Consider the following 72,089-nt stretch of genomic DNA (forward strand, 5'->3'; position numbering starts at 1 on the left):
AGTCATTGTGGATGGTGGGAAACATGCAATGGTGTTTCAAATGGAGGGAGGTGTTCACAACAGGAGACTCGGGAGCGTATCAATTGTTAAGACATTCTTGCGGGATCCACTGCTATCAGGAGCTTTGCAAAAGGGAAATTGTATTTTGTCATAAGTTTAAGAATGGACAATTGTTCAGCAGTCAGCTATATCAACAAACTGGACAGGACAGAATCCAAATGTTGGTAGATCCTGCAAGGGCCTTCTTCGACCTTTGTCTACCCCCGAAACTGAAAGTTCAGGCATTGCTTCTAGCAGTTGAAGACAATCAACGGGCAGACTGGTTTTCCCGGTTTTGAAAAGATCCAGCAACTTCGTGTCCTATTAGGGCGTTTCTTTTCACGGGATACAAGAAATGTGAGTCCTTTCCAGATACATACATTCACCTTCAGGCTAAATGCCTAGATTAACTGTTCTTTCAGCTGGAGACCAGACCCAGACACATTAGCAATAGGTGCTTTCTTTCAGAACTAGTGCACAGGAGTACATTATGAGTTTCCTCCATTTGCCATGGCCCTGTGTTTGCTGCTATATGTCCAGTGACAGAACGCTCAGGTAGTACTGGTCCACGCAGGCTTGGCTCCCTCTGGTTTTGGAAATGATGATTCAGTTTCACCGGGTATTGCCCAGATGGTGGATTTATTGCGTACCAACAAGGCGATTTTCATTCAACAATTCAGGACTACTCGCGGTTAATGGCTCAGTGAAAATTGTGGATAGAGAGAAACCAAGATGCATTTCATGCAGGGCTGCAGAATGGTGGTTAGATTATGGAATCCCAGCACTATGTGTTCTTGTCGATCAGAATGGAATAATTGGGTTGGTTGGTGTAACTGATGGGGTTGCAATCCCGTTTCGGCAGGAGTAGTATTAGTGTTTTTTTTGGGTGGATTGGGCTCATTCATTTACTTACCGTTCAGCAAATATTTGTAGAGTGGCTATCTTTTTCAGATTTTGTTATTACTGTGAATTGGTTATAAACATAACCTTTCACAAATCATAACAAACCAAAACACAGTCATACCCTTTAAAATTCCATCTTAATTGCAATCAAAAAGTATATTTAAATACAGAGTAATAAAGACATGATACTAATAATGATAAATTGCAAGATTAAAAAATAAACTTAGGACCATAGTTAATCATCAGGTCTCAATCACAGATTTAAAAAGACCAAATTATTGGTAGCTGAAAATTGTACAACTGCTATCATTAAAATGTTTTCGTTTTCACTTGACATTCTAAGTACATTTTTATCAAAGGAAAATCTACTATAAATCTGCACTCTTAGATCATGTATCTCAACATTTGTATTTGATTAATGTTGTACAGCATACACAATTCAGGAAGAGATTTGGTCTTTCATTAATTAATTGAACACCACATTTGTATTGACCTCTGATTTAAATTCTCACATGAATATCATATTCGTGTGCTTACCCTGATTATTTGCAGTGTGTGTTTAGCAGCGAAAATGACCACCACTGCAAACACCACTGACAATAATCAGAGTAAGCATACACATATGATATTCATGGGAAAATATCAATTGGAGATAAATGAAAAATTGATGTTCAATTAATTAGTGAAATTAACAAATTATCGTGGTTTTCCTTTGTGGCAAACAGCAATATTTGTTCATCTTTTTCAGTGGAATATGAAAAAGATATGAGAAGGGACATCCCAGGCAAAGCCAAGTACTTAAGTTAGGATGTTTGATATAGGCATTTGATAGTAGATTTAGCCTGAATTAAAGGAACTGATTTCTATAATAGGCATTAGAAACCTTATCAGGTAACGTGGATGGTTATTCAAAGGTTATTCTACTATTGACATGCTGGTATGTATTTTTAAATTTCATATTTGAGAGATTGTCTCCAACCAATCTTTTCAAGAAGAGTTTGTTTTACCTTTGTGGGATTCCAACACAGACCATCTTTAGTTTGCTCTATCTTGTCTAGAATTTCTTCTTCACGCATTTGAAACAATACAATATGACCATTCTTATTGTGTTGCAATGCATCTTTTAAATCTACATACAAATTATTGCTTATAGGAGTCATAATATTTGTGTAAAAGGCTAATATTTTCCATTCAAGCCACCCCTTCATTCATGTCAGCCCTAGTTCAAATCTCAGCACACTCATGGGAAGAGAATTACGGAGATGCATTGCTTTTTTCCAAATCAATGACTCAATGACAGTCCAGTCAACTGTTTCTGAGGTATTAAAATCTCCTGCCCATAAAGTAGTGAGGGAATTGCTTATAGAATTCAATTAGTGGAGCAATTGAGTATTAGCAATATCTTGTCTTAACTCTTTTCAGTTGGGCCTAGAAATGAGAAGCTTTCTCTTTGAATCTTACAACCCAAGATGTATTGGACCTAGTAGGGTCTATGAGCCTTGCCTTCAGGGAGCTGTAGAAGCGCAGCCTGCATTCTGCAAGCCAGGTCCAGGAAAGTGCTTGTTCCCTTGGAGCCAGTGCCAACCCCAAGGGTGCCTGAGGGGCAGGTGGTGAAACCCTGACCTCAACCTTGCATTGCCTGGAGGAACCGCTTCTCAACGCGATGCTGTTCAGTGAGTTTCATAGAAAATGTGAGAGAAACTCGGGAGTGAGCAGCAGAAAGGCATGGACAGGAAAAGCAGCATGGATTTGTAAAGAAAGTTAAGTGTAAAAGTTCAAAGTATGAGCAAAACAGAAAGGCTGTAAGAGCTATGAAGAGACAGAGCAAAGCAGAGCGCAGAAAATGCTAAGAGCATTGCTGAAAGGAAAAGAAAAACAGATTGGAGCGAAAGATGAGTGAAAGACAGATTGGAGGGGAAAGTGAAAGAATGTAGAAAGAAGCTGCAAGTGGCCCTTAACAAGAGAGGGGCTCAAGAAAAGGCAAAGAAAGGTGCCATCGGCATGCTAAATAGAGTGCAAGTGTGCAAGGAAAGGAAAACAGATGGAATGGCAAAGAAACGTGCCTGGGGCACGCTAAAGAGAGTACAAGTGTGCACGGAAAGGAAAGCAGATATGAGAGGGGCAAAAGGTTCAGAGTGGTCGCGCCTAGAGAAAGCAAAGAGTCTGGTGTTTTCTAAATCCTCTGATTCTACCACCATGAAAGGGTGGTATGTGAGAAAAATGTGTTAATCAGAAAAGTGACATACTAAGCAAATGGAACTTGTGTTGTGAATTGAAGGGGGCTAAACCTGGGGAAGGGCACCCTGTGAACTCATGAAAGAACTGTGCTAAATTCTGTGTTGTGTTTGGAAGCTGGAACAGGCCTAAAGCTTGGGGGAAAGAAACCCTGAAAGGCCTATCAAAGAAAGCCTCCCGATAACAGTGACTTTGTGTTTAAAGGCTGAAGGGGCCAAAGCTTGTAGAAGGGAACCCAAGGAGGCCTAGCCTATTTAAAGACTCTTTTGTTCTGTTTTACTGTTGAATGGATGGAAAGCGTGGGGAAGGGAACCCAGAGAAGCTTACAAAAGGAACTGTGTCACAATTTTCCATGGTGTTTTGAAACTTGATTAAGCTGAAGCTTGGGGAAGGGAACCTAAAGGAACTCCTAGACACTGAAGGTAATTAGAATAGCTATCACAGACCTGTGGAGAAGGTTCTATGATTGAACTCATTTTGTGTGACATTAACCAAGCAGCACCTGGTAAGAAAACCATCTGAAACCAACCCTGGTTTCCATTTTTGTTGAACCACAATTTTTCTTATTTTGAAAAGACTTCCTATCACATTTTATAGGGTTAGGCTCAGCCAGACATTTATTTTGGACTCTTAGACAATGATGGCCATTAGAAACATCAGTTAAGGGAGTTGCCCCTTTAGAGTTAGGGCCAGTCAGGAATTACATCACCCCAAGTATCTTAGTAAATAATGGTTTTCAAACAAACCATTCTGAGTCTGTGCCTCTTGTGATACAATGCCTGTATCATAGTGTCTTCATGTAGAGATATCAAGATAGTCAATGCCTTACTAACACTGCCCCGAAATACCTGTCTCAAAGAATTATGAGGTCCAATTCTACCAAACCAGGAAGATCCATCCTTGCCCACTGCCCTTTCCCCCATTTGGTCAAATAATCCAGAGGAGGAGTGTCTAGCTTTCCCACAGTGGAAACATACCACTGGAATGAACTACCCCCACACTAAGGGCAATGGAATCCTACTGGCTCTTCTGTAAGGCCCTAAAAACTTGGCTCTTTCCCTGAAAGACACTGCAAGACAAACTTGGCTCTTCTCCGAAATGACACTCCAAGACGAGCTAATACCTTACCCGACTTGTCTTTACCTGAGGGACCAACTTTTCTTGCCATGGACCTGCAAGCTTTGTGTGCAACTTGTTTCAATAACAGAGTCCTGATGCCTCAGGGCTAAGGTCCTTTACAAATGAAAACATAAATAAATAAATAAAGTTATCCGGCACAGCCCAATTTTTTAGCTTTCTCCAGAGGAGAGTGCAATTCACCATGTCAAAAGGCTTAGAAGAGTCGATGGAAGCTACTGTAAGGGATCAGGAGTAAGACCCAGACACAAAGGCATGTTAAATATTGGTTAAATACATGACTTTATCACAAAATAATGGTTAATGGTCATAGACTGTGGAAGTGTCAGAAGCGGCTGAATAGAAGCTGTGTTGCTATGTTGCTGTTGCTGTCTCAGTACAGCTTGACACTGCGAGGATGCCTGAAGGTCCTTTCCTTCAGTTCAGCGTGCTGATAAAGAGAGAAGCAGGAGCAGTGAATGAACCCGGTGTGCTAGAGCAAGGAACGCCAGGAACGCATTAATTGTGGTTTGCTGATTTCTTTACCAAGCTACCCGAGTCTCTGGAGTCTTGGGAGCCTTCTTAGAGCTAAACATTGCTGAGTTCTGAGCATCGGCATCCTCTTGCCGAAGAAGGAAACAGGGCTGGTGGGATTTGACTCTTAGCGGCTCCTAATTTGGATATCAGACATGCCTGGTATCTCGACCCCTATTCTTGTTCCTGCATAACCAAACAGTTATGTCAGTGAGGAGAGAGAACTTTGCGTTCTCCTATTGTCTGAAGCAGTGGGGTCCATATGAAAAGGAGCACTGTGGTGAAACTGAAACTACAATTCAACCTATTACTCCTATTATTACTTTTGCCGTTACAGCCCCTTTAACAGCCTCTTTATCTGACCTACTTTATAAATCAACAAATCGGTTCTTTCCGCCAAGTATAAAAAACAGAACTAAGTGGTGTCAGTCCTGGGTGCCAGTGTCAGTGCTGGTGGCTGGAGGCTGTAGGGGGAAGCAGCATGTGTTTTTAAATACAAATATAAATGGACAACTTTGAAAGATACGCCACAGATGTGTCAATTCCATTCCCATACTGCCAGCTCTTTTTAATGTGCTTTCAATGGGTTACTCTTGGATCCTGCACCTGTAAGTCACCTTTAATGCTATGTTAATGTATAGATATTATCTGCATAGTCAGATAAATATGACTACCAGTATTGGAATGTCAGAACAAATAACAATAGATGTGCTCTGTATTGCGCCCATGTTGCCACAAAGTATTTTGCAATCCCCCATGAGCCGTGTGGTTTCAGGGGAGTCAGGAGAATTGGGAGCTGAGACCTGCAATATTGATGCCCAGGTCGCAGAGAATAAAGACGGTGGGGGGAAAGGTGAAACTGTAAATAAACTCAATACAAAGAGGAAAAGTCTGAATAAAGTATTAAGTTTACTGGCCTCCATTGAAAATGATAATACTGAGGGGCGTGGCTGAGCGCCGATGCGAACGGCAGACTCACCTGTGCACTCCGGCAACATTACATAACATTTTAAAGTTTAATTCTGCTTAACTTACATCTTATTAAGGTTGCGCCATCATTTATAAATTGTCCCTGTTGGTTCATGGCGTCTTTGTGAGGTGCTTAATTGACTCGTCTGCCATTAATGAAGACTTCCGTGGGCGAGCCCTGTGACGGCGGAGACCCGTGAGGAATGTACCCGACGTCTCCTGTCAGCTGGTCAGGAGAGGTACTGTCTGGGAGGCGCTGACTCACCGGTAACATGTTTCTTTTACAACACGTGTATTTTCATAAGGAATGCTCTTTTAAACATGCGCGTATGGAACTTTTACATCATATGCTAACCTAGAAACTAATTTTTGGACGTTCCTTGCACTGCAGCTCAATTATATGGTTGGTCCACTAACATTTATTCCAGTTGTTGCTGCTTTGACGGCTGTTACCACAATGATAATTCATACTATGCTAAAATATTATTATACTTACATTACTCTTGTCTGAATCATAACTCTTAATATAACATCTTGGAATGTCAAAGGATTCCACAATCCTATAAAGCGACAGAAAATACTGTCACATCTCAATAGAACTAAACCGTCAATAGCCAAGAAACCCATTTATCACAAGCAGAAGCTGCCAAACTTAAACGGTATTGGGTCAGGCAAGTTTTCTCTAGTACAGTCGATGGTAAGAAGAATGAAGTAGCGATTCTTGTGATTAAGAGGTTTAAGTGCCGGGTTATTGCTAATGAATCTTTTGATCTTGGAAGATGGGTTCTTGTTAAATTGCTTATCTGTTAAATATACTATTCTGAATGTACATGGTCCTACATCACCAGATCCCCAATTTTGGACACACCATAGAAATTATATTCTCCACTCTAACCCAAACAACTTAATTATTTGTGGAGATTTTAACAAAATTGTTGATCCAATTCTTGATAGGAAATCTAATGTACGTTTCAAAAATACCAAATCCCACTCACAATTTACCAATTTTATATATGAATTAGGCATTATTGACACTTGGAGCATCACTCACCCCTCAGTTTTAGAGTACACTTTTTTCTGTAACCCTCACAAAACTTTCTCTGGACTTGATTACATATTTATATCGAATTCCATTACTAGCTCCCTATTGCAAGCCAATATTGAGTGCATTACGCTTCCTGATCATGCGCCAGTAAATATTCAACTCACCTCACTGCAAACTCCATGTAAATCCAATAGATGGAGGTTTAACTCGTCCCTTTTGATGGATGACTCATTCACACCCTATATAACCCAACAACATAATCAATTCTTTGCAGAAAATAGAAGCCAAAATACTTCTGTAACCAACAATTGGTATTGCTGCAAAGCAGTTCTTCATGGCTCCACTATATAATTCGGTGCAAGAAAGAAAATGTTACTTAAACAAGAATCAGACAATATCCTTAAACAACTCAAAACTCAAGAATCTTCATTCACATATACCAACTCAGAAGCTGTTCTAAACAATATTATTAAACTCAGAGTAAATTACAATAAAATTGCCACAGAGTATTATTGTGTGAATTTCCTAAAATACGAAGCAAAATATATACATTTTCTAACAGATCTAGTAAGTCTCTTGCATCATACCTTAAATTTAAAAATGAAAAAGCCAGAATTGCTGTGGTTAAAAATCTAGCTGGCAATATGGTATTTTTGGACAAAGAAATCATCAAAGTCTTCACTGAATTCTATCAGAAGTTGCATACATCAGAAGCACCTCCCAATAACACTCATATTGAGGGATTTCTTCAGTGCATACCCTGCACTACCTATCCAAAGATCAACCTGCAGATGCTTAGTACTCCTACATCCGTTGAGGAGATTAATAAGGCTATAAAATATCTCAAAAAAGGAAAATCACCAGGGCCAGATGGCTTGCCTATTGATTTCTTCTCCCAATTTAAACAACTTTTAGTGGCCAAACTTAACAAGCTTTTCTCTCATTTCATTCTAAATAACGAAGCACAAGGCTCCTTTCTGGAAGCTATTCTAATTGTCTTTCCAAAACCTAATTAAGATTCAGTGCTATCTCAGTGCTACAGGCCTATATGTCTCATCACCGCAGATTGCAAGATCTTTGCAAAGATTTTAGCGAATATACTTCTCCCCCATTGCTTAAGTTAGTTAAACATGAACACGTGGGCTATATTAAGTGAAGGCTCTCTTTTTCAAACATTAGACTTTTCCTGAACACACTAGACCATATCCATAAATCCAAAGACCCATTTGCTGCAATATTCCTTTATGCAGAGAAAGCATTTGATACAGTGGAGTGGAATTATATGTTTGAAGCCCTTAAGTGGATTGGTTTTGATTCTATTTTTATCTCCCTTATAAGAATACTCTATTCCAATCCCAGAATTACTATTTTCATCAATGGACAAAGGTCGCCGTACTTTCCTCTTTTTAGAGGAACACGTAAATGTTCTCCACTCTCTCCGCTCCTACTTATTTTAGCTTTAGAACCATTTGTAGAAAGCATTAGGCAAAATGAAAACATAATGGGAATACAGTGCAGCAGTCTACAGATTAAAACAGCAGCCTATGCTGAGGATATCTTGTTACTATTAAGATACCCAGATCTCTCCATACCATATGTTTTGAATAACATCTCAATATTCTCCCTAGCATCAGGATACAAATTGAACGCAGACACATCAGAAATTATACCCCTAATTTTACACTGTCCTAAGCATCATACCCTTGTATCAGGAATGAAATGGTCCACAAATGGTTTAAAATATCTAGAAATCCACATTTCCAACTCTATCAAGGAGATCATCAAACTTAATACCACATCTACATTGTCAAAAATCAAAGAACCTACAAATTCCTAGTCTCCCCTATTTCTGTCTTGGTGGGGTAGATTGGAATTTATCAAAATTGTGGTATCTCCAATTATTATGTATTTGTTATACATGCTACCACTACCCCTTCCATCCTCATTTTTCAAATCCATAGACTCATGTCTGACAAAGTTCCTCTGGGGAACTAGGAAACATAGAATCTCTGTATGTAAGCTTAAATATCCATGAGCATCTGGTGGAGTCGGCTTTCCTGATTTTAGAAAATACCATATGGCCTTTGTTCTGTACACATGACCAATCAATTGATGTACCTCAATGGCTATGCCTACAGAGAGTTATGGCATCCCCTCTTACTTTGGCAGACTGCTATATTATTAAAAAGAAGAACAGATTCATTAAATGCACAAGTACTATTCTGTCATCTTGTTGCCTTCAAATATATTTGTTCCCACACACTACAAACCCTACCAAATGTATCTCATCATACATTTGGTTACATTTGTTGATTAAAATTAAAAAAAAGCAATCCATCCTCTGGAGGCAGTGGCTCTCTCTAGGCATCAAATATCTCAATAAAATGTGTGCATATGGTACTTCAGTTACTTTTAATGAACGTGTTAATAAATTTCATTTATTAAATTCCCAACCTCATTTATTCGGCAATATGTATTGATCATTGATATAATTATGGAAAATAATGATTCTCTCATATGTAATAATATAACTGCAGATGTCGAGAGATTACAATCAGTCCATAGTTGCATCATGACTGCCTCACTTTTTGATAAAATTATTTTTGGAACCCCTTAAATAGTCACCATGCAAAACAGTTTTCAAGCTTGGCAACAAGATTGTGCTATATCAGATGAGGAACTACAATAGCCTCCAATATGGAAACATATATCGAGAGTTATTACTTCAGCAAGCCTATTACAAACCTTATTCTTCCTTCATCATAGATCTTTCATCACTCCGTCATTACTCTTCAAATGTGGTGTCCACTAGATGACAACTGTTGGAGTTGCCTTCAACCTTCAGGAACATTTAAGCATATGATATTTGAATGCAAATTTGTTAAACCTTTCTGGCTCAGTGTGTGGGGTGTACTCAAGAACATATTTAATCTGCAATGTGATTTTTGTCTCAAGTTCTCTTTTTTGATAATACTTACTCTGTACTTACACGCACCTTGCACAAGGGTAATGTGAATTTGTTTAACTTTTTCATGTTGATAGCCATCAAAACGATAACATCCAACTGGAAAAACTTTGACAAACTTCATCTCAAGATGTAATGGAATTCAATATATAATATACACAGATTAGAAAAATGTAATGCTTATACCCCCTCACTACTACTAAAATACAAATGAATATGGAAACCTTTTATAGAATGTTTTATCAATATCACCTCTTAGTAACAAATATCCATTTAACTCAATCTCCGTGCATTATCTGTATCCATCCTTTCCTTTCTTGTTGATCCCACCCATCCTTTTGTATACATTTTGTTCTGTCCTGTCTTGTTTGTGATATATGTCTTAATCCCCACCTCCCCACATATCAAAATACTTTGGGTTTATTACCCCTTTTAGTCTTATATCCATGCAAATCTCCAACTTATCCCAACTGATAATTTTAGATTCTTTAATTGTTAACTCATATGTACTAATCAGTTGCTGTACTCTATTGTTTTTCTGTTTTATGCTTTGTATGGTTATTGTTAAAAATAAACATCTCTTAAACATAAGAAAATGATAATGCTCGTGCTGTTTTCTGAAGTCTGGAATTGGATAATGGAGGTGAACAAACACAAGTAGAGTGAAAGTCTCTTAGGCTGGGCAGGAGAGGAGACATAATTCTGGGCATGGGTCAATTGTTTGGGTCTGAAGTAAGAGGCATACAAGTATCAGAATGCTTAATTACCGAGAAACATGTTGATGGGCAGACGGGAGAATCCATGGGAATTGGACTTAAGTAAAGAGAGATTGGTGTTGTGGTGGAGGAACCACCGGTGAATGAAACAGGGGTGGGGGCTCACCCTCTGTCCCTTATTAGAGGGCACAAAGAGCTGGCCCTGATATCCCAAGAGTCAGGTAGCTCTTTATTATTACTCTCTTTGAATAATAGCCCAGTAGAGGAACCAGAGCAGTCGGATTTGAACATATGGGAAGCACATATCAAAATTGAAATATCAGTGGTGGAGGATTTTAATTTTCCTCTGCTCTGGACTGGGGGTGAGCAGTGGGGGCCCGAGTTAGCTGACAACCACAGTATGCTTGGTGTTGAAGTTGAAAATTAACTAGGCCTGATGGAATTTGCAGTCAGTCGAATTAGGCCCCTGCAGAGAAAATAACATGATGGCAGTAAGGGGAAGAGTAATTTTACGTGTGTAGAAATCCTTACTCCGGCCCCAAAGAAGACTGGAGGATTTCTTCAAAACCTTTGCGTGACTGAGAAGACTCACAAAAAATGATGGGAAGAGAAGACCTAAAAATCAAACTGAAGATATTTTGACTAACATCATTAGTGACAAGAGTCTGTTGGTATTAGAATTGAGTGATGAAAATAGCAGACTGAAACTGGTATCCCAGGGTACTCGGGCTGTAAGGCCCCCGGTTAATTTGAATGATCAACATCTGAATTCTGATGAGTTGTCTTTTCTCATGGAACATCTGAATAGTCTATCAGGCCCTCAGTTGATTGGTTCGCAAATGGGATCTGAGACAATAATAAGGGTCTGCATCATACACTTGTAGAGTTAGATAATCATGTGAGGCTAAATGCACCTGAGATCATGGCCCTTAACATGTTTCTTAGTTCTTTTTCTACCTAGTATGTTAACATCAAGCTGCAACCTCAGATACATACGCTGCAGCTTAGCAATGTGAAACTCCATCTAGAGTCCTTGGAAGAGGGCATCAGTAACCTCACATGAAACAAATGAAGGGGCCAGGCCAAAGGAGACCGTTTTGGGTGTGGAGGGGAAAAACTGAGCCAACCAAGGGGGATCGCCAAAGGATGGAAGTAGCGTGGTAGGAAAAACTGCAAGAAAGAAAATGGGTCGTAAAAAGTAGAGCACTGGATCCGAAAGTTCGTAAGGAAAATCCACCTTATGGAGCAATATGCTATGGAGTGCCAGAGCCAGGAATCTTCGCAGGAAAAGGAAAAATAACAGCGTGTGACAATGGTGAATGCCACAACGCAAAGTGGGGTGGTCAAAACCATTGTATTGGACAAAGACTCCGTAAGGGAGGATGTGTTTTTGAATGATGGTGTAAAGGTGGATTGTACATCCAAACAATGCCCATTTTTTCCTCCGCCGGAAGGTAGGGTCGACGAAGGAGGGTACAATAAGGATAAATTCAGGGTAGATTGACTGAGAGGCAACTAAACTACTGTACTCCAAGTCTGATGGGGTGGTGCCTGGTGTGTCTTGGGTAATAGCTCCTTTTCCCCTTTCAGCCACCACCGCAAAGTTGATGGGGGCTGTGGATTTGGAAGGTAATCATACAGGTGTCCTGAGGGTGGGTTATCCCCCTTTAGGGGCTCCTGGTCTGCCGGGTACCTCTGACTAAGGGATAGGGGACTTTTAGTGCCAGCGAGCAATCATAAGATTGGATCCTATTCCTCTGAACTTGGTGCAGGGGGTTGAGCTTGTCTGAAAGCAGGCCCAAGCCCAAAAAATCTGTGTCAGGGTGGGGGCACATGAGCAGAGATTAGGTGGGGGAGTTAAACATCTACATATAGAAGGGGGGAAACAAACCAGGAGGTGGGTTGTCAAGTGTATTTAAATGGCCAGGTAGTCCATGAACGCCCATTAATAGTAGTGGGTTGATTTCACAGGAGGTTGTAGGGGCCTCAGTAATTAAGAAAGAGGATACCCTGAACATAAGGAAGGTCATATTGTTTAATAGTGTACAGGAACCTACAGGAATCTATTGATAACTTGACAGAATGTCTGAGAAAAGGTGGTAGGGGAAATGAACAAGTTGAATGAACAAACTGGTCTGATAGCACAGCGAGTAGAGCACTCACTTTGACATCTGTACAAAGCCTGCTGACGGCAGGTTTGAATCCCGGCAGGGCCAAACTCAGCCTTTCATCCTCCCGAGGTCGATAAATGAGCACCACACACCGTGGGTAATAATAAGCAGTGCTCAGATACCTCAGGGTTTGTAGCGCTATATAAATGCTAAATTATTATTAGTAGTATTAGTAGTATTATTATTATTATGATAGTGAGCCTGTGGTAATTAAAAACAAGAGAGTAGTGCTATACAACGAGTTAGAGTTAGTATCTGGGCTTGCCACAGAACAAGTGTCCCTCAGAAAGAAACAGGGAGCGTGGAGAAATAAATGCACCAATGATAGGAATCAAAGTGATAGGTTGGGTGATTCACACGTGTTGGATCCCCTAAAAAGGTTCCTATTAGAAAGGCTGGAAGTGACGGATTTGGGATGGGGTGTTAAACCGAAGTAATTTGCTCAGCCTATTGCATGAGATCCCCCAACTCAGAATTATAACTTCAAGGGATATCTATTTTGGGAGCTAGATTGTGGCGTAAGGTTTTGAGGCTTCCTGAATGTGTATCAGTTGATACATTATAATTTGAATTAGGTTTAACATCATTAAAGTGTTATTTATATTCGACAATTCTGATCCTGTACAGAAAGGTAATGGTCCCTGTGGATGGTTCATTGTACGCTGACCTTGCCGAGGTTATGCGGACTGCCAGGCCAGTACCACTAAAAAACTTCAAAGATGAAGTGGTGACAATATTACCTAAATATATCCTCCAGGAAGCAGAGTTAATTTGTGATCCAAAGAGGCTAAACATAAATTGCTCCATTATTATTGGATCTGCACAACTGATAAAGTAAATTCATTCAAACTATACAAATGCCCATTATTTGTGGACAAGAGAAGAGGCACACTGGTACTTTACTTGAAAAAGCTCCCAAATTCTTATTGGAGGACTCAGTTTCTGAGATTTCAATTAAATGACTTACATACAGGAGAAGTATTGCAAAAGCGCTTACCTAATAATCTTTCTGCAGGAGAGTGTGACTGCTGTAAGAGACATTTGGTCCTCATTACGAGTATGGCGGACTGCAAATAAGGGTGCCGGTCGCACCATATAGGAACCCTTTCAGGACTGCCACACTCTGACTCTGTGGGCATGGGCTGTTACGCCTAGCAGGTCTGAACTGCGGGGCGTAGAGGCACCTGCCGGCCGAGTTTTCACGGAGGCACTGGCACCGTTAGCAACAGTGCCAGTGCTTACGTATCCCCATTCCTATGGAGTCCTACTAGACTTCATGGGAATGGGGACTATCATTTTCCAGCGCCGGAAAAAAGTGTTACATGTCCGCTGGCAACCCGCCGGTAGCCGCCAGACTCATAATGAGGCCCAAGTTGTTCTTCAAACAAGATTTCCTGTAATCATTGAATGTGAAATCCTACAACCGTTACGAAAGAGCTGTGGGCTAAGTACATGCAGGGTTTTCAGTTACATCAATGTATTAGAATTTTATAAAAGAGTCAGGTAACTGGTTTGACATGAACTCTGATCAAATTGCTTAAGGCAGCGGGACTCATTGAATTACATATTTAAATAACATGGACTGTAGGGTTGGAACCATAATTGCACTTTACTTTAAGCATAGGCACCTTACATTTGAGAAGGATTGGGTTTTGAACGTGCACCTTATTTATTTATTTGGTGCATTTATATCAGCACACAAAGCCCTGTGGCATCTAGGCGCTAGTTACAGCAAGTGCATGGTACATTAGTGCAATAATATGTATATGGTTACAGGCATAAAATGGTGTGTGTACACAGACTAGCAGAGCCTCACCTCATTTTACAGGGGGCTACATCAGGCAGTGTATGAGTCAAATAGGAACGATTACACAGACTGGCAATGCCTCACCTCATGTTACAGGGGGCTACTTCATGCAGTATATGAGTCAAATAGGTACGATTACACAGACTGGCAGAGCCTCACCTCGTGTTACATAGGGCTACTTCAGGCAGTATATGAGTCAAATAGGTACGATTGCATGGACTGGCAAAGTCTCACCTCATGTTACAGGGGGCTACATCAGGCAGCATCTGAGTCAAATAGGTACGATTACACAGGGTGGCAAAGCCTCACCTCATGTTACAGGGGCTACATCAGGCACTTATTCTAAGCATAGGCACTTCAAATCTAAGAAGGTATCTTCCAAGAATGCACTTTTGTTGTCCAAGTGCGCATTCTTATGAAAATGGTAGGGTGTGTGGGTTAAGATCAATGATTGTTATTTTATTTTAGGAATCCGTTTTTAAATACAGGAAGGATCTGGGTGCCAAATTCTGTATAGAAATGTATTTTAGATATGTATACATTGTATAAGGATAGAACGGAAGACTGGACCTCAAATTAGGCATTTGCCCTTTACATCCTTAAAGGATTGGTTGCTTGGTACTGTATGAAACTGTATTTTATATTTGTATTGGCTTTGTAAGAATACAAAGTTTTAATTTGAACAATCCTACCTATTCCTAATCCTACCTATTCCTAATCCTAAAATGGGTTTCCCTGCCTCAAAAAAACTAAGGAATGTCTGTGTCAGAATGTTAAACCAAAGAGAATCCTGCATCCAAACCCCTTAACTGACCCTTACACTCTAAACTCAATGTAATGTGCAAATCAGGAACTTTTGTAAGCTATATATTGGTAGCTTTCTTTCAAAGTTCTAAACATAATGTTTTATGGTACAGAAAGAAAAGCAATAAACATCTACCAGGAGAGGGGTCTTCCCTTCCCCTAGATTTATTCTGGTGGTTCAAATGTAACTTTATCATAGTTTGACTTTGTTCAAGTTGAATGAACCTTGCCTTGAGTCTCCTTCGAACACACATTTCTTTTGATAATATTCAATTTCTCACGCTTTGTATCTCCATTAACCTTAAAGGGATATGGTCCTTCCCTTCTCCATTTGACTGTTACTGTTTCACAATTTTAATGATGGGTTTTTACCCTGGATTTCTCAATCCTTTTCCTACCCCTTGTATACTCTCCTGCCAGGGTTTCCACAGCTTTATCACTTCTCTCGTTTTCTGGGTCTCAATTATCTCCCAAAGCAGTATGGTTCTTCCCTTTTGTATTAATGGTCAATATTTCACAACTTCAAGGATGGGTTTTGACCTCTAAACTTTCTCAATCCTTTTCCTACCCCTGATGTACTCTCCTGCCAGGGTCTTCACAGCTTTGTTAATTATCCTAAAGAAGTGGTATGGTTCTTCCCTTCTGTACTGATAATTATTGTCCCACATTTCAGGGCAGGGTTTTTACCACCGAGTCCTCTCACTTCTCTTCTCACCCCTGGTTTACTCTCCTGCCAGGGTATTGCATTTGGATGCAGGTTCCAGACTCACACACTGCCTGGAATGCATTCAGTTCCTTTATTTAAGCACTCTTGCACTTCCAATGGTATGCAGTATTCGCCCTGAAGTGCCGCAGTATCCCATTTGCTCTCCCTGGGCTTACATGTCTGCAACGGCGGCTTCAGAGTTCCTCGCATCTTTTGTCTTCTCTGGTCTCAGCCCACTGACTGGGAGTGCATCCAATTAGCTACTCAGTTCTTGCTTTGCTTTTCTCTGCCTCTGGCGACTCCATCTGTTTGTGGCAATAGCGCAGCAAACTTCTCTTAGATCAATCTCTCTGCACGCAATTATTGTCAGCCTCTGTGCTGTGTCCTGCAGGCTGCTTGCCTCTGGCTGTCCCAACCAGCGGCAGATCAAGTCAGATTCAGCTGCAGTCTCTCTCTCTCCTGTCCCGTTCAGATGTATTGGTTTTAAACCTCCCAGCATTGGTTAGCATTTTCCAAAGACTAGATCATTGGCTTAGTACTTCTGGTCATATTCATTACTCCATCCCTCTTCCTCATCTTAGTACAAGAAAAGGGGGGTACATAAGGTTGTTGGCTATGAAAACCTGTACATCCTCTATCTACATTACAATAAGCCATACATGCATGTTGTAAATGTTCCTGAGTGTCTTTAAGAATTACAAATGAATGATTATTTTGATCAGTTACTTTCTGCATTCATGGAATTTGTCCCCCCTTATGTGTTTCTCCTGCAGATAGCCATCCCCAGGGTTCGAGTCAAGTAGCTTCTGCCTTTCTGTGGCCACGTAAGAGAAGCCTCCCTCCAGGGAATCGGTGGCAATGTTGCTAGATTCGATACACTATGCATATTGATAGCCCATCTCTCATCCAGGCCTTTTGTTGCAGACAGTTCTCAAGGAAGTCATTTGGAAGGGTGCTCATTCCCTTTTTAAAACCGATATGAAATGTGCTTAATCTCCCAGTTTCCTCAGGCCAAAATTCTAGATACTGCAGAACAAAAGAGGCAGAAATATAGCTCTCTACGTCCATCAATGCTATTGGATGATAGTGGAGTGGATTGAAGCAGTCCACCTTTTTGTGGAAAGGAATAATTATTGAACGTTTCCAATGACTAGGATTGATTTTAGTATCAATAATGTTGCTGAATAGAATTACTAATGAAGTATTTCGGGAAGTGTTTGACTGCTGGCTGTTTTTTCTTGCTGCTCCTGGGACTCATGAAGCTGTATGCTACGGTGCCTTTAAAGATTCTAAATACAAAAGGCCTGCCCGAACATGAAGCATTCGCAAAGTGTATCGGGAAGTGTTTGACTGTGTTAGAGTGTGTTTCTTGTGCATAGGGAAGATACCTGTCTAACCAAGAGTCAAAAAACCACTTCTAATAAGCCCCGCTAAGGAAATGAAAGAAAAGAATAATGAAAAGTACAAGAACTGGAAGGGCGACTTGATACTTCGTGACTGCCTAGGCCAACAGAGAAGCACTGGAACACACACGAAGCACCGACACAGGATTGTGTAACCTGCACAAGCTATCTACTTATACCAGGTATGACGCTGAATGGCATACATTATTACAAAAATGTTACAAGTTTCCAATTTACAGAACTTGGCAAAAGCGGGGCGGAGGTAGCGGAATTTAGGTGGTTATTCTTAGCTTACACTGGAGTACTCCTACAGCGCTACCAACTTTGAGGAGTGAGATAGGAATAAAAACAATTTTCTCGGAACAGAGAGGTGAACGCTATGAGCAGTGCAAATTAGCAGCAATGAATTCCCAATTACGCGACTAATGATCCGATGCTCTGGAATAACGGTAAAGATCTGCTACTGTATACAGATTGTAGCATAACTTTATTATAATTCCGGGAGTAGACCTTGATTTGCACTAACCACACCTGACTTGAAATATACTTCTTATAGTTACAACAGCCTAAGAAAAAGATAAGAGACCCCACAGTGTCATGGGGAAAGCTTTAAGCTCAAAATCTAGTATTCCCCCCTCAGTCCAGGATAATATGCCTGCGGAATACCTGCAACAGGTCCTAATTTCAAATAAAAACAAATTAAGAAAAACAAAAAGGTCAAATTACTAAGAAAAACAATAACAGCAGGTATTACGTCAAACGCTAACGAGGGCGGAAACTTGAATTTAATTAATAAAGGAAAACACACAGCTTACCTTAAAACCCAGGGACAAAGAATCCAAAGATTCAATTGCGGAGAAAGACACTGGCATGAAGGTTCAGATAGACTCTTCAGTGGGATAGCATATAGATAATTCCTTATTAAACCTCTGCCTCAGCCTCCAAAACGAAACCAACAGCATGTAAAAATATAGAAATATTAAATGAAGTGGCAGGATGCTCAACAGGTATAATTGAAGTGGTACCACCTGTTATGACTGTGGGTAGCCTTGAGAATGAGCGTGGTGCAGGTTGAAAGAACACAGACACGGAGCAGTAACATCAACGTTCTTCTTTATTCAAATACAATTTTCTCTGACCCCTGGCCCGCCCCCTCCCCATCACTTCCCCTTCCCTCATCATTTCCCTTTCCCAACAAGCTGCCTCCCTGTGTCCATGATGACGTCAACATGACATCTCCCCCCATTTTAAACAGTTACCAGGCACTTCACAACGGGTGGTGGTCTGGAGGATTGGGCTAGTCCATCTCCTCGATCCATCAGCGAGGTTTGTTCCGAGCCTTCTGCGGACGTGCACTGATGGGAACTGGGGAGCTTCCGCCAGCCTCACTCTCCACATGAACTTCTTGATCAGAGTCTTCCATGTCACCATAATCCCCTTGATGAGGGTCATCAAATGCATAGTCAATAGGGGCACTCACACGCCCACTTAGCCATCTCGATCCGAGGGATGGAATTCCCTTGAAGTGAGAGGAGTTGCGGGTGACTGACCCTTCTGGGCCTTGGGCCGTAATCATAGAGCCTTTCTTTTGAGTGACCAGCAAAGGTTCCTCTTGAAATATGGATGTGTGTTTGTGAGTCTGTGGCTGCTTTACGGCTACATCATCGCCCACCTCAATCTGGGGCATTCTCATGCCTCTGCGAGTATCCGCATATGCCTTCATGTGAGCCTTTGCGGCCTCATCCCGTTCCCGCACTTCCTGGTCCAACTCAGGAGAGTTGCTGACCTGGCTTGATTGTGGGAGACGCGTTTGCGTATTTCACCCAAGCATTAGTTCCGCAGGGGTCTTTCCAGTGGTGCTGTGGGATGTACCCCTGCAGTCTCTCATCAACTGGTTAAATACCTGTTCGTAGGGCTGCCCTGTGAGTTTGGCTATCTGTAGCTCTCTCTTTAGATTGGCCATGAAGCGCTCTATCATGTCGTTAGCTTGAGGCCAGAGGGGAGTTATTTTCGATGATGAAATCCCAAGTAATCAAATTGTGTGAACTGGTGTCCACTGAAGGGAGGTCCATTATCCATCTTGAGCACCTTAGGAATCCCATATGCAGAGAACATGCAGTATAGCACGGGGATGACGTGATGAGTGGCTGTCGATGATATCAGTTGTGCCTCCGGGTATCTTGAGTATTCGTCCATCACCGCTAGGACATACTTTCCTCCTTCCATGGGCCCAAAGAAATCAGCGGCCACCGCTTCCCATAATCTCTGCAGAAGTTCAGACATGATCAGTGGTTCTGGGTGTCGGTCGGGAGTGATGAGGCTGTACATGGGACAGGACTTCAATGCAGCCTCCACCATGGTTGGGGAACCAAACTTTCCGGCGGAGTATGCGCTTGGTCGATACCGTTCCCCTATGGTTTTCATGGGCTAGCTCAATGACCTTAGCCCTCAGGGATGTGGGGATTACCAGCTTGCAGTCTTTTAGAATAAGGTGGTCATCTGACAGTGCTAGCTCATCCTCGTATATCAGATCTCCTGCGGCTCTCCCTCTCTCCTTCGCCCTCCACCACATGCCCGATTCCAGGCCTTCGCATACAATTTGGCAGGCCGGGTCATTTTCCATTTCCCGAGCTATTACCTCAGTGTCAACTCCATCTGGGGTGGGTTGATGTATGAGGTATCTGAGGTACCTATCCACTACTGAGGGTTATGGTGCACACCCCTCCCAGGGCCTTCTGGACAGAAAGTCTGCAGGGTTTTCACCTTTCCCAGGCTGGTGAACGATCTCAAAGGCATAGTCCTGTAGTCGTAACCAACATCAGGCTATTCGGGCTGGCATTTTTGCCTGTGGGTTTCCGTACAGGAACAGGATGGCTTGATGATCCGTGATGAATTGAAACGGCTTTCCATATAGGAAGAGATGGAGGTGCTCACGCGCCCATACCACCACTAGACCTTCCTTCTGGGCTTGTAAGTAGGCCTGTTCAGTGGCAGAAAGGCTCCTGCTGGCATATGCAACAATGTATTTTGGGGGGATCTCTCGGGTCTACCTGGGCCAGTATGGCTCCCAGGCCCACGGGATTTGCGTCCACTGTCAGTTCTGTCTGGCGGCATGGGTCGTAGTATGACATGTTTTCTCTTTTGGCGACTCTTTCTCTGATGACCTTGAAGGCCCTCTGGCAGTCATCAGTCCAGTGAAATGTGACATCTTGTCGGGTTAGCAGTCTCACTGGCTCACTGACAGAGGCAAAGTCCTTGATGTATCGGTTGCAGCAGCTGGCCAACCCTAAGAAGGAGTGCAGCTCTGACACATTTGCCGGGGGTGAGGTTTCGTTTAGTGCAGCAACTTTTTCTGGGTCAGGTGTCATTCCCGTCTCCAAAAAGATGTGTCCAAAAAATGTCAATGTGCTCTTACGAAATTCACATTTGTCGAGGTTCAGAGTAAGATTTGCCTCGTCCAGGGCTTTGCACATCTTCATCAGTGCCTTTTCGTATTTATTGATGTCTGTACCGAAGATCAGTATATCCTCACTATAGTTGAGGCAGTTCAGTATGTGTTTGATGACGTTGTGCACCTCGGCCTGAAATATTTCCGCGGCCGAGGACACACCGAAACTTAACCTCTTGTAATGAAACAGGCCCACGTGAAAGACAAACATGGTAATGTTTCTGCTTTCGGGGCTCAGTACAAGTTGGTGGTACCCTTTTTGAAGGTCAAGCTTTGAGAATATCTTGGCTCAGTTCAGCAGTGAATCATGTCCGTCATGTGGGGAGCCAGGTGTCTCTCTCACCTGATGGCTTGATTGGGGCGCCTCATGTCCACGCACAGCCGTATGGCTTCTGACGCTTTCTTAGGCACGTGGCGTTCTCAATAATGTCATGTTCGAGCAATTTGTGTAGCTCATCTTCTACTTTTTTTTCTGGATGTTGACAGGGATCCCCATCTAGTGTTGTGCTGTGGGGCGTACCGAGTCATCCACATGAAGTTTGATCTGTCTGTTCTTTTACTTGCCAATGCCTTTGAATATGTGAAACAAAGAGGTTCTTCACACATCTATTACTCTGCCACAAGTAATGATTAAGTTCCAAACAAATAGATTTTCATAGTTTGTCACATATTTATTGGTGGCCCATAGAGATGACACGTGTTTCGGCACCCTAAGTGTGCCTTTTTAAAATCTGGGCTATAGTAGTTATTTGATATACTATATACAAAGAGACAAGCAAGATGTGCATATTCCATAGTTCGAAACAAAGGTAAGAGCGTAAATTAAATTAAGTAGGATGTAAGATAAGATAAATTCCCAAAAGTTCCCAAAATCATATGTGCATTCCAGTCATATTAATCATCGTATGATCAGAGTAATTAAAAAAATAAAAATAACCATGGTCAGCAAAATGCATTTACACATAATAATGGTGAATCTTTAAGAGACATACATATATAGATTTCACATAACAACGTTACATATTGTAGGTGCATGTAATAATAAGAGGTTGTGAACATACCATCAAGACGGTCATAATGATGAGATATAAGAAAATGTCGGGGAAGTGGAAGGGGAGGGGAAAGGTGGAGGGAAGAATAATGGTAATGAGGAGCGGGAAGAGAAAAAATAAATACAAGGGTAGAATTAGTGCAAATTTGGGTCGCCGTGTAAAACTCAAAAGTACCAAAATCTATTACGGCTTACCTTTCATTTGGAGTTCAATTGGCTCTCTGTTGTGGTATTGTTAAAAGGAGTCCCATCAGACTTGTAAGCATTGCGAGCACTTGTAAAAACAAAAGGTAGGAAGTGTGTTATTTTCCCTTCTGAGCTGTGTAAAACCTAATTATGTAGCGACAAAATTTATGTGCACATGGTGTTAGCAGTTAATCATATGAATATAGCGTTACATGTAGCTTCAAAATGTAGGTGCACACGGTGTTAGCAGTTACTCTTATGAATATAGAGCTGCAATGCGTTGTGCAGTCTGCAATGCTCTAGAAAGCGGTCTGGGACACTTATTAGCAATGTCAAAAGTTACGTGCTAAATTGTTCCACGTTTTAAGTGTGGTCCAAAAAGGGTGACAAAGTAACTGCGGTTCTCACAACATTTTTTAGACACTCGGACAACAAAAGTCCACATGCCTTACATTAGTTTAAACGTATTCCTAATTAAGAACAAAGAGTCCCTCACAAAAGTTACAGCAGCATGTAGAGCCCGCCGGCTTAGTGTAGACCCGTAGATGATTGGAAAACAGGGTGGGTGGGCTTGCAGTGCCCCTTAGGGCTTACCTTCAATTGTCTGGTTTAATGCATCACACGCCGGGTTCCTACTGAAAGCAAATTCAGGCGGCCGTGAGTTGCATTTGTTTAGTTACTACGGTAACCTGGTGGTCCTACTTCTATTTTGGTGTATACATGGCTGTCGGCCATATTTTGGGACAAGTTTGTCATTGTAGATAGATAATACGTTAGTGTACACTGAACAAAGTAATTTGTATATAAAATTACCAACATATAAATGATGCAATGATGAGCCGTTGCTAATTCTTTTGATGTTAGATAGGCAATGATAGACTGAGGGTGCATAGGTGGAGGATGTGGCTACTTATAATTTTGCTATCCCAATCACGCGTGGCTAGGAGCCATTACTCCCAGTGCTTTCTGGGACATGTAGTATCATAAGTATATAAAAGTGCAGATAGTATATCTGACTCCAACTGGTTGTCCTAATCTCAGTGTATTTAAGGCGCATGTAATTGCGTTAAAGTGGTTGTCTGACAACTATTGCGCTTTGGTACTCCGTGAACATGTTCTAAGTATATTTGAATCCCGGAGGCAAATTTAAGTCAAATATCATATTTATGTGAAAATAGATATAAAGGGACATATAACTTACAAACATTCCTAGTTATTATAAAAAGTTGGCCATTTCATTGTCTGTGTTTAACCCAGTTTCTACACATCTAAAGTAGTTTATAAGTTTAGCTTCTTCCTGACGTAGCCGCAGTTCCTCATTTCCACCTCTGCGTCCCAGGGGCACCTTTCTGAGTCCGATAAATGTAATGTTTTGCTTGTGATCCATCTGATGAAACCTCTGCCAATGTTCAGCTACTGGCAGGTTTTTATCTTGACTTCCGATCAATGCTAACTGTTCCCGAATCCTGGTGCGAAGCTCTCGAATCATGCTGCCAATGTAAATCTTCCTGCAAGTGCCTATGATAGCATATATCACGATCTTGGTACGACAGTTGATTTGTTCTTTTATTTTCATCTGAATCCCATTATTGGCTTTGAAATTGTCTGTCATAGTGTTTGCATGTTTGCAAATAGAGCAAGTTCCACATTTCCTGAAACCTAGCCAGGAATCCTGGAGCCAGGTCCCTGGGGTTTCCTTGTTGTCGTCGGGTAATAGTATAGGGCTGGGGCTCAATTTTAAAGTTCTTGCTCGTCTGTAGACTACTGAGGGATAGTCCTGGATAAAGGGTCCTATATGGGGGTCTAATTTGAGCAGATCCCAATGCTTTCTAAGAGTTTTCTTGATTAGATGTTTGTTTACACAATAGGTTGTGATGAATTGTACCTTGTTCTCTTGAGTTGGTCTGTCCTGTTGTATAAGTGTTTGTGACCTCGGTGTCTGATGTGCTTTGTTATAAGCTGTTTCAATGCTTGCTCCAGAGTAACCTCTGGCTTTGAATCTTGTGGACAAAATTTTGCATTCTTCCTTGAAACAGGTTTGTTCATAACAGTTCCTCCTAGCTCTGATGTACTCTCCCTTCGGGATATTTTCGAATTACGGGTTCATAATGACAACTAGTGGCATCTAGTGTTGAATTTACTTCCATATTTTTTCGATATGTTTTCGTTTTGAGGCGGTCTTCTGATGTATAGATTGTCAAATCTAAAAAATTAATCTCTGTGTTGCTATATTCACCTGTGAACTCAATACCTAAATTATAATTGTTGATTTCCTGTCTGAAAATGTCCAATTCTTGTGGTGTACCTTTCCATATGAACAGGGTGTCATCAATATAACGGGTCCATTTTACAACATGTTCACTGTATGTCCTTGTAGTGTAAATCTGTATCTCCTCGAACATACCCATTATCAGGTTTGCTAGAGCTGGTGCGTATTTCACAGCCATGGCTACTTCTCGTTTCTGCTTGAAGAAGGTATTATTGAAAGTGAAGACACTGTTATCCAGTGTAGCCATGAGCATCTCTTTGAGCATACAAACGAACAGGAAATGTGATGCCGATTCTTGCTTAAAGGTATAGTCAATTGTGTCTAAGGCAAGGTCGTAGCCAATAGAAGTATAAAGGGCCCTAACATCCCATGTTGCAAGGTAGTAGGTTGGGTGGCAACAAATACTTTCGATAATATTTATTGCTGCCGTTGAGTCCTTGAGATATGCTTGTACCATTTTCACTTTGGATCTTAGGATATTGTCAATGTACTCCGAAATAGATTCCGTGGCCCAGCCTATTCCGCTTAATATGGGCCTGCCTTCCGGGATGGTTAAGAATGGCTTGTGTATCTTAGGGAGGAAATAGATGGTTGCTAATACTGGTTTGGGGATAAAGAGAAACCTTTTTTCCTCATCTGTGGTGAGGCCTTGTCGATGCCATCCGTCTATCGAGTCCTTGAGGTCTTGTACAATTTTGATCTTGGGGTTACTTGGTAATACTTCATAGCAATTTGGTGTGTCCAGATGGTTGAGAGCCATCTTGATATAATCCGGGCGGTTCATGATGACTATGTTCCCGCCTTTATCGGCTTCTTTTATGACAAGTGCATGGTTTTTCTCCAGTTTGTTTAATGCAGATTTCTCTTGCGATGTGAGATTTTCCCGTTCCTTTATCCTGCCCGTTCTCCTTTGATTATCTTCAATTTTGTATAAATCTTTCGTCACAGACTTGTAAAAAGCGTCAATCATGTTATCGGGAGGATGCTGAGGTAAAAATGTGGATGTAGGTTTAAGTTCTTTTTTGATTAGACTGACAGGTGCAATTGTTAGTTCTTGCATAGTTTGGTGAATGAGAACATTCTCTGATTCCAGTAGTGATCTCAAAAGGTTAATATTTCCTAGTTCTTCTATTGTGACTTCACTCATCTCAGCTAGATCTGATGGTTCTTTGTTTTTGCTAATTTCGGTAGCAAAACATTTTTTTAGTTTGAGTTTTCAGACAAACTTAAAAAGATCTATATGCACTTGCATGGGTTCCATGTATGATGTAGGTGCAAATGATAATCCTTTATTTAGAAGGCTGATTTCATCTTGAGTTAGTTCAACATCCGATAGGTTCATCACAAGGTTGTTTATTGGCTCTTCTTGGCCGCTTCCCTTGCTCTTGCTCTCGTTAATCTTCGATAGTCTTCTGATGCATCTGGGTTGCCAGAGTCTACCCGACCTCCTCCTTCCTCTTCTCTGAGTAAAGGTTGTTTCTTGGTGAGTGGATTGGTTAATTGAAAACGGACTTGCTTAGGTATTTGGATCCTATTTCCCTTTTTATATCAACGTATCTGATTGAGGAAGCCTTTGCCTGTTCTGTTTTCATCTTCTGTTGCACTTGGTTCTCCTTCTGCTGGTTCTTCTGCATCTGAGCTTGTTGCTGAGCTGGCAGGTGATGTATTTGGTGTACTGTCTTTGGATTGAGATTTAGTAAATTTATTGTATTTCTCCTGAAATGTGGATACTCTGTCCTCATTATAATCTCTTTCGTCCCTGAAAAAAGTGCGTAATTTGCGCAATTTACTATCGTCCTGGTATTCTTTTAATACTTCATACATTTTGAGGTAGTTCTTTTCCTTAGTTACTTCTAATGCCTTGGCCTCTGCAATTTCTTTTTTGATTAATTCTGTTTGTTCACTGGCTGTCTTTTGCTCTCGAGTTGCGTGTTCCACCAGCATCTCCAACATTTGTGTGGAACAAGCCTCAAGGTTTCTCTCCCAATCTTCCCCAAGGTCCTTGTCTTCATCCTTGTTAAAGTCCGGGAAGATCAGAATTCGTAAGCCATTGGGCACTTGTTTCTTGCTGAGATAATTATTGAGTGAGACAATTTCCTTATATTTGTCTATTTCTTTTCTGGAGATTCTTTCCAGCTTGATGAATTTATATCTCAAATCTTCACATTTCGGTGTGCTGGTCCCAAAAGCATGGACATTGCTTCCCTTAGGCGTGAACAGGTTATTGGCTTCCTCTTCTCGGTACTCTAAATATCCAGCCATTGGGCTTGGTTCCAAATCCATAGTCTGCGCGGAGAGTGATTTATTTGAAACAATAAAGCTTGGGGAACTTTTTGCAAACTCACTCTTGGACCTCCGTGACTTAATACAATATAAGAGTTTTTCATTGTCGCAATGGTGCGTGCAGGAAATGAAGACACAGAGTTCCCCTACTCTGTTTGTCAAAAGTGAAACAAAGAGGTTCTGCACACATCTATTACTGCGCCACAAGTAATGATTAAGTTCCAAACTAATAGATTTTCATAATTTGTCACATATTTATTGGTGGCCCATAGAGATGACACGTGTTTCGGCACCCTAAGTGTGCCTTTTTCAAATCTGGGCAATAGTAGTTATTTGATATACTATATACAAAGAGACAAGCAAGGTGTGCATATTCCATAGTTTGAAACAAAGGTAAGAGCGTAAATTAAATTAAGTAGGATGTAAGATAAGATAAATTCCCAAAAGTTCCCAAAATCATATGTGCATTCCAGTCATATTAATCATCATATGATCAGAGTAATTCAAAAAATAAAAATAACCACGGTCAGCAAAATTAATTTACACATAATAATGGTGAATGTTTAAGAGACATACATACATACATTTCACATAGCAACGTTACATATTGTAGGTGCATGTAATAATAAGAGGTTGTAAACATACCATCAAGACGCCCGGTCATAATGATGAGATATAAGAAAAAGTCGCCAATTCTCTTAAAATAGATAAACTAAGTTCATAACATTTCATCATATGATTTATAAGATTAATATCATTTCCATCAAGGAGATTCTGCCATATCACCTCAAAATCTTCTACCATACATGAATTATCATATCGCTTCAGATAGTTAATTCCCAGTTGGTTTAGGCTTTCACAATCACTCATTAGATGTTTCGCCGTTTCTATCTTATCATTACCACATAGTCGACATAAACTCAGCGTTCTTGTAATACCAAGTCTAGCTCCCAGCACTTTCATTTATTAAATTTAAAAAGCAGATACAATCTCACTGTCTTCGGATGGGGGAACGCTTTTTGGTAATTGGGTATTCCTCTCTCTATAGACCAATTTTCGAAGAATAGCCCACTCGTAGTCAAAGATGCTAAGTGAATCATGTCTCATTCTTTTGCTTGAGTGTAGATAGCCATTTTCAATAAACGTTTTACTTTTGCATGTGATACAGACATCCATCTTAACATATTCTCCTTAGCCCATTTGATATATATCATACATGTGCTGTGAATGGTTTGGAGTTTACAAAAGTTCTCAATCTCATTAAATACGTTCATCAAATATACCATAAATGTATTATTATTCAGGGTATATAGCTTCACAAACAACATTGCCGATTTATATTCTAAAATGTCACTGGCATATCGAAAATTGCATTCAAGTAAAAGATATTCACAGGATACGGCAGTTGGACGTCTAAAAAGCAGTCTTAAAATATTTCCTGCAAACTTATTAAAATCTTTTTTAAAACTCTTTCCCCACACTTCAGCTCCATACAAAAGACATGATACAATTTTAGCAGAGTATAGAAATAAGATTGTTTGCACAGAAAACCCACCTTGTCTGCCTATAAATTGGTTCAGAGCTCCTGCTATTTTTTTGCATTTCAATTTGGTCTCCGACCAGTGTTGATTCCATAACAATTTATGGTCTATGATGACTCCTAAGTATTTGTACCATTCAACAAGTTCAATCTGAGTCTTATCCACATACCACTTGTACCTAAGAATGCAATCACCTTGGTTTTACCAATATTTATTACAAGACCATTTTTCACTAGACATTCCATCAATGCATTCAGCATAGTTTGTAGCCCGGCAGGAGTATAATCTAGCAGCACCAGGTCGTCTGCATACCCAAGCCAACCCAATTGCAATGTAGAAATCTTAACATCATCAGTTCCTAATCCACTGATCGCATATATATGTTATGAACAGGCAGAGGCACAGCCAATAACAGCCCCAAGGAAAGATTGCAGTAGGACATATTAGTACAAATCATTAGACAACCGGGTAAAGAAAAAGACAGAAACCATGGAACTGACATCAAAACAAGAGACGGGAGAACTTATACATACAAAAATAAATTAGCTAAATTCTACCAGTGTATATGAAGCAGTGTCTAGTCACAATCACACGAACCAAGTTACAAAAAGGAATGGCAACAGTCTGCATCGCACCCTAGAAGAACAATTGGGGACAAAATGCCTGTCCCAAATCTTTTAGTTCTGGATCTTTTTGCAGACAATAATAGCCCATTTCTAAATCACAACAATATACTGAAAATACTACAAAATTGTGAACAACTTCGAATAATTTCATTGAAAGACAGTGTGCTAGTAGAAATGCCAGACATTGTATATGAAGCGAACTGGGCTATTGTGCAGTTGGTATCTCCAATAATAGTAGAGATAATCATTACCCATTCACAACAATTGTCGTATATTGGCTATTCAATAGAGAGGAAACAAGATTTTATCTCAAGAGGAAAGACCCAGAGACAGCAGAAAGGAAAAGAAGCCTCACACAAACTCAAAATACACGATATTGACTATTTGGCACTCAAAATCATGGCCGCAATAAATACTAAACATGATCTGTATGATCACCATGAAGACCAGGAGCAAATAAGTGAGTTCAATCGAGTCGCTTGACAAAAAGAAAATAGAGAAGAATCCTTGAAACATACATCCTGCAACACAAGAGGATTTAGTTCTTTTACTGTTGGTTTTAGAGGGCAAGCATTTCTAATAACCTCTGACCTGTTCCTTCTTCAGGAAACTGGGATGACCGACAAATTCCATCTGGATGGTTATCACATATTGCAGAAGAAAGCCAAACGAAATCCGATGGGAAGACCATCAAGAGGATTAATCATAGGTGCTCACAGTAACATCCAAGATGGCTATACAACAACCCCCAAGAATATTTTCTTACACCGGGGGATCTAAATTACCAATACAGACCTGATAAGGGGCAACAGAGTGAGCATAACATATACTAAAATATAAACATTAAGTATGAGTTCTAGGTGAAATGAGAACATTGTTGACTTGAAATATCATTGCTAGCTCTTTTTGCTTCTCTAGATATATTACAGCTGATTACGATCTCAGGACCGAAGGGTTACATCTCAGACACTTGGTTTAATGAATGTAAAAACTCATGCATAGATTATGTTTTGGTACCTAAAAATATGTTTGAGAAACAGTTCTTGATTTTAGCTTGTGTAAGACAGACTTGAGTGACCATGTGGTATTACAATTTTCCCTAAGAAGCGAGAAAAACAAAATCCATGAGACGCTCATGAGGACTTTTGAAGTGAACACAATGTGAAACCGCATATTGTTCCGTAATGACTATCTTAGCCTTTAATGAATGAATAATTACTAACCATTGTATTAAGGACTTCCCTGAGTTTAGAGAAATCTGTAAGTATGAAGAGTAGCTAGAAGAAGCCCTTCATTTAACATTGGTGGCACAAAAGTCTAGAGACAAAATCAACAATATCATTATTGTGAATGAAAAATAACAGTTAAAAGAGAGATTAAAGAAATTAAAAGAATGTCCCATAATAGCTCAATAGTATTGTATGATTATAGTATTGTATATAATAGTATGAGTATTGAGTAATATCACCCTACTTAAGACCCGTTACAAAAATTGGGTGAGAGTAAACAAAGGGTCTATTGCAACTGGCCAATGGCAGATTATGTTTAGTGTATTATGTAACAATGAACCAAATACATTCTGGGTGATTATTAAACGCCACTCTAAGCCCCAAATGTATTTCCAGGAGGTGATCCTCGTAGTGAAGAGCATTTGGATTTAATATATAGAGAAAACATATTTTGTTGTCACTCAAAGGTCTGACCCTCTAGAAAACCAGGAGGGAATTGAGGAACAAGACTTTTCCGCCATTTCTTCTGAAGACAGTGAAGAAGCCATAGCCAGGATTAAACCATCAAGAGCACCAGGGCCCAGATAGACTGGCCAATATAGTGATTAAACAATTAAACAAGACCCGTTGGGCTGGTCCCTCATTTTGGCTAATTTATTTAAAAATATTATGGAAATCATTTCTCATCCCAGTGTTCAAAAAGGGAGCCTGGGAGGTGCCTGAAAATTATTGAATCCTTGCTGTGGTAGACATTACAGCAAATATCTTTTCCTCTTTCTTATTAGCGAAGGTTAACTCCTGGATAAAAGATACAAATATCCTGAGTAAACAGCAGACAGGATTTAGATGATGGATGGGTACTTTGGCTAATTTGTGGTCTATAATATATTTGAGTTTTGGTCATGAGAATCTCAATGCCCAGATCAATCCGCCGTCCACTCTGGTAGACTCCATGATAGAGGAGGACAACATTTGGGGCCTGATCCCCCTGCTCACTAGAATCCCTAGGAGGAAGTCGAAGGCAGTGGAGGAGATGGCCATTCTGTTTCCCATGGTTAATCCCAGGGCGTGCAATGGTCGCTTTGTGGGTGACCGCCCTGTGGCACATACGTTTGACAACGGTCAGTCGTCTAGCAAAATTGACTATATGTTTGTCAATCTGGAGGCCTGGAGATTTATCAGGGCATTTGAAGTTACTAGAAGGGTGGAGAGTGATCACCATCCCCTATGTATGCTGATGAGCAATGATTTTTGGGGGGATACTGGAGGGAGTAATGCCACACAAGATGATTTAACAACAGTCCCTAACTCTCTTAACCAGGTGATAAAGAATGTGAGGTGGGATCGTTTGGACCTGGATGGGGTTCTCCCGCAGGTGTATTCTGCAAACTGCCATCTCCTTGAGGCTTTTGTAAATTTAGAGTTGAGTGATGCTGCAGGCTTGATTAACTTCCATGAGGAAATTATGGGGACAGTAGGAGTCTATTGTTCCAAACCTGCGACAAATACACATAGATTTAGGGAGAAAGGGACACCCTGGTATGATAGGGAGTGTCGGGAAGCTAGGGGCGGCTTATAGCTGCTTCTAAGTGTAGAGGCCCGTTGAGATGTGTTGTGGTCAGGCAGGCAAAATCTGATTACCGTAGAATGTTGATTGAGAATAAAAGGGCTTGGCACAAGGAGTTATGGGATGGATCTTTGGAATCAATCACTCGTGGGGATTCTAGGGGATTTTGGTCCAAGATGGGGGGTGCTCATCAGGGAGCAAAATCAAGCCATGTAGTTTAATTTCAGAAACCGCATGGGCAGACTTTTATGGTGCTCTGTACCGCGAGGGCCATCAGACTTCAACAGAGTTGGGCATTGATGGTTATTGCTCAGTACCGGCTCCGGTTTTACCCCAATGCCCCCTGGTGTTTACGGAGGCCCAGGTGGAGTGGGAACTGGTGCGCCAGAAGCTGGATAAGGCGTCAGGCCCAGATAGAGTCCCTATAGATATTTATAGGAATGAGTCCTCGATATGGGTACCTGACTAAGTTATTTAATGCTGTGCTGGGCAGTACCACGGTCCCGGGGTCTTGGACCAGGGCCGAAATTGTTCCACTGCATAAAAAGGCAGCACATGATGACCCTGCTAATTTTAGACCCATTTCCTTGTTGGACGCGCGGGGAAGACGTTTGCCAGGGCACTTTTATTCCATCTGGATGAGTGGGTGCTAAGCACTGGAGTAATAGATAATCGCCAGGCAGGGTTTTGTGAGGGCCTGAGCATGTTAGATCAAAGCCTCCGGTTGCATTTGATCTGTGAAAAATACTCTGTGCTGAGAAAGGTTAACGTCTACGCTGTGTTCGTGGATCTTCTCACAGCCTTTGATATAGTCCGACAGGCTCGCTTGTTGAAGGTCCTGGAGGAGCTTGGCATTCTGGCAGCTCTGCTTCTAGCAATCCAGAGCCTTTATACGGAGAACTTTGCGGTGGTCCACTGGAGCCTAGAGGGAAGCATCTCTCGTAGCATCGACATACAGAAGGGAGTGCGGCAGGGATGTGTGCTGGCACATAGGTTGTTTTGCATTTTTATTAATGAAGTCCTGAGGAGGCTTCTGGCTGCCCAGACTGATGTCCTCTCATAGGCATTCTTGAGTTGCTCACTGCTGCCCTGAATATCCCAGTGCTTTTGGAAACTAGACTAGAGGGGTTTGAGTTGATTTGTAAATTACACCCAGTTTTGTACTCGGCTCGCCTCTTAATACAGAGAGACAAATACTGATGTCTTGTCCAAGCAGGGGAGTGGCTCCTTAAAGTAGGCGGCTCATTTGAAAAGATATCTGGGCTTGTTGAGTCTGGAGGACTATTGGTCAAACCCTGCAATGATTATATTGGCTTCAAGGGCAAAGGCTTGGGAGGACATCATGGGAAGATCCAGGGCTTCTGAGCAGCTGGTCGAATATCTTCTAATAAAGACAAGGGCGGGCTGCAAAGAATACTTGGATTATGTCTTGCCCAGGTGGAAGGATCCCTATACTTAAAGTTCCGTATTGGAATTTTGTCCACAGGTGTATTCCAGCATAGATGGAACAATTCCCTTTCTACGTCATGCATACTCTGTGGTGTGACTGAGGAGATGGTAAACATCATTTGTTACTCTGTTCGGCCACCACGCCTTTGAGGAAGCGCTTTTTGAAGCCGCTTTTTTAAATCTGTGATTGTATGTCTCTAGCTGTTGCCATAGCAATATGTCTGGATGCTGCGGATGTAGAGGTTGTGCTAGCCACTACAAGTTATTTGCGGTGGGCTAGAAAAATGTATATGAGGAAGGCTAAGTTGCTGAACAATGTTATGGGATAAAGACAGCTTTTTGCAGGAGTTGTTATTGATGTATAATGTTGATTCTGTTTTATCTGTTTTTATGGTAAAGTGATGAATGTGCAATTTCCTTTAGTCAGAGACTGTTTGAATAGTACCCAAAGTTATTTTTGTTGTTAAAATGTAAGCAAATTGTGATATTTACATAATATTTATTCAGCAACAATGGTCAAAGCTACTAGCTGCATAGTGAAGTAACTCATCAAACAGGCCCGCCCACAAAGGCCAAAAAAGTGGCCCATTTTGACTGGCCTACACTAGCATTTTTATTTTTTTTTATTTGTTCATGGTTGAAGTACAAAATGTAGAACCTTTACAAAATTGATTTAGAAAAATAAAATATTTACATTTACATTAATTTACAGAAACATAATACTTTTATAGCACAGCTTAAAAAAACAGGATATCACATCTAATGATTGGTATCCTCATGTTTTTAAAAAAATTGAAAAGCTCTTTTTCTATGTACTTGCACAGACTGACCAATTCAAAAACCAGGGGCTTATGCGTACCTTGCATCATTCGCACCCATAACGATTGCAAACAGTCCTCAAAATCAATGTTTACAAATTTCATCAATCGGTTGCTTCGCATTGAATTGAAGTGTGGACATTCCAAAATAAGATGTTTCATAGTTTTAATGGGTTCATTGCAAGAAGGGAAACGACATTTGATTTGATTATTTTCGTCTTAGCATTTAGCATTTTTGGTATGGGCATCGCCCTATTGCCCTATAGGCCAGTCCAAGCCTGGCAGCTCATCCTCAATAATAGGACCATGAGAGTTTTCTCCACTACTGCGGCAGCAGACTACATCCCCATCACATGTGGTGTGCCTCAGGGATCCTGTGTTTCTCCTACACTCTACAACATCTTCACTAAGCCCCTTTTCGATAATCTGGACCTTCTTGGTATCACCTACACTAATTATGCAGATGATACTCAGATTCTCCTACCACTTACCGGTGATTACGACAAGGATTTGGCCTTGGTGAACAGAGTGTATCTCATCATCCAGGCATGGATGGCCACTCACGGTCTATGCCTGAATGATGACAAAACTGAAATCATCATCCTGGGCACACCCCCCCACCCTAAAAAAACTGGGCCCCAACTACTCCTCTTTTAACATTGACAACAACCAAATTACAACTGCCCACGCGGTAAAAACCCTGGGCTTCTACCTGGACTCCACCCTCTCTTTCAACAAGCAGGTCAATTCGTTGGCTTCCGCAACCGCCTATACCTGTAAATTGATAAGAGCAGGCAAACCCTTCCTATCGAACAACAGCTGCATCACTCTCGCGAGAGCACTCGTGTTATCAAAGCTGGACTACTGTAACTCGCTCTATATTGGGGCTAATAAGGAAGTTATCAAAAGAATTCAAATTTTGCAGAACAATGCGCTTTGAGCAGCACTTAGTATTCCCAGGAGAGCCCACATCACCGAATTTAGACGAGCCAATAACTGGCTTTCTACTCAGGAGAAAATCCAACTAAAAGTTGCCTCTTTGGTCCACAATTGCCTTAACAACGCCGCACCGCAGTACCTCTCTGCGAGATTCACGAGATTAAAACCTACAAGACTCACCAGATCCGCTAACTCCAACAATATATCTATACCTAGAGTTAAATTGACTAAAGTTGGTGGCTGCAGCTTTCAGGTGAAAGCAGCTCAACTCTGGAACTCCCTACCACCCTCCCTGAAGACGGAGCAACCCTTCCTCACTTTCCGACACAACTTCATAACGTGGATCAAAAATGCAGACACACAATAGATCATCCACTGCCTAGACTTATTTAATCCCTAGGAGCTTCTGATTAGGACTGTAAATACATGCATCCTCATTTTCGCCTGTTGTATATTCCTGTATATTTTGTATATTATTACTTTATATGTTTCCTGTTTGCTTTATTTGCCATGTGATCTTGTAACCAAGCTTTGAGTCGTCTTATAAAATGCGCCCGGTTACCCCTGGGTCTGGTGCGCAATATAAGTAATAAAAACAAACAAACAAACAAACAAATAATGAGTGAGGGGGCGTCCACCCAGTGGCCCTTCACCCATTTTGGAGGAGCCGTGGAGCCAGCCCAGTGAACACTGAACACTCCCTCAGCTGCTTTTTCCAGCTAAGGGAGTGCTCCTGGGCTGGTTGAACTGTCAAAGGGAAACGCTGTTTCCCTTTGACATTTCAGTTCCCCAGCCGCACATACTCATTGAGCCATGGAACGCTGGGGGCGTTTTACTTCGCCAGCCTTGTATAGTGTATTGGAAATGCTGCCTGGGGCACTGCATGTCTGTGTGTGCGAGGGGGAGCTCCTGCACCTCCTCGCACATACAGGGCCTCATTACGAGGTGGGCGGAATGGGTTTAACAGTGCCGGTAATGGTGCTGGTAAACCCATTCTGCCCTATTACGAGGTTCCCTTGCGGGACCCGCTCAGAACGTCTGGTCAGAACATACGTCCTTTGCGGGTCCCGCAAGGGGACCAGGGAGCTAATAACGAGCACGTTATTAACGGGCCCGTTATTAGCTCCATCCCCATCCCCATTGAGCCCTATGGGGGCTTGAATGGGAAAGGGGATGGGTTTTTTGAATAAGGAATCACTGGGTCCTCCAAGGTTGGAATAACCTGGTAATTCCTCAATCAAGGAACCCGGACACGAGTTTGGAGGCAGCCATGGCGCTAATAGCACCTTGGCTACCTCCAAACTCGTAATGAGGCCCATGGGCAGAGCAACCTGGAGCAGGGCATTTTATTGTTTGTTTGTTTGTTTATTAATTTATAATGCGCGCTAGAGGTAGCAGGGCGCAGCAGTACGAATATGCGAGGCTTACAATTTTACAGACATATACAAATTAGAATGTTACAGAAGTATACAATATAGAAAGTTACAGAGATATACAATTTAGACAATTACAGAAATATACAATTTTGCAAGATGGAGTGCAAATATATACAGATAAAGGATGTAGGAATAATATACATAGGTGCATGATCATTTACAATTGTTGTTAGAAGTCATATACATTTGTTGGCGTGTACATATAAGTGTACAGATTATGTATAATACTGTAAGGTCTAGGCTTAAAGTGACTAATAGGAAGGTGGCTAACGGTTATTGGAGTTGATGTGTTTGATGAAGTTCCTTCTGAAGTGTAAATAGGGTTGGTCCACTTTCAGGTTGTGTGGTAAAGAGTTCCAGAGTGTGGCAGCTTTCACGGGAAAGCTATTGCCGCCAATTGTGGAGAGTTTGAATCTTGGAACTATCAGGCAATTGGAGTTGACAGTTCTAGTCTGTCTAATGGATAACTTTCTCTTTATTTTATCCATCAGGTAACTAGGGGCAGCATTATTAAGAGCTTTGTGGGTCAGGGAAATCATTTTTAGTTGGATTTTGTTATCCGTGGAAAGCCGATTATGTTGGCGTCTAATGGCGGAGATGTGCTCTCTTTTATTTAAAACGAGCGCAGCTCTTAGTGCATTGTTTTGTAAGATTTGTAGCCTTTGGGTGATAGTTTTGTTTGTCCCACTGTAGAGCGCATTGCAGTAATCAAGTCTGGAGAGTATTAGTGCTCTCGCAAGGATCATGCAAATATCGTTGGATAAGAAAGGCTTACCTGCTCTTATTAATTTACAAGTGTAGGCCGTGGTGGATGCTAGTGAATTGACCTGTTTAGTAAATGACATGGTAGAGTCAAGATAAAAGCCAAGAATTTTTACTTCCCTGGATACTTTGATGCTATTACCGTCTATGTTGAATGAAGAGTATTCCAGGCCTAGTCTGTTAATGTTGGCATGCGTACCCAGGATGATTAGCTCTGTCTTATCATCATTCAAGCATAGACCATGAGAGGCCATCCATGCCTGAATGATGAGATAGACCCTATTCACCAACTCCCTGTCCTTACTATGATCCCTAGAAAGCAGGAGGAGAATCTGAGTCTCATCTGCATAGTTAGTGTAGGTGATACCCAGATGGTCCAAATGAACCGAACAGAGGTTTAGTGAAAATGTTGTATAAGGTTGGGGATGGGTCGGTAATTTGTAGGTATAAGCTGATCTAGTGACTGCTTCTTCAGGAGCGGGAGCATCCAAGATTGTTTTAAGTTGGCAGGAATATTACCCAAGGAGAAAGAAGCATTTATAAGTATGGAAATTAATGGTGATAAGTCTCTGGCGGCGTCTTTAATTATCTGTGCTGGGCAGATATCGCCTTTACAATTGGAGGGTTTAAGTGAGAGGATGATTTTCTCTACCTCCAGAGTGGTAGTTTTGGTAAAGGAGAATTTATTGGTCTGGGTGTTGTGTATAGCATTGGGCAGTAGCTTGGACAGGTTTGGAAGATTTAAGGAGTCTTTTTTTAGTTGGATTTTGTTTTGTAAGGTGCTTATATTTTTTGCTAACGCATGTTGGATATCTGCGCACCAGGTCTGATCCTTGGTGCAAGTGTCTGGTGTGGCAATAGGTGACTCAAGTTCTTTCAATATGTAGAAGAGTTCCTTCATACTTGAGTTAGAGTTGGCAATACGGTCATTTTAAGAGTTCTGCATTGCTAGGCAGATTTCGTTTTTATACTGCTGAGAGATGGAGGTTAGGTTGGCTTTGTTCTCATTAGTTGGGCATAATTTCCAGGCAGTTTCGCATTTTCTCTTTGTAAAACGAAGGGCCTTGAGTTCAGGTGTAAACCATGTATTTAGGTGGGCTTTAGGTTTGCTTTTATGAAGTTTCAGTGGGGCAATGTTGTCCATGGTACCAAGCATGATTTTATTGTATTCATGGACTAGAGTGCTGGGGTCTAGGTTGTCTGGCAGTGCGTTTAAGGTTGGGAGGATGTCTGGGATAATTTTTTTCATTGTTAGATTTTTCTTGTTTCTAGTTAGGCATGGAGGTGCCAATGGCATGGCTGTAGTAGATGGTCTGGTGGTTAGTAGGTTAAAGGACACCAGTGTGTGGTCAGTCCAGGGTAATGGCGAAATGGAAGAAATGACAGCTGAACAGTTAGCATCGGCAACCCAGTCTAATATTCTTCCCTTCAGATGGGTGGGATTGTTAACTTTTTGGGATAGTCCTAGTGAGTTGATAGTATTGGCTATAGTTAGTGCCTGTGTATCTGCTGGGTCGTTAAATCCTAGGTTAAAATCACCTAGTACCAGCAATTGTGAATTAGTTTTGACATTATTGGTTAATAAACTGTGCAGATCCTCCTCGAAGGTCCCAAGAGGGCCGGGTGGTCTGTAAACTAGGTGAATGGTAAGTGATTGGGTGTTATTTATGAGGAGTTTAGCGGTGAGGGTTTCACACGATTTCATGGTTTGTGTGGGGGCTAGCCTTATTGATAAGTTCACTTTAGATATGATGGCAATTCCACTGCCACGGGTGCACTCTCGGTCTTGCCTGGATATAGTGTAGCCGTCTGGGATAGCCAAAATAAGTGACGGTCCTGCAGCATTGTGTAACCATGTCTCAGTTAGAGCAATGAAGTCCAGATTAGCTTCAGTGATTAGGTCAGCTATATCAAGGGCGTGGGCAACTAGTGATCTTGTATTAAGGAGTGCTCCTTTGTAGGACGAACGTGCTTCCGTTTCCAATTCAAATTGAGTATGAGTGATTGTGCTTTTAGCATTGGGCTTAGGCTTAGGTCTGGAGATTTGGGAATCATTTATAGCTGGTGGGGCAGAAGGGTGAATGGAGACAGTATGTTCCCTAATATAATGGCATTTCATTTCTTGTTTGAATGAGGGGAGAAGTCTTCTGGGCGGTTCATACAGTTTGGTGAGTCTGGCACGTAGTTTGCTGTTTCTAGCGGTAGTCGAGCTAGACTGGGAAGCATAGGCTGCTGGTTCTGGCCCATAGTACTGCTTAGAACAGATATGGCCCAAGCGATTTGTGACTGTGTCTGATGGGTTGGGTAGGATGGGTCTTATCTCACGTGCGGAGGCATCAATGTGGGTATCCTGGCTGGTAGTATCAAGAAGTGTAAGCGTGGCCATAGGGCAATAGGTAATGATTATGCTTAACATTTTTTGTGACTACATCTATGATTAGATGAGAGAGATCAGAACAGTGCAATGCAGATACTTTCTGGACTGGGATATCATGGTCTAGCCAATGTAAAGTGAAGATGACAACCTGCAGAGCAAGTTGTGAATAGGGCCGTAAATATGCAGTGAATTGGCTACTTGACTACATATGTGTTAGGAGCACTGGATTATACACACAAATATAATGTAGACTTATGTAGCAATACTAGTCATAGATGCATGCACGCAATAGGTACACAAGTTCATTGAGGCAAGGAACAAATAGACGGCGGCAAGCAGCGGGCGCGACAAATTGCAATGATAAATTAGGGAATAAGGGAGGTGCTCTGTGTCACGCTGGTTCAAAGGGACAGGGGCCGATAATGCACACTATGTTGAGAATTAGTTAATAGTCATTGCCATTCGGTGGCAAGCATGGGTCAAAGGATCGTGAGGCAGTACTCATTAGGGCACGGTTCAGTGAGTCGTACAGTTGTGAAGCGCCACGACAATTGCAAATATGCGGTGATATGACATGTAAAACAGTAAGATAAAGTAAAGGCGGATACAGTGAATAAGAGTTAGTCTAGAGGCAAGTGTGCATAGTGAGCACGTAGAACAGGCCAAGTCGATCATGAGAGAGAACACAAGCACGGGCATGTATATTTTTATAACTAGTAAAGCATTTAGCATGTGTTTGTACCCTCTGTGACTTGCACGTGTAAAAAGAATAAAACAGACACTCCCTGGACAGGGAAAAAGACACAAAAGAGCAGGTTGCAAGATTTCAAGGAAAAGTTTATCTAGATTTCTGAGAACGCCCTGACCACATTAAGGTTACAACACATTATATAAGCACATTGACATATCTAACATATGATGCTATGTTGGACCTGGATTGGTCAGCCAGGGTGGTGTCTTAGGTGTGGGCATCATCTCTTCCTCCGGGTTGGTCGCTTGGTTGGCGGGAGGATTGACGTCAGACATCTGTGCTCCGGATGGGTGAAGGTCAGGTCACTGTGAAACACGGTGGTCACTGTCTAAGCTAAGAAAATACATTCTAAATAATGCATGCACTAAATAATGGTTGATCAAAAAGACACTCAGTAGTTTATCATGTCACTATACAAATCACACAGGTATCTATATCATCTGTAACATTTGGGTTATACAGATCACAGGTTTACGGGTCTTGACCACTATAATACTCTCATTGAACTGTGGGGTTAGTCTCACAAGAATCTCAGGTATGTGGCATTTGTTAGTATTGGGCACGATATACTGCAGCAGGGGTCTAATGTTAGTTGGGGGTCTGTTGGATGGGCTTCATAGCATGGTCAGCGGTCTGGCACATGAAGGGAATATATTGCAGGGACACAGGGTTAGAATGGCAATAAGTTTCAACTGGCGAGGGTAAGAGGGCAAGGACACTTTTGTGGAGATGGACGAGCTATGTGCTTAGCTCATGTTGGTTCACATGCAGGATAGTGATCTCAGAGGAAAAGGGATGTGTTACATTTATTATTTGTTGCAAGCATCTCCGGCTTCAGCGTGAGAATGGAGCTGCAGAGTTTTCCAGTCAGAGTGGGAACAAGGGTGGGGGCCAGGTGCTTTGAGCTGCTGTGACGGGGAAAGGGAGAGAGGCATTTTGTACTATCGCAGTGAGGCCTGGTCACCAAGATGGAGTCGAAAGGGGGTACAAAAAATGGATGCCCTGTGTCCTGCTCAGTGGTCCCATCTACGCGAATGTAACCCAAAGTTAACATTGCATAAGGGCGAGGGGCGTACCCACTACTGGAGGCACTTGGTCCGAGTTTTGTACTGAGAAGTGATGGCAGAGAGGGGCCTGTTGGCCCCTCGCTTCCACACATTCCCCCCTTTCGTTACATCTAAAGTGACAAATATTTTTATTTTTTATTCTTTTCATTCTCCCTCCGGTAGTACTCAGCCTCCACCACAGCCTCCTCCCACACGGGTGTGCCTTTTATTGGCATCCACGCTCTGCATACACTTCTTAAGCTATTTCCTCTTCTGGCATATTTGTCTGGTGTACACATTAAGTAAATTCCTAATCCCCATCTAGATCCACCCATACTTCTCGGTACCATTGCAACTCCCTTGGTTCCTTTATCTTTGTATGATGCAAATTATCAACTATATCCCCATATTGTCTGTAAATTGCTGTCATCCTGTATTGTGGTGTAGTGTACTCCCCTGTTTGTATTTGTGCATCTATCATGGTAGCTACCGTTGTCGGTCGGCCCATTGTTACCATCATCATAGCTGAGGTTGGCATACTTTTCTCACAACCCCGGAGTCCCAGTTGGCACACACAGAAGAACAGGAGCATAAAGACGATGATGGGGAACAGTATTTTCATTGCCACATTTACCCATGATGGTATCCAACTGAACAGATTGTCAAACCACGTGCTTTCTTCTGCGCCGCCTTCTGTTCTCATCCTCTCTCCTAGATTGTGTACTGCTGTTATCACATGTGAGAGTGTCCCGTTATTAGCATCTTCAGTTGACACGAATGTGCAACACGCCCCCCAATTTTTCGGAAAACACCACCGTCCATCACCGTGAGGAGATCTAGGACATATCTGTTTTGCATTGTCATTAGGCGCAGTGCGCGGAGCTCTATTTTTATCACGTTGAACCCTTCTTCAGTGTCGTTAGCCAGTTGGATGAGGTCCCAGACACTATCTGCAACCATTTGGCATTCGTTCGTGCTTGCAGTCCCGGGACAAGAAGTGAAGCGAAAAATGTCTCTGCTGATGAAAACAGCTTGTATTTCTGCGGGATCTAAGCAAGGAGCTTCGATGATTCGGACGAGATGTAATTGGAGGACCTTTTACTTCGTGTCTTCTCTTTAGTTCATATTCTGACAATAGTTCATACACTGGAGCTTCTGTTATCATTAGTTGGGGCGCTGTCGATGGTTCAGCCGATTGCCCTGCTGCCGATATGCCAGCCTATTGCCCTGCTGTCCCTTGGATATGGCTCTCTGGTATTACCATCAGGGCTGTGTGGAGGGTGGCTAGAGCACAAGTTCCTTTCCACGATGCGGGAGGTGCAGGTAAGCTTGTTTACCGCAAATCCAGTACATATCCATTAGTGCAGCGGTGCCTTTCCTCATGTCAGGTATGATTACCGTCTTGTTACATTTCCTTGTCTCCCCCATGTTCATTCTTCCTTCCCCATGGAAACACAGTTCATGTGGCACTTCTTTCTGTATTTTGATAGGTTTTTCTAATGCTGTGACCCACGTTAGCTTTGTCACATGCTGCGACCAGATGGGGTTACATACCTCCTTTATCCATTGGAAAGTGTCAATGGATAGTCCTCGAAGTGCTTCTGCTTTGCATTTGATAGTTTCTTCGTGCCACTTATTTTCTGCATATCGCGTCCCCTTCATGACATGAAACGGTTTCTTAAGGCAAATTACTCCTTGGCGTCTGCTTGTGCACATTCTCTCATTTTCCAGTTTTTGCAATGTGACGGTGTGCGCTTGGAACATGAATTAAACATTGGGCCTCGACAAGGGCACTTCCTGCGGTACTAACATTTTCGGTTTTCCTGATGCATGCGGAATGAGTGAACAGACGTAGCAGCTTTCATTTGTTGCTTGCTTCGCCGTGGCACTCATGTCGGAATACCATTTATTTGATTGATCAGGGTGGCAGGGATCTTCTATTTCGTCTAACCCCAGGTCATGATAAATGTCCGATCTTTTCCCTCCCGCCCCCCTTTTTCTCCTCCTTCTCCCTTCCTTGTTACTGTCTTTCACCTTTTTGTAATGTATTGGAAACATTCCAGCCCAAGTTGTATCATTGTTATTCACTATGACATGTGTATCTTCATCAGTAGCAGCAATGTCGCGTGAGGTAGGGTGTATGGTTGTCTGTGAACGTGTACTAGTGTTAGTTAAATCAGTTGGCCAATAATAATCTCCATCGTATTCGTTATATTCATAAGCATAACTCATATTTATATTCAGACGTAACAATGACACACTTGTTGGTCCTACAGTGGCGTGTCCCTATAGTTGCATCACATCTGTATTGTTAATGTTAATCTCATGTGATTCTTTCCACATAGTCTTTACCCCAGTCCATATCAAGTGTGACCCTTCTCGTATCAGGTTAGCCCCTCTCCCCCCTTGTGCATGTCATTAACCAAAGATTGAAGGGTATAATACCAAGCCATAAAAAACAACATTACTGACAACAAAACTGCAGCACATTTTAAAACACTTTCAACATTACTGAACCTATTAGCCCTAATGGCGTCCCTTTCACTATCTAGCATTAATTGGTTCTCCGCGATTGTTGTTCGTTGGGCCATTTGTCACCTGGAGGGGCGATATAAATTCGTGAAGTCACTACAATATATACATGTATTTACATTTCTTGTTCAACTTCATGTTAAGTCGTCATTTTTAGTCATGTTTGCTCATTTTCTCTATTACACATTTGCTTTTACTATGGAGAGGAGGAGAGTGAAAGAGTGATGGAGAAAAGCGTGGAACAATGATCGAAAGGAAGGAGAGAGAGAGAGAGAGAGAGAGAGAGAGAGTAGAGAGGGTAGAGAGGTATGGAGAGGATATCGAACAACCAAAAAGGAAAAAAAAAGGAAAAATGGAAAAGAAGGAAGTAGGAGATAACTCGTGCAGAACAAGATGCATATCATAACTTTTATCTCTGCAGGTTCTCTTTATCGACAATTTTGTTATCCCTTTTCAACCTCATTTGTGGTACCAGTGGCACCATCTTGCTCCTCCTGAGGGATTGTACTATCGGATGCCCTCCTCACATCTGATAAGTGCACCCAATACTTCAATCCCTTCACCTTCACTGCAGTGGGTGTACTATAAATGACCTCCTAAGGGCCATGAAACCTATGTGAATTCCACCTTCTTACAAAGCTGCGGACGTACACTTGTGCTCCTGGCATCAGTTGCCTGCTTGGACTGTCTGTGGCCGATGTGGTAGTATCAGTCGCCACATTTTCAGTGAAAGGCGGTGCTATTTGTCACGCTATGCTGCGTACTGCGCATGTCAACTGGGTTAGGTATTCCTTGAACTCTTCCCTCAGCACTGTGACAGCCCTGTGCGCGTCCGATGCTCTTCTAACCAGGGATACTGGTGTGTGTATTTGCCTCCCAGTTACAATTTCATGGGGGCTCAGATGGTGATCTTTACATGGTTGCGTCCTGAGTTGGAACAGTGCTAGGCACAAGCAATACACCCAGTTCTTCTTCAGTGCATTACACAACTTGGATAGCTTACTCTTCAGCAATCCGTTGATCTTTTCTACCATTCCATTCGCCATCGGATGATAAATTGAGCATAGCTTGTGTTTTACCCCCAAGAGTGACGTTACTTCCTTAAAGAGGTCATTCACGAAGTGCGTACCGTTGTCTGATCTTATCACATCCCATATTCCCCATCGGGAGAACACTTCCCGAACAAGGAATTTCGCTGCACACTTCGCGTCTGGGTGGGGACATGGGCCCGCTTCCACCCATCTTGAAAAGGGGCATACCACCACAATCAAATATCTTGACCCATTACACCGCTCTCTCATATCAGCATAGTCTATATGGAGCTCTCTAAATGGTCCTGTTGGTCGGAGCAGGGTACCACGCAGTGTTCTCAATGTCATCCCTGAATTATATGTTTGGCATGTTATGCATTCTACAATGAATTTTGACAGGTGCTCCTGTAAATTAGTGACGAACCAATGTTCCTGGATGTCTGTGGCAATGTGTTGTTTCGCTACATGGCCGGGGAAATGCAGCTTTTGGAATGCTATTTCTAGTAATTCTACGGGCATGACTACCTTTCCTGTTGTCTCCTGCCTCCAAATGAGGTCTGTGGCTGATTGTTTACATCCCCGTTTGTTCCACAATTCTTGTTCCTCCTGTGGTGCTCTTCTTTGTAACTCTATTATCTGCGCTATTGGTGTATTACTGTAGGCTTCTTCTAATGGTTCTGTAATTGTTGCCTTTACAACACATTTGAGTGTTGGTGTTACATTGAAATACGAGGCTTCCTTCGCCGCTGCGTCGGCTGCCGCGTTTCCCAATGAGATTGAATCTGTGTTGTTGGTATGGGCTTGGCATTTCACCACTGCTACTATCGATAGTACTGCTAATGCATCTATTAACTCATTCAACAATGTCGCATTCTGTACTGGAGAACTGTCTGCCCTCCTAAATCCCTGTCTATGCCACTGTGACAACCCTGAGTGGACTGTGGTAGTTGCGTATGCTGAGTCTGAGTATATTGTCACTGCACATCCCTTAGCTGTGTGTAGTGCTTCGATCTGCGCAGTTAGTTCGGCTGCCTGTGCAGAGTAATGGGATGGGAGGCGCTTTTGCACAATCGTCTCATAGTCATCTTCCTCCATGCGCACTACCGCCATCCCTATGTTTTTTTCCCCTGTTTCGGGGTTTATTGATGCTGACTCATCTATAAAATATATTTCTCCCTCCTTTAGGGCATTTTCACTTGCTTTTGGGATGTCATCAGCTTCCCCCTCATATGTGGCACAATCGTGTTCCTGTATGTCCTCTCTCGTGCATGGCTCTGTGATGAATGTTGCTGGGTTTACTGTTTTGCACCTTACAACGTATACGTTGGGGCTCGAAATTATTATTTCATATGCTGTTGCTCTTTGTGTTGTTAGTGTTGATTTTGATCGCTCAAGAATGGCGAATAGGGAATGCTCCGTATATAGCGTTACTGAACATCCCATGACAATGATGGGGCTCTTTTCAATCGCGAAGGCCGCTGCTGCGAGAGCCTGTTCGCACGCGAAATGGCCTTGCAGTCCCACTGTAATAAGCCAATGGTTTGTGACCTAACGATGTTTTTTGTGTCAGTACTGCCATCATCAGTGTTCCATTACAGTGCGAGAACAAGAAAAATGCCTCGATGTCTATGGACATGATTGTGCCTGGCACGACATCTGCGTGTGCAATTGGGCAGAATATGAAATCTGATGGTGTTCTCCATTCTTTTCTTGTTATCTCTGGTACCACTCGTGCTAATACCTTGATGCCATGAATAAACATGCCTATGTCAATGGGTATTCCTCGCACCACAACTTCATTCATCACTGAGCTGATCATGAACATGGCTCGTACTGGGCACACTCCTGGGGTTGAACATACTATTCCTCGTTCTGTAAACGAGATGGTCATATTTAATTTACTTAACAAATCTCTCCCCAGCATATTGATTGGCGCATTTTCGTGGTACAGTAAGGGTGCGCGCATGGTTTTTCCGCCCACCGTTATATCAAGATCTTTAGAGTAAGAACTTTTAAAATAGCCCCAGAGAACCCCTGCGTTTCCAAATTCCTGCCTGAGAGCGGAAACCGCCCTTCCATAAGACATGACTTCTCTGCTCCTGAGTCTACCATAAAGATAAACTGCTTATTTCCTATCTCTGCCCCCACTAGTGGTTCCTCTTCTGCACGTAGGGTGGTGGATAGGACTGGACACGCAAGTGTTCCCTGTGGGCTGTCCTAATCTGAATGTCTTTCTTGTCATGGCACTGAAAAGACATTGGGCCTCATCACGACTTTGGCGGTAACCCTTAAATCTGGCGGTAGCGCTATTACCACTGGATTTAAGGGTCCGCCGTATCAGGGCTTCGGCGGATTTTGCCCCAGCTCTGAGCTGGGGGGAAATCCACTGAAAATTTGCGCTATTATCGCCGGCGGGAAATCCGCCGGCGGTATTAGCCCGAAGATTCCCCATTGAGCCCAATGGAGAATGGGGCATTCCCGAAAGGGTTCAATGGGGAATGGGGACTTACATTACTGCCGAACTCGTGATCCGGCACTATTAGCACCGGGGAGTTGGGTGGTAGGGCTAATACCGCCCGCGCTAATAGCGTTACCGTTACCGCCCAAGTCGTGATGAGGCCCTAGCGCTATGGTGTGGGCGCACCGTTTGCAGCTGTTGCAAAACAATTATTGTTTGCGTTTCCTACTGCATTTTGTCTTGCCATAGGTTGTGGCGGTGGTTGCTGTCCTTGCTGCATTTGAGGTTCGTTGTAGCATTGGTCCTGCTGTCTCCCTCCTCCCATCGGTAGTCCATCAGGGCTACCTGGGTGTGGGCACCCCCAGCCTTGTTCGTTCGCTATGGCCTGTTGCCCCTGGAAATACCCGGAAGGCCGCATTCTACAATCTCTTGTAGTGTCCCCATCTCCCACAATTCCATCATGACCCTTGTAGTCCGCCTCTCATTCCTTGACCACCAAATCCTCTATTCCCCATACCTCCAAACCCCCCTCTCTGGCCACGGTACCCACCTCTTCCTCTTGCTGGTCTTTCTTGCCACTGTTGTCCGCCGTATTGCTCTTCTCCGTTCCACAGTCCTTGTCCTCCTGTTGCCCACAGTGCCGCTATTGTGACTGATCTGTTTCCCGCTCCTTCATCCTCCTCATTTTCTCTATCTGTGGCTACGCTGGCATTGATGGCGGCGACCTTCAATAATTTGTTCTGTACCAGCTTCGCCTCGTCTGCCAGCCTTTTTTGTGCTATCTCCTTTTCTCTCTCTTTGATCCTCCTGCAGTGGTGTACAATTATACTCTGTATTTCAGGCCAACCCTTGGCTTCTATCCCAGCTATTTTATCCAAGGCCTTCTGTACCTCCTTTGGGAGCCCCTTTTTGATGATAAAATAGAACAAGGCGGTGGACTGATTCCACGCCGTGCCAGTTTCGCTTCTCCACAAATCCTGCACCCGCAGTATGAATTGCGTAGGATCCTCGTTCTCCTCCATTGTACACTGCATCACTAAATGTAAATCTGGAATATCTGGAAACGTGCGCCGCAATGCATCCCACACTTGTGCTTGAATGTTGTTGAACGCCGACCCATTGTGGCGGTCACAACTCATCGTTACTCTGGGGAATGCGGCCTTTTCCCACACTGCGTCTGCTTGGTCACCAATTGCTGACACTAATAAACTTTTCACATCCCCTATTGCTAGTGGCACTCCTGCCGTATTCTTCTCAAAGGCGTGTATCCATTTCCCAGCCCCTCCCGATTGTGGGGGGAGGACCTTCAGCAAGTTGTTTTTATCCATTTGAGCCCATGGAGTGTAGTGTGGCCTACCTGCTCCTTAATTTATCAATGGCATTTGTAACTTGTGTTTCTTTCCTACCTTACTTACGGCACCTTTCTTTATTTTACTTACCATCATATTCCTTCCTCGCTGTCTTAATCTACCCTGCCATAGTGGTGGCGATGGTTTATCTGGGTAACGGCGGTTTGGCAGTGGGAACCCGGCCTCAGCAGCTGCCTCTTCATATTCGTCTAAGTCACTCCATACCTCTTCTATCTCTGATTCTTGCTCATTGTTTTCTTCACGTCCTTCCCCTTTCTCACTTTCTGGGCTTGGTGGGCGTATAATCCTCACGGGTTTGTCATTTAGATGAAACAGGAACTCCCCTGACTGCCACTCTTTCTCTCACCCTTGTGGTATGCATGTTCCTTGCGATGATATTGATCGTGCTGGCTCTGAGATTGCTGGCGCCACTTTCCCTGCTGTGCTTAATGATGGCGTGAGATCTGCCATGGATAACGGTCGCACCTCTCCTCCCCCTGGCAGCATTTGGCCTCTATCGCACAATGCCCTTAGCCGTGTCATTTCCATTTGTGCATGCGCTAGCTGGTGGTCTAATTCTCCAGTTAAGTGTGCCAAATTCATGGGGGTGCACTTGTCGGACCATACAAACCTCCTTTATCATAGGGCGGCGGTGCCGTGGCGATTGCTCCGGTTGAGGGTGTGGGGGTGGGACATGCTGGTGTGTACAGGGGCTTGCTGTATCCTACTGCTGGCCTTGACATTGAGGGATATATTTTCATTGTATCGCCTTCAGCTGTAGTGGTTGTGCACTCGCCCTTTGGCTTTCCTCTTACCTCTACCTGCGTTTTATGGTTTTCGTTCGTTCTTTCTTTACCTACCTCTGCTGTAGGCGTAACTTCTTCAAACATTCGCCACAGATGTAGTACTTCTCTTCTATTCTGTAACTGCTTCCCCTTATACCTTGCCAACAAGTGTGTGGACACTAAATCTAACACCCTTTTATCAAATGACCCATCTTCTGGCCAAATTGGCGTCACACTGTCTCCTTTTATCTCTGTCAACCACTGATCGTGGTATTTTTGTATCTTCTCACTGTATAACGGAAGGTGCTGACAAATATGAGCTAGTGGTGTTATTCCCCCCATGATGATATTTTTCTCTTTGTCTGTACTTGCCCTTCAGTTTCTATTTCCCTCTAATCGCTTCTCCACTTGCCTTTCTTTCCTTCTAGCTGGACAATATACCACGAATCTTCTCAATTACTTGTAGGTTGTATGCACATATATGTATCAATATATATATATAAATCAATTTTCGATGTTAACCTTATGATTGTTGCATGTTCAAATTCAACAGTTAATTTTTGCATATTTTGCCACTTTACCCACAAATCAATCACAGTACTTGGATATCCTTGACAAAAATGGACAGAACACAAAAGACATGTAACACATATCATGCAAATGCACTACCTGCGTGCTTTTTCTTCCCGTTTTGTCTTTGTTATCACCCCTTCCCCGTTTCGCCTACTCTTCTCATTCACTTCCCACCTCTTACACCCTCTTACTCTTTTCCAAGAATTCTTTCGTACCCAGAAAAAGAATGTTCTAAAATAACTACTACGAGTCTACTCAACATGCAAGACTCAAACTATTTTCTCTGTATCTTCACTTATTTATTCTGCATTGGACGAGACAATGCTATGCAGCGCCGCCTTCTACCCCATTCGGGCTAGGATACCACTTCTCTTTTTCTCTTCACTTCTCACAAAAACCTAATGGCCATATAAAGGACAGATCAGAAAAGCCTCATCATCACTCACACAGGCCCTACTCTTCCCTATAATCCATTACCACCTGTCCCCGCTATTTCCCCCTTACCTTTCCTTAGTAACCTTCGCAACCGGCACTCGCGTGTTCAGTCAGGTGACTCGAGGGTCACCGCTCACAGTCCGACCCCAGTCAGGTCCGCACCCCAACCAAGCCGTGGCCCGCCTCAGCGAGCAGCTTTTCAGTCGGGTATTCGTCAACCGGGAACCCTTGACCCTTCTTCGTAGCGTGCACAGGCTAGTCGGCTGCAGAGGCGATGGTTTTGCTCGGCGCCGGCCTCGAAGCACCTCTCCAATCATGTTGCAGGGGGTCACCAAATGTTTGTGCCCTCCCTGATTTACACATGTAAAAAGATTAAAACAGACACTCCCTGGACAGGGAATAAGGCACAAAAGAGCAGGCTGCGAGAGTTCAAGGAAATGTTTATCCAGATCTCTGAGAACGCTCTGACCACATTAAGGTTACAACACATTATATAAGCACATTAACATATCTAACATATGATGCTATGTTGGACCCGGATTGGTCAGCCAGGGTGGTGTCTTAGGTGTGGGCATCATCTCTTCCTCCGGGTTGGTCGCTTGGTTGGCGGGAGGATTGACGTCAGACATCTGTGCTCCGGATGGGTGAAGGTCAGGTCGCTGTGAAACACGGTGGTCACCGTCTAAGCTAAGAAAATACATTCTAAATAATGCATGCACTAAATAATGGTTGATCAAAAAGACACTCAGTAGTTTATCATGTCACTATACAAATCACACAGGTATCTATATCATCTGTAACATTTGGGTTATACAGATCACAGGTTTACGGGTCTTGACCACTATAATACTCTCATTGAACTGTGGGGTTAGTCTCACAAGAATCTCAGTTATGTGGCATTTGTTATTATTGGGTACGATATACTGCAGTAGGGGTCTAATTTTAGTTGGGGGTCTGTTGGATGGGCTTCATAGCATGGTCAGCGGTCTGGCGCATGAAGGGAATATCTTGCAGGGACACAGGGTTAGAATGGCAATAAGTTTCACCTGGCGGAGATGGACGAGCTATGTGCTTAGCTCATGTTGGTTCACATGCAGGACAGTGATCTCAGAGGAAAAGAGATGTGTTATATTTATTATTTGTTGCAAGCATCTCCGGCTTCAGCGTGAGAATGGAGCTGCAGAGTTTTCCAGTCAGAGTGGGAACGAGGGTGGGGGCCATGTGCTCTGAGCTGCTGCGACAGGGAAAAGGAGAGAGGCATTTTGTACTATTGCAGTGAGGCCTGGTCACCAAGATGGAGTCCAAAGGGGGTACAAAAAATGGATGCCCTGTGTCCTGCTCAGTGGTCCCATCTACGCGAATGTAACCCAAAGTTAACATTGCATAAGGGCGAGGGGCGTACCCACTACTGGAGGCACTTGGTCCGAGTTTTGTACTGAGAAGTGACGGCAGAGAGGGGCCTGTTGGCCCCACACACATGTCGTCTATGCAATGTAGGCGTTGCACACAGTCAAAACAGATTCATAAATTAAAACCGAAAAGTTTTAGCACCCACGTGCAGGCCCCTGCAGAAGGTACGTTTATGTTCATTTATTTTTTATTTCAATATGTGTATGGATGCATGTATGCTTGTGTTATGAGTGAGTGTATGGTGATGGGTGCTCATATGAATGATAGAGTGATTGCTGTGTGAATGTGTGTGTGTGTTTGGTTTGGTCTATTTTGGCAAGTGGGGGGTATATGGAAGGAAGGAGGTTTGTACAACAAAGGCATTTTAAAAATGCTTTTGTAGCACAATCCCCCTATCAATCTGCCAAAATCAGCTCTTTTTCTGAGGCGCTGTGGAGCCCAGGGGACAGGGATGGTATTCCTTTAACTGAATATCTATCATAGATATCCAGTCAAAAATACCATGCCTTCCCCCTTGGCCCCCAGCACCAATTGCAAACTGTTTGGCTTTATACCCATTTATTTAAAGTATGCTCTAAAATGCAACATTTTAACCCATTATTTTAAAAATATTCACGTGTGGAAAACCCCTCACGGACCCCCATTGATTGTTTAGGGCTCCCTTGCTGCGCTCAGTCGATATGGCATTTTTGTGGGAAATATTTATGCCCCTCCACTTAAATAATTCACCAGCTGCCACTGGTCCTCGGACTGTGTTGGGAATGGGGTGGGAGAGAGCCCAGGGACTGTGGTGGGAGCAGGATGGTCGGGAGCACTGGGATAATGGTGGGAGTGGGGTGGGGACAGCCCAGGGTTTGTGATTGAGTGGGGAGAGCCCCGGGAATGGGTAGGAGTGGGATGAGGGAGCCCAGCGACTGTGATGGGAGCAGGTGGGTGAGCCCAGGGAATATACTTGGAGTAGGGTGCAGTGATGGCGCGCAATAGTTCATAGCCATTTGTACATACTGTCCATTTGGCATTTTTGGGGGAGCCCGGCCTGCCCACATTTTTCTCAGGCGGGGCTAAGGCCAGAAAAATGTGAAGACCACTGTTTTAGATGGTATATCCCTGCAAACGTTACCATTCACTACATGCAGACACCAACTATCAAAGCAGGAATTCGAGATTTTACATTTGTTTTTAAGGTGGGTGATGGTCATGTTGCAGCAAAGCCTGGGCCATCTAGTATCCAATAGTCAGTGTTGAAGTTCCCATCTATCGATAGATGTTCACCACCCCCCTTTCCAAATAATTGGAGAGAATATCATTAAATTGGAATCGAAACTCTTCTAGAATGGGTATCACTTCATTCCAATATAAGGTGACTATTAATATGGGAGATATTTATAATTAAACTTCCTGAAGGTCTACCACTGTTTGAAGATCTTGTGTCCCGCTGTACAAGAGTATATCTCTATATGATACGTGATAACTTCAACCATGTTTCCTGGAGTAATACTAGTGTATGTGTGTTGAGGATTTTTGCAACATCATTATTTTTGAGAAAGCTGTTAAAACCTCTAGTGTTCCAAGAGAGAAGTGGAACTGGCTTCACTGTAAGTCTTGGGATAAAGACCCGTTTCTAGTTTCCCAATTCTGCTGAATGCCTTTCCCAGATTGCTTGGGAGTGGCTATCTCTTGTATCATTATTTTATGGATGGGCTTCTGGTTGGGTAACACGCCCTAGTGAGACGTCTGCTAACACGAATCAAGTATACCAAGCCTGCTTTACCAAGATATTCCAGGTTGTGGGATCTAAATATGGTTTGATCCCTGTTCTGTTCCTGCCACATAATAAACTCATGTCCAAGATGGTCAATTTGTGTTTAGTTGGCATTTTCGGCAGGAGCTAGGTTGAAGGATCTGGTGTTTCTTCTAGTAATTCACAGTCACTTTGCCATAGACTATTTGCTTCTGTCACACATCCTTCTGGATGATGTGCAATCCTTTCACTAATTTCTGCATAAAGTAACCATTACACTCTTTGGATGCTTTTGGATCTCCTCGGGTAAAAGCAATAATAATCTCTCCCAAACAATACTTTATAAGGGAACAATATCATGGCACTATGTTTTCTCCCTCTCAATGCATGTAAGATAAATGGTAAATGCCAATCCCTTTGTCCCGCTTCCTTGCTGAGTTTCTTACAATTCACTTACTTTACTTGCTGTCCCTTACCACTTGTCCTGCTGCCACTGGAATTTGATAGTTTTGCTGAACATGCATCATATGACATAATAAGCTCTATAATGAGTTGGGGAGTATCCCGGCGCTAATTGTGCCAGAATACCAACCAATGCTATTAGTTTTAGCGCAACTCGCCTGGTGCAATTGGCGCTGGATCCCAAGCTACTCTGGGGTGGTAAATCCCCATTCCCATTGGATCCATTGAACCAATGGGGGTTTCTTGGCACTTTTAGCTCCAGCGCAATTAGCGACACCCTAATAGCACTGAAAACGGGCGGAAAGTGGGAGTTTTACCTCCAGCTTTTTGGTAACCTCAAGATTGGGCGTTACTGCCACTTTTTCCCACTATGCCCAACTCGTAATTACCCCAATGTCTAAAAAAACTGCTGAGCAAAATGGTAAGTATTATCTGATGTGATTTTATCAAAACGCCAAATTGAGTAATAATGTCAATCATGAAGGGGCAGATTCTCCCAAAAAGTTTTGGCATGTGTTCTCGCACCTCATTATTTGAGCACTTCATTATTTGTGGTAAAAGTATTGCGCATTATTCACAAAGAGCATCTGAATGTATGCATCATAGATTCCCGTTCCCACCCCCTTTGCACATTTGCATTTAATGTTCATCCAGAGTTCACAATTGGGTCGCACTTTAAAATGCTCAAATATAAAACATATTCCCCTGCGCCTGTTTACTACAGGTGCAGGGCGATATACAATACAGTGTCTTTCCTTACCCTAACTCTGTCATGCATTTTAGTTTCAATAAAAGTGGAACGGAAACTGTATGAACCATTTGCTGTCCAACTTGCATTTCTTTCCCTCAAGCCAGGATAGAAATGCCTTTATTTTTTTCTATTTCACAATGACGACCCTTTAAGCGTTACTGTGAAATGCTCCCCCGATGCTTCCAGGGGTGCTGGAAGCCTGACACACATTAGTGTCGGGGGCACACTTCTCAGATCAATGTATACAAGTGGTCTGGCCAGCGCATTGTTTGCCGTACTGGCCCAGCTGACTGAAATGCGCAGGTCACTATAGTGATTAAGGTGATCTGTATTTGCTGCATTAAGAATTGCACCTCTTTCAACAGTTCCTTAGACTGCTGTGCAATTGGTGCAACACTCTCCTTATGGATGCTACTTAGCTTCACATGTTTTGGATCCCTAGTGATATACAATTCTATACAGACTTTTACACCACCAAAATATAATTTGTGCGGTGCCCAAATAATTGGCAACTGATCTGGCAATATTCACAAGACACATAGGGACCACGGTCAGATCTCCATTGCCCATGACTGCTATAGGCGAATGCTAGAACAATCTTATAAATATCCTACCGCTATCCATCACAACAAATCCCATGATAGCTTCCTCTGGAAAAAAAACAGTCACAATTATTTTCTCCTAAATCAAATTCAAACATTTGATATTTTATATTTTCAGAGGGTGAGGAATGGGGTCACCTCCTTACCCTTGCATTTAAATGATTTTGCAGTCTTTCACTTCCTGAAATGCAGCAATTATCAACGAGATTGAAGCCTCAGAACCCTCCAAAGCATTTGTTTCATGATTGAATCCCCTCACACTGAAAATACACTGTACAGGGGCGCTGCACCATTTGTTTTGTTGCTTCAGTGTACTGAGGCTGGACTTTCTGCAGTGTCCTAATTCAGCTTGTTGATCCCCATTTGCGCAACATGCACTAGAATGTCTTTCTGTTCACTGGGCCTACTACCCAGTAGGTTGCTTCCTGCTCTGGAGGTCTATTTGCTGCTACTGGTATTGTCAGCCTTTAATGTGTAAAAGCTCTTCCGTGGTTTCACATGACGTTTTGCAGTGTTATTTACATCTCTTGCCCTTTATTATCCCAGATCTGTCTCCCTCTAAAATGTATTATGCTCCTTTAGAAAACCTACCTCTTCCCAGCTCTTGCCTTTTTCCTTTCCACCCTACCTCTTGTGCTTTATAGCCTCTGTCTTCTGTTCACTGTTGCCACCCCTTCTCTCATAGATTGCACATTGCTCTAACATTGGCCCTCATTAGGACCCTGGCGGATTTTTTCCGCCATCGACGGACTTTTCCGCCATGGCGTAAAGTCCGTTTACGCCATGGCGGATGGTGGACTTACCGCCCCATTCCGAGGTCGGCGGGGCGGTAAGTCCCCATTGACCCATTTACCCTTCCCCATTCCCATTTCGGCCCCATAGGGTATAATGGGAGTGGGGAAGGAGTTAATTACGCCACCGTAAATTACGGTGGCGTAATTAACACCAAGGTCCCATAGCGCCATGGATTTTTACGCCCGCAAAAAGCGGGCGGAAAAATGACCATGGCGCTCTGGGAACTCGGAATTGGCGGTAAGGGGTCGGCGCAGCTAACGCTAGCGTAAACCCCTTACCGCCAGGGTCCTAATGAGGGCCATTGTCTATTACCATCTTCCATCTGGGTAACATCCACCTGCCCACATTTTACATTCCCTCACTGGTGCAACCTTTCTTTGGATCATATGCTCCTTATCTGCCCATTCCAATACCTTTTTATGTGCCTCCTCTTTCCCACCGTGTGCACTACATGCACCCTGTGCTTACTTGGTTCTGGACTGCCTGGTGGTACAGCGATCTCCAAGCTGAACACAGCAGGTTTACTTAACACTCATTATTGTGAGGTAAAATCACTTTCCTTCATTTGTTGCACTGATGATCCCCTGCTTCCTCGATATAGCTGTGGATTTCTTTCCACACCCATAGTTGGACCCTCTCACAAGGACTTTGGAAAAAATAGATGGAAAAACTATTCTATTAAGCACTATATCCAACGGAAAAAACATGTTTTCTAAACCAGATCTACTTTGACTTTCTCTTCAGGAATAATTTGACATGTACCAAATGTTATGGTATTGGATTCTTATACAGCTCAACACGCACAAAGCCTGAAAGTCACTGCAAGAAGGAGGGCCAATACCAGGCCTCAGGACCAGGACAGAAAACTGAAAGCAATTCCAATATAATCATTAAAATGATAAAATATTGTCTTAACAGCCTTTTTGAAGCCTGCAAGACTAACCCCAAGGCGGAAGCAGACAGATATGGTGTTCCAAAGGAGGGGGGCCTGAATGGAAACACACTGGCCACCACAATTTCTCATTTTATGCCGGGGGACAGAAAGTTTAAATTGGTCGCTGGCCCTCAGAGTGCGAGTAGTAATGTTCTTTCTTAATCTATTAGCTGGGTAGCTGGGTGCTTGGTTGTTAAGGCAATTGTATGACAAAGTCAAGACATTATGAGAGAAACGTGATGGCAAATAGGCAACCAGTTAAATTCTTGTCTTTATTGAGTGACATGGTTGCGTGGGCCCAGATTGCAAATTGTTCTGACCGCATTGTTTTGTACTACTTGAAGGCTATGTAGGTTTTTATGTGAAGGGCCTGTCAATAGGCCATTACAATAATCCAGAGGTCTACAAAAAATCTACAAAAAATAATAAAAATTGTTTCAGCAAAATGTAAAGCTGACCTATACCTCCAATACTGAGTGTTCATGTGTATTTTACACAGTAGTACACTACATGGCAAAAAGTAGTATTTTGCATGAATGTCACCTATTGATCGAATTTGCATCAAAATATATTGCAATTAGTAGAAATGTTCACTGGCAGGACGCCCCCCTCTTTTGCATCATTACAATAATCCAGGCATGAATTAAAACGTGCTGCAGCTAATGAGGCAAGATGTTATGGAGACAAATAATGTTTGATCTGTCACAGAAGTCTATCAATGTATGAACATGAAGATTTTATTTGTGAAATATGTTGATTCATGGTCAGGCTATAGTCTAGTGTGACACCAAGACTTTGTATGTGGGGGCTGACCACAATTGGGCAGTTAGTTATAAGAACATGGAAATATCGAGCTTCAAGTTTAGAAATTCTTTAAGGCAATGCTACAATCATAAGCTCTGTCTCACAGTTAGCACCAGTTAGTTAAGAGCCATCCAGTGCTGGATCATTTCATAGATGATATTTAGGAGAAGAAGATCAGTATCACAATCTCCAACAAATTCTGGGATAAGCTGAGTGTCGTCTCCATAATTAGTGTAGATGACACCAGCAGTATCAAGCATGTCGAACAGTGGAAAGGTATAAATGTTCGATAGAATAGGTGAAAGACAGGTGTCCTGTGGCACTCCACATAAGAGGGGCTCTGGAGGGACCTTAAAGTTTTCAATAGCCACCAGTGCTGTTCTAGGGCCAAGAAATGAGGCAAGCCAAGACACTGTGGCTTCTGAGCAGCCAACCTGGCCTCTCATCCTGTCCAATAGGAGGGAAGAATCCACCAAGTCAAAGGCAGCCGACACATCTAGCAAAACCGGAAGAGCAAACTTGCCTCTTTCTGCTATTTCCACCAAGTTTGCACGTAACTCAATCAGGAAATCCAGATTGACGTGAACTTAAAAGGCCATGTCGTTCAACATGTTCTTGAATTTGTAAATAAGCGATCTAGTCCAGTATCTTCAATAAAAATGGTACATTGGTAATGGGAGAGTAATTACCAACATTCCAGAAATCTAACTTAGGCTTCTTCAGAATAGGTGTTTTCCACACATCTTTCAAGCTAGATGGAACAACAGATGTTCTAAAGGATGAGCTAGTGATTTTAAACAAGATGGGGGTAAGCAAGTGAATAGAGTCCTGTATGAGACTTAAAGGACACATATCTGAGACACATGATGTGGGTTTAAGTTCTAAAACAATATTTTGTATTTCCTCCGATGGAGCAATACAATCAAGTAGGGGGACAGTACGGGTTGTGTCATTTCGACTGAAAAAGGTATTAATTGTGTTTGGCTGCACAGAAATAAGGTGTTTCTGCCTATTAATTATGTTGGTTTAGTAAGCACAACCAGCATCACAAATACATACATAATCAAATATATCAGTGAACTTTTTTTTTTGCTTCCAGTTTCACATCAAGATTCTGGCAAAATACATCTTGGGGGCCCTCAACCTGGTTGTCAATTGGTGTTCATGCCAGTGCTTGGACCATCATAGAAATTGGTGCTTGTACAACTCTGAGTTCCTCCGTCTTTAAGAGTTTTGGGAACATTCTCATCTGAATCTTTTTGTGTAATACCTGAAATCCCAGATGCTTAGTTTCTTTAGGTGGATCTGTTTGCCCTGGTAATGGAGGAATGTTTTGCAGTTTTTGGGGTCTAGCAAAGCACTATGCACTTCCCCTATTCTCATTGATAGATAGCAGACACTCTTCCTCAGGTCCAGTTGAAGAGCAGGGCTCATCCATTGTACTCACTGGCTGTGCAAATGGCCTTGGAATGTCCAAATCTGTTCAAAGGTTTTAGAGGCACCCTTTGGACCCTGTGCTCCAACCTCAGCAAATGTTTCTCAAAGTTGATAGCGTGGTTGGTGAAGTGCAATACTGGTCCCTCAAGAGCACTTTAAAAGATTTGTGGGCTCCAATCAGTAAATTCTGGCCCGAGTATGATCTAGGCTTATGACACAACCTGGGGAGCATAGGTTTGCTGGTGCAGTCGGAGGAATTTGGATCCCTCTCATGCAGGATATTTACAGGTGGTATATTCTTTGGCATTGTTAAAAGCTATATTGGATTACCATGCTTTGATCCACCTTGGATCAACCCCATCTCCAGCCGAAGCACGCAAGAGGCTCCTCTGGGTATGCCAAACTGGGAGAAATTGCCTCATCCCAGCAACACCAGCGGCAATATCAGAGAGACCAACCACTGATAGACTTGGCAAACAGGTGACAAGAGGGCGTGTCATCCTTTCTGGCTTTTGGCATCACTTTCTGTCTGGAACTTCACTGCAAGCTGTCATCTTGGATTGGTGACATCACTTTCTGTGGCCATTTTGGATCAGTGATATCACTTCCTGTGGCCATCTTGGATCACCCCCATCTCCAGCGGAAGGCCACAAGAAACTCTTCTCGGAACACCGATCAGGAAGAAATTGCCTCATCCCAGCAACACCAGGTACAATATCAGAGAGACCAACCACTGACAGAATAGGTGATCAGGTGACAAGAGGGGCATCCACCCACGGGTGTCCCAGATATTGGCAGAACAGTGAAGGGTGAAGAACAGCCACTGACCAGCCTCTTTGTTTCTTAGCCTATGAGCATTTGATTTGGCCTTTCTCTGTTGCACTTGTGAGTACCCCATGCTTCCTAATTACTGTAGTGTCTATCCACACTGTGCTACTCGCCTATAATGCATTCTCTCCTCCTCCTCCTCCTGCTGCTCCTAACCACCTCTCTCTATGCTTTCTCCAATTACACTACAACTTCCTGCTTTCTTATCCCTGTTATACAACTCACAAATCCAAACTCCCACTGCACCTCTCTGCCACCTCCTTCCAACAAACAAAGCTCTCAAGCTAACCATAACTCATCTAACACCTCGCCACCTCACTTCTCTTCCTCTGAGACTCAACTTCTATGCTCTTCCTTGCCTCATAAACTGAACATTGCACTTTCGAATGCTCAATCTGTATGCAACTAAACTTCCTTTCTCACTGACTACATTCACTCCAGCTCTCCTCCCCTAGACCTACTTTCTATCACTGAAATCTCGTATTCTCCATCTGACACTGCCACTCTGGTGGCCCTACATTACTTTATTCTATCCGTCATTCACTCTTCTCAACCTACTTGCAGGGGTGGATGCATCAGACACCTACTCTCTTCCCACCTCAATGACTCACAAATCTCCAATGCCATGCTCTCGCCTACTTCTTTTGAATTCAGAATCTCTACTATTGCTCTGCCTCACTCGGTTCACATCATCTCTATCTATCACCCTCCTGGTCCCAGTGAACCATTCTATGATGATGTTGGCCAGCTCTGTGTTTCTCCTTACACGAAACATCACCTCATTCTCTTAGGTGCCTTTAAATTTCCCTCTCCAACCACTCCTCAGAAATCTGAACTTCAATCTTTTCTTAGTGACCATGCTCTTCACTCTATCCATAACCTACCTACACAGGGAGACATTAGGATCTTGTATTGATCTACACTCTGTCTCACTCAGTACTGTTACTCCTTCCATATCCGATCACTCAATTGTTTCCAACACCATCTCTGTTCCACCCTCTGTAAGGTAGGCCCAAAAACTGATTGATAAAAAACATTCAGAGGGGTCAGTAAAGAGTGCACATCTTGCAATGAAAACACATTTTATTGCAGGAACATATGGCTGGGAGGGCCAGTCAGCTCCATAGAACTGAAAAATTAGAACTCACTTGACACCCCCGGGTTAGTTACAGCTTTTAAAGACAGACCTCTCAAAAAAACTACATTGGTAATATGTGTCTAACACAGGTAAATCCCACATTTCCTATTGGCTATCCCCTATACAAAAATCTAAACAGCACCTTAATTTTACACCTCATTGGTCAATTGAGTATCTGTGATGACATGAGTATAGCCCCCTGTTAATGACCTAATTGTGCAGTCAGCAAAAATACTTTTTTTTAATTGGTCCATTACATTCAGCTAACTTGTTCCAACAATATACTTTCATTATTGGTCATAACAACTTCAGATAATTTGTGAGGTGCATGTCCCTAGAAGAGACCCAATCATGAGCGAGTGTGAAGAACGAAGTCAATAGTATGTGGCAATGAAGTGGACTTTCTCATGAGACCAGAAAACTTGGCAACCAGGAACGGCTATTTGACCTTGCAGCTGTACTCTTTGGCAACACCTCTTGTTACTGCCATGTTGAAACATGTTGCTTTCCTTGTACACATCCTCTCCGATCTCTCTTGGGAACCAGATGTCTTTATAAAGGCTCAGCCGAGAAACTGCCCTTGGGATTAATTTCTCTGATTGATTTGTTCTCTTTAGCTTGGGACCTGTAGTTCTAACATGCCTGCCACTTCTCAATGATGGCAGTATAACCACACACTAGTTCAACGCCTTGGCAATGTCTGGACATCAGGCCAAACTAATCTAATTGTCAGGAACAAAACTGATATAGTGCGCTCTATTCTCGGGTCCTGTGGACTGCTCTGCCTTTGACCATCAAGTACTATCTGTGCGGTGCGTCCCCTTTCCTTCAGGGACTTTGGCTGCCCAAACACTTACTGGGGGAAGGGAGGAATGCAATCTAATAAAAAGAACCCCAATACGCCAACTGACCAAAACTGCAACCTCTAACTTTGCCTAACTCAAAATGGCAGAACTCTTTGTAACGTGGCTGACAGCCCTTATGTTACTATAAAATCATCATTACCTTCCAGTTTCCAATCCCTACTATATGACTCATTCTCCTCTCATTTCCCACTGCTGCTTTCATCCCTAAGACTTAGCATTCTCAACCATGGGTCACTCCATTCATATGCTTTCTCTGCACAGACATGCGTGGCATACCCACTCGGTTGAAGACCTGCAACTCTACCTCTCTGCCCTGAACTCTCTCATGTCCACTCTTTATAGAGCAAACAGGGAATTCTACGCATCTCTCATTGACTCTCACGGCAATCATCCTCGCTGGCTACAGGGCACCCTAGGCTCACCCCTCTTTCCTCCTAAGTCTATGACAATCAACTCCACTCTCACAGCCAATGACCTAGCTGGATACTTCACTGCAAACATTTCCAAAGTTCTCTCCTGACCTTCCTTACATTCCAACTCCTACATTCTACACACTTAACCTACTCTACATACTCCTCTACCTCTATCTCTCACTTTAGTCACACTAATATTGATGAACTGCTATCTGTACTGATGAAGGCTAACCCCTTTTGTGTCCCATCTGACCCTCTTGCTCCTCAGCTAGTGAGCCTATTGCCTCTTTCATGGCCTCTCTCTTCTCTGAACTCTTCAACCTGTCTGTCAACTCTGCTTGCTTTCCCTCTGTTTTGAAAACAGGCATGGTCATCCCTCTCCTAAAAAATCAAGGGGCTGACCCGAACCTACCGGCTATCTTCTGCCCTGTGACTCTCCTTCCACCCTACTCTAAAGTGCTCAAAATTATTGTGTCCAACTGGTTGACCAATTTCTTAGGCATCCACAACCTTTGAGACCCGTTACAAGTAGGTTTCTTCTCCTGTCACTCCGCAGAAACTACTCTCATGTATCCAACTGCACTGCTTCTGCTAAGCACTCAAACCTATCCTCTATCCTAATTCTCCTTCACCTGTCTGCTGCCTTTGACATTGCCTATCAGTCTGATCTCCTCAATACACTCTTTCTACCTGGGATTCAGGATGAAGCCCTTGCCTGGATTAAATACTATCTTGCACCTCACCAATTCTGTCTCCTAGAGCAACAACACCCTTCAACTCACTCCTCTAAATGTTGGTATTCCATCAGGCTCTGTCTTAGGTCCGCTCCTCTTTCCACTCTACACCTCTGCTCTTGTGGTACTATACTAGTCCTTTTAGTTCTCATATCAAATCTTCACAGCAACACCAAAATCTTCTTATCTTTTCCAGAACTCTCCACTGATCTCTCTATCAACATTTCCAATTTTCCCTCTGCCATTAAGTATTGGATGGCTTTGCACTCTCTGATGTTAAACTCTACCAAAACAGAGGTACTCTTCTTTCAAGCCAAAATCTCTCTCTCATCTCTTCCTCTGCCTATCCAGTTCCCACCCGACACTCTCCCCTTTTCTGTTTCAGCTAGAAACCGCAGTGCCATTTATGTCACACCTTCTCTACTTTCATCTCCAAAACTGGAACAGTAGCTCGCCTCAACCTCCCAAATATTAGAAAAATCAGGTACCTCCTTCCTTTCAACACCACCAAGGATCTCTTAACCACTCTTGTCTTCTCTAAATTTTATGACTGTACCAGCATCCTCTTTGGTCTCCCTAACTATGCTTTCTGACCTCTCGACCTCATCACAAACTTCACTACCAGAACTCTCTTTGAACTCCCTCACTTCACACCTTCTTCAACATGCTGCCACCAGGCTGGATGGCTGATGATGCCAAACAGGGCCAGATTTAAATGTCTTCTCCTGGCTCACAAATCTATCCATCAGAGTTACCCTCTTATCCTACCTCTCATCGACCTGCTAGCTAACATTTATACCCGCCTTGCCTTTGTCCCACCGGTCCTCTGCCTCCACTCTAGCACTTCAACCATCATGGTCACTTCCCGATCACAGCTGTCCGTACTGCCTACCTGCACCTAAAAATGTCCAATGTTGGTTGTCCTTATTCTATGTATGTTCACTTATTGTTTTGTACCCGCTGACTGTCCTTTTACTCCCCTCCACAACCTGGTCAGAATGTCCCTCAAACTCACTCCATTGTAAGAAGCTCACCACTTGCTGTCAAATCTAATTTCTTATCTATTGGACGTTCTTTGTGATCAAAACAGCATTGGTCCTCTTGTATACAATATAAATAATTGATTAAATAAATAACACATAAATTAAAATGCTATTAACAGTTACCATTCGGCTATTTCATCCGGGCATCCTCTGGCAAAGGGTTTTTCTTTGGAAGAACAACCAATGGTATGTAGATTGTTGTAAGGCCATCAGGCTGTCTTGTCCTTCTGCTTTCAAGTACTCTTTTCCTTGGCCCATGTTTAGGGCATGGACAGTGAATTCAGATCTATTCCTTCAGGCATTGGCAGATACATTGGTTATTTTTAGGTTCCTTGTTTCCTTTAGGAGAGTGTTGGACATTAGGGATTGCAGTCTCTCTATGTTTAATGCTCATCACAGGACCAATACATGGACGTCTGGCATTATTTTTCTTCCTTTCCAAATTGTTTGACTGGCTCTGTGTGGTCCAGTGGTATGTTCTTATGAAGTTAGAATGGCCGCCCTTCAAGGGTCCTCAGATCAATTGTTAATTTTGGTTCACAAATCTTTTCTTCTGGTCTCTTCTCCCACATTGTCTACATGGATAAACTGGGAAATGGATCAAGCTGGCATAGCTATCGCCCTTCTTTGAGCGCATTCCGCCATGGGTGCCAAGGTGTCTAAAGCTGTTTCACTAGGGAGGTTTGTGGATATTCTTAGATTGGCCGACTGGTCTAAGGCTCGTACTTTACATCAGTTCTATTGATAACCTACTGTGCACATTTGTAATTATGCTAAAGACAAGCTTTGAATTTGAATAAGAGGAAGCATCCATGACATGCCATAGAATGTTAGTTATATCTGTCCTAATGGAAGATGATGCCAGACCTTTTAGTATGGCCAGATGCCTCAGAGAGAACTGACTGCTGCAGGGCCTGTTGTAACTCCTGCCTAAAAACAAACAATTTATTCTGCAGTAAGCAGGGAGATGCTAACTTGCAGTCTATGAGCCCTGAAACTGCATTGTTTGGGACGATGACAGCTTTTATTTCTGAAAGTTGATAATGACTGAAGCAAATGTTCCACCATCTTGGCATAACAGGAAACCACTCGAAAAGATTTGTCCATAATGAGGATGTCATCCAACTAAATGGTCAGTTGGACCCCCTGGCCCAGAGGAATTCTGTCACAGGTCTGAGCAATTTGGTAGCCCCAAAGGAAGCACAGCAAACTGGAAACATTTCCCTTCTATGAGATAGGCATCCTTGAGGGACAAGCCTTAACAATGATTTCAATATGGCCATCGTCTCCATATTGAAGTGTTAATACACTTCAGAGAAATTCTATTCTGGGTTTTTTGATGGGATGAAACAGTTTCCCTTCTTCTCCACTAGAACATTTTTTGCTGACATAGCCCACTAGGTGAAACAACACTCTCTCGACTGTCTGATTTACTTAGAGCTCCGTGCGCCTCTTTGGAAATCAACTGGTGATGTTCCCTCAAAAAGTATTCCACCCTCCAACCTGAAGCCCTGTGTGGTTTGACAAACCCAGAGGTCTAGAGAAAGAAGAACCTGAGGAAATTGCAGGAAGACTACCCTGGTGCGTTGATAATTTCTGTGTCAACGGGACCACTCTCCTCAGATATATGGTGAAAGAAGACTGTCTAGGTCTCTGTGGGATGGAATGAGCTTCAACGTGCAATAAGGACCTGACTAATGGGAACCACCACCACATGATCCCTGATACTACTGAACCTGGAGGAGACCTGTTTGGAAAAACTCTTTCACAAGGAATAGTGAGCTTTGTCTAGGCATGTAAATGTATTCACTTAATTCCAGAGTTCCTTGATAAACTCATCTCCAAATAACAAAGTCCCATTGTCTTACCCTTTCTTGGCTTCTGCCATGCTCCTCAATTTGATACCAATCTTAAGAGGATGCCCCTTCTCCTTTCTTTCATAACAGGAACATTGGCATTTCCCAAAAACCAAAGTGCCCATTGGGCTCTATTGTTAATCTCTGTGCCGTCCCCGGAGTTTACTCAGCCAATTCTAACTTTTCATTCAATGGACTCAATCTGTTGTATTAACATTGCCATTCCCTGTTGCATACCTTGGGCACTTATTTTTGGTATTTAGAGAAATATTTGATTATCTTGGGGTCAACCATAGGAGTAGAAGCAGCTCCCATGGGAAGGGAAGATCTGGGCACTCTGCCTTCATTTTGCTCCATTGCGGCTGAAGATATTTTACTGCAAACAAAGGTCCTAGCATGATCTCCGACAGTCTGAGAATGGCATAATTTGCTAGATTTGGGGTGAGAAGAGAAATCAAGGGAAAACATAGGTTTGCCCATAGCATCTTGTAACATTAAATAACTCTCCCCTGAGTCATCCAAATCCATGTACCCACTGGGGTAACACATTTACAACTTGGTATAAGTCAAAACTGTTTTCGGCCTCCAGGTCTGAGGGTCTCATGAAGCATGTAGCATCTTTTATGGACGATCCCATTGCCATCCCATTCCTCGTGTTCCTGAGCTGCAGAAACCACCCCCAAGAGGCTGCCTGTTCATGGTCTTTTCACTTCAAAGGGACTTTCACACAAGATGATCTGGACCCAAAGTCACCATCCCCTAGTCAAAAATCTGATTATGTGTGTGAATATCACTGAGATCCTAGATGGCCATTGCTTGGGAAATAGTAGTCTGGATAGACAGGGACATGGTAGATAATCTAGGATGAAATTCTAGATCCATGGCCTGGGAGAAGTCGGTGTTCCCAAATGAAACAAATGGCTTCTGCCAACCTTCATTCTTCAAAAGAGGATCCTCCTCTTCTTCAGTGAAAAAGTTGGAAGGGGCAATCCTATCCCCATCTTCTTCTTCCTTTGCCAAAGCGCCAGTTTACCTTGTGTCACCAAAACATAAGTCTGGTAACATAAAACAACTATTTTCCACAAGATAGAATGGAGGGAGACAACACAGCAAAACAAAAAGATAATTGAGAATGTAAACATTACAGTAATTGCCCTATAGTTCATGGGCACAGGTGATTCCCTTTCCTAAATATTGCGAGTACGTAAAAGATTTTCCAAGCAACAGGAATTCTCCTATGTAGAGTAACATCAGTGAAAAGAAAATGTAGTATTTGTGCCCACATTAAAACATTCTGTGTAATAGTTACATAAAACAGATCATTCGGTCCTGGGGTGTTTGATGACATAGACATATTAATGTATCTTTTTATGCTAGGAATTAAGACATCTAAGTTCCATACCGATAATGAAAATGGCATTACAATTATTTCTAAATCAGATACTTTATTTAGTTTTTCAAAGTATTCTGACCAAACATTAGTATTTATAGGATTTACAGTCATTTGGATTTGAGTCACTTCAGTGCTATTGATCAAGGACCAAAAGTTGCTTAATGGTCAATGGCATTTTCTGAGTGTCTTTTTGATGTAAAGCAGAAAGATGGTAAATTAACCCGTTTTTATAACGTTGTCAACCGTGTTTGATTTTTAATGTATTAAGTGAAGTTTCATATTTTTGTTTTTTAATCTCTCAAATGTCTTTCCTTAGCAAGGTTTTCCGTTGTTTAATCTCTGCCTCAAACATGTGGTTGTGTTTATGTTTCTTTGCTATTTGTCATAAGTCATGCTTAGAGAGTTTTTGCAGCGTGCAACTAAGGTGGTCGTCAAAATTATCGACTGACTATTTTATCTTCTTAATTTCTAGAGGATTCAGGATAAAGTCATGTATCATAAGGTTATTCAACTTTTCCAGCTTAGACAGTGTCCATTTTACTCGAGTACCTCTTACATTTACCTCAATATTCTCACAATATGTCTCACTACTTTTTCCATTCTTAGTCCGTTCCAAGTTGATGGATAACATTGAATGATCACAGTGTGTAGGTGTATGTACTGCCATATCCCCTAAACTCTCATAAAGTTGTTCACATAGCATATGTAGTCGATTATGGATAACTTGCAGTGGGTTTGCCATGTAGATCTATTATTATACATAGGTTTCAAGCCCCAGCTGTTCGCAAAAGACAACCATAATCCTCCTCTATACATTTTATTACCATTCTTTGAGCTCGCTTCACCCATCGTGGCTACTGCCCATTCCATATCACCGACGGTTAAATTACAGTCGGCATTCAGATCACCAACCAAGATTATGAGGCCCCCTTGATTTGTATTAAGCCAATCATATAGCATTTATCTAAATTTTTCCAGTATTTGGGCCATCTGGATATCAGTGTGCTCTAATGCGTTCCAATATATGTTTATCAACATCAAGTCAATATTCCTATTTTGAGTGCACACTTGAAAAGTGACTAACATGGTAGAGTCCATTATATGTGATTCTGAAACCATTTGAATTGAAGAGTCTATGATATGCAAGGGCAAGGCCGCATTTGGGACGACCTCTTACTCCACATGTGGCAAGTAAACATAACGCTTCAAAACCATCCCTTAACAAGTGTCCTCTCGCCCACGATTCTTGGATTAAAATAAAATCAAACAGGGCAAGTTTGTCTCTTAGATTGTTATTTAGTACTAAATGAGAGTAACCTTTTCAGTTCCTTGACATTAGGCGATAAAACCGTTCTTCACTAAAGGTGTTTGCCTAGTGTTTTTAGTTGAACAATTGAGTCTCTCTAGGATAGGGCACGCCATCTCCAATCCTGCACCTCTTTCGATTATGTTTTGCCACCATCAGTAATAAAATTACCGTCACCTCAAAAATATTCTGATTCTGCAAGTGTATGAGGGTTTGTTTTATGGTCAGAGTTTGATTTACCAGGTTCATAAAAAATAGTTACATCGAATCCCCTCTTCTGTGGTGCGCCTACTTCCTTCAGGATCAATGATCTTACAAGCAGCGATGGAATAATCAACCGGACATATTCATATCTATGTGCGTGAATGTAATCAATCTACTTTATGTCAGCCGATGTTATCAGGCTGAGTTCAGGAATATCTGTGAATAGACTAATTATATAAGATATATTCAATGAATAAGGACCTCCCTCCTCAAGCATGTAATTTGTTATTAAACTGGGGTCATTCGGATACATTGGGGGTCTACGACAATTCTCCATTTTCATAGGCAATTTTTTGTCAGTGATTTTATATTAGCATTAGGTAAAAATCGAGACTCGATTTCATCATTATTGTTTGAGTTCATACCACCGTATGTGTTATTCCGGAGGTGTACAGGGTTCGCGGGAGACCCGAGTTAGGTATACCTGAAAAACTCGAAATTTCCACGATTTTCCTTTGCTTAGAGTCAAAGGTTTTTGATGAAGTATATTTTCAATTAAAAGACAAACCAATACTTCAGTCAGCCCTCATTTGGGCAAGGGTACTACCCTCCCAGCAGCCACTTTGGGTTCCTCAGGGTTAGTGTTCCCTTTACTCTGTGACGATTCTAAATTATTTTTCTGAACCATCACATCATTCTTTGGTACAGGTCTATTTTGGTCAATAACTTCTACACCATTTATAGAGTTAATCAGTCTTGGATGTTTAGTGCTATTATCAACTCCATTAGCATTTGTCTCATAGTTCTGGAAGGGGAATGAAGCCCCAAAGTCAGTGGCACCAGGTATACTGATTGTTTCCATATCATTAAGATTAACTGGGCCAAGTGAAGTTGGTGTATTTGTTCGGGACATCATAGCAGGATTCTTAAAAATGTTGAATATGTCTAGAACTCCAAGTTTATCTATCCTTCCAGAGGTCTTTGTTCTTTAATGTCTCAGAGAGTTGTTTAGTTCTTTCTGAATATTCATATTGAGTAACCCTGTTTTCATGAATCCTTTTGTTGTGTGATACATTAGGATCCAATTTACCATTCTGTCTTGGGCTCTGTACAGACAAAACTGAAAATAGAATTACATCATTGTCAGCCTGACTGTCCAGTATGACCTCACGCAAGTTTATGTCTCTCAGAAACATGCGGGAAAAGGCATTTGATGCCTTCTGCGCTAGGGCCTGTTTTCGTTTATTTTATTTAAAAAAAAATATTTGAAATGTTTACAGTGAACTGTTGCAAATCAGCCTTTTGTTCTTGGGCACAATGTCTACTTTTTGCCTCAAGTATGTCTGCATTAAAGTCAGGATCTATGCTTCTAGGTCTAGTAGCAGTTTTTTCTTTTATTTCTATAGCGTTACCTGCAAGTGGGTTATCCTCCTTACAAGGCAAGGCCATACTAGAAACAACCTTCCTAAACATATCAGGAATCAACGTTAGTACTAACATGATTTCGTTCAGGATTCTTGTATGTTTTTTTAATTCCACTAGAAACTGAGTATTCATAACTCCATTCACTGCTGACACTTCAAGTGCATCATTCATCTTAAGCATGCTATTATTAGGCGCATTGAAATACCTAGACATTGAATGCAAATGTTGGGAAAGACCTAATAAGTTGATTTCACTGGTGCAAAAAATCGTTGGAGTATTCGTATGAAGATAGCTTGAATCAAGATCTTTATGTAAAGTTACACTTGTATTCACAGCAACTGATTATTTCAGAGGATCTATGTAGCGATCCACACCAAATAGAGATTGAGAAATGTCAAGGTTTTCTGTTACTTTTATATCTAGCGTCTCGCTGTCTAAATTGACTCGCTCGTTAGAGCATTGTTGTGCACATTCCAACAAGTCGTCATCAGTGTCAGATGACCCTGGGAGAGGCATTGCTGCAGTGCGCAAAAAACTAATTTGTCGCGTCAATGGCGCTGATGCTGCACCGGCTGCATCTTTCTTTGTTATTACATTTTTCCTCTTCATTTTTACAGGAGGAGCACACCCCGTTTTACACAAGCCTATACTGAAACAAAGTGTTACCACAACAACAAGCAATACATCATATAAGGGTTTGCGCCACTCACCGTTAGATTCAAACAGTTAAGAAAGCAACAAAGCACTGTTTAAATGATACCTACTAGTGCATCCCTACTCCTCTCCACCTTGAGTCAGTTCTCCTTAAGTTCTGGAAACTCCTCAAGACCTTCCTATTCTCTTCCTTGTTCTCTCTCCCTCTCCGCTGCTAACCTCCTCTCTTTCTTTCTGCCCCACTCCTGCATCCATCCCCTAACTCTGTTCAGCTTTTGCTGACTGGTCACCTGGTTCACCTGCAGAGCCTCACAGGTCCCAGGCTCACCTGCCAGTCTTTGCACTTGCCTCTGGGCCACTGCACTATGTACATCACTACTGCACTTTCAGCATCCGTTCCATGAGAGGGGTAATCTCTCTGTACTTAACACAGGGCCCTGATGGACTGGGCACACTTTTCCCCCCGTGCCCCTCCCTTGCACTTCCATTGGTACACGTGCATGACCTGATTTTAATAGGCCTAATAAGTTCTCTCTTGTCCCCCCTTTCTCTCCCTTCCCTAATTTGGTTGCGCCTAAAACACTTCATGAATTTGCACTAGGAGAAATGTCGCCAGGCCTAGTATGCTAGGTACTTTTTTGTAACTTCATTCAGAAACTGCAAGGCCTAAGAATGACTACTGTATTCCCTTGCTCCCTTCCTACCTTGAAGCACTTTGAAGCACTTCACTTCTGTATAAGCCCTGTACAAATAAACTATTACGAATACATTTACAATTATTTTAAAATATACAATGGACATGACCAAAAGATGTATAGACTGTTCAAGGCCAAGGGCCATGGCTAGTTGCCCATTTATATGTTAGAATATATTGTGGGCACAGCCAAAGATTGTGGCCACTGCCCAATATTGTGCTACAGTCCATGGCTAGTGCCTGAT

The sequence above is a fragment of the Ambystoma mexicanum genome, chromosome 5q (genome assembly GCF_040938575.1).
Source record: "Ambystoma mexicanum isolate Mex_15411 chromosome 5q, UKY_AmexF1_1, whole genome shotgun sequence".
NCBI lineage: Eukaryota > Metazoa > Chordata > Amphibia > Caudata > Ambystomatidae > Ambystoma > Ambystoma mexicanum.